Raw genomic sequence first — 62,498 nt, forward strand, 5'->3', positions numbered from 1 at the left:
GTGACCAACCTGTGCAGGTAGCAGTCGCCGCCGTAAAACTAAAGAAAGACACAAAAGAGCAGATCGCTCCGGGAGGGATGACGATGAGCCAGGGTCATCGCGGGAGATAGCGGCAGAGATCATCACCCGGTCCCTGTCCCTGCGCGAGCTGCAAGACATGCGGAAAGATTTCAGCCGCCACCCAGGCAAGCACATTGCCACCTGGCTGCTGCGGTGCTTGGATAACGGGGCCAGCAGCTTGGAATTAGAGGGCAAGGAAGCCAAGCAGCTGGGATCCCTGGCCAGGGACGGGGGCATTGACAAGGCCATTGGGAAAAAGGAACAAGTCCTCAGCCTCTGGAGGAGACTTCTGCCAGGCGTGAGGGAGAGGTACCCCTTCAGTGACGATTTTGTGTGTTATCCTGGCAAGTGGACCAGTATGGAAAAGGGTATTCAGTACTTGAGGGAATTAGCTGTGCGGGAGCTGGTTTATAATGAACCAGATGATGACCAGGTACCCACAGACTCAGACGAACTCCAGTGCTGACAATACATTTGGAGGAAGTTTGTGCGGAGCGCACCCTCCTCATATGCCAACTCACTGGCAGTTGTAAACTGGAAGGGTAAGGAGGCACCAACAGTGGATGAGGTGGCTGTCAGACTCCGCCAATATGAGGAAAGTCTCTCTTCCTCCCTTGTCTCAGCTGTAAATAAATTGTCCCAGAAGGTCCAGCGACTCGAACAGAGTATGTCCTACTGCCCACCTGTACGGGCCAGTGTCTCAGCTATTAGGGGCAAGCATTTCTCTGCTCAGGAGAGGGAATAAAGAGGCTATACACCCCGGGGCACCCTGTGGTTTTACCTGCGTGACCACGGAGAGGACCCCGTTGCGGGGTTGCTGAGGGTTGAAGAACAACAGGTGCCAATCGCGACCACAACGGTGCACCGGCGACAGTATCGTACCAACCGAGACTCCCTTCTCCCCATTCATCAGCTGATCCGCCAGCTGGAGAGTCAAGGAGTGATCAGCAAAACTCGCTCACCCTTTAATAGTCCCATATGGCCAGTGAGAAAATCTGCTGGAGAGTGGAGACTGACAATAGACTACCGTGGCCTGAATGAAGTCACACCACCGCTGAGTGCTGCTGTGCCAGACATGCTGGAACTTCAATATCAGCTGGAGCCAAAGGCAGCCAAGTGCTACGCTACAATTGACATCGCTAACGCATTCTTCTCCATCCCTTTGGCAGCAGAGTGCAGGCCACAGTTTGCTTTCACCTGGAGGGGCGTCCAGTACACCTGGAATCGACTGCCCCAGGGGTGGAAACACAGTCCCACCATTTGCCATGGACTCATCCAGACTGCACTGGAAAAAGGTGAAGCTCCAGAACATCTGCAGTACATCGACGACATCATTGTATGGGGTGACACCGCGGAGGAGGTTTTTGAGAAAGGGGAGAAAATAGTTCAGATCCTTCTGAAAGCCGGTTTCGCCATTAAGCGAAGTAAAGTCAAGGGACCTGCACAAGAGATCCAGTTTTGGGGAATAAAATGGCAGGATGGGCGCTGTCAAATCCCAATGGATGTCATCAACAAAATAGCAGCTATGTCTCCACCAACCAGCAAAAAGGAAGCACAGGCCTTCCTGGGTGTTGTGTGTTTTTGCAGGATGCACATCCCAAATTACAGCCAGATTGTGAGTCCTCTGTGCCACGTGACCCGGAAGAAGAATGATTTTGAATGGGGCCCTGAGCAACGACAGGCATTTGAACAGATTAAACGGGAGATAGTTCATGCCGTAGGCCCTTGGTCCAGTCCGCTCAGGGCAAGATGTTAAAAACATGCTCTACACCGCAGCCGGGGAGAATGGCCCAACCTGGAGTCTCTGGCAGAAAGCACCAGGGGAGACTCGAGGTCGACCCCTGGGGTTTTGGAGCCGCGGATACAAAGGATCCAAGGCCCGCTATACTCCCACTGGAAAAGAGATTCTGGCAGCATATGAAGGCGTTCGAGCTGCTTCATAAGTGGTCGGCACTGAAGCACAGCTCCTCCTAGCTCCACGATTGCCGGTCCTGGGCTGGATGTTCAAAGAGAGGGTTCCCCTATACGCATCATGCCACCGATGCTACGTGGAGTAAGTGGGTCACGCTGATCACCCAGTGCGCCCGAATGGGAAACCCCAGTCGCCCAGGAATCCTGGAGGTAATCCTGGACTGGCCAGAAGGCAAAGATTTCGGAGCATCGCCAGAGGAGGAGGTGACACGTGCTGAAGAGGCCCCACTGTACAACCAGCTGCCAGAAGATTAGAAACAGTATGCCCTGTTCACGGATGGGTCCTGTCACATTGTGGGGAAGCAGCGGAGGTGGAAGGCTGCTGGATGGAGCCCTACACGACAAGTCGCGGAAACTGCCGAGGGAGAAGGTGAGTCCAGCCAGCTTGCAGAGGTGAAAGCCATCCAGCTGGCTTTAGACATTGCCAGTCGAGAGAAGTGGCCAGTGCTCTATCTTTACACCGACTGTTGGATGGTGGCCAATGCCTTGTGGGGGTGGCTGCAGCAATGAAAGAAGAACAACTGGCAGCGCAGAGGCAAACCTATCTGGGCTGCCCCATTGTGGCAAGATATTGCTGCCCGGCTGGAGCAGTTGGCTGTAAAAGTCCGTCACGTGGACACCCACGTCCCTAAGAGTCGGGCCACAGAGGAACATCAAAATCACCAGGTAGATCAGGCTGCTAAGATTGAAGTGGCTCCGGTGGATCTGGACTGGCAACATAAGGGTGAACTCTTTATAGCTCGGTGGGCCCATGACACCTCGGGCCACCAAGGAAGAGACGCAACATACAGATGGGCTCGTGCCCGAGGGGTGGACTTGACCATGGACACCATCGCACAGGTTATCCATGAATATGAGACATGCGCTGCAATCAAGCAAGCCAAGCGGGTAAAGCCTCAGTGGTCTGGAGGACGATGGCTAAAATATAAATATGGGGAGGCTTGGCAGATTGACTACATCACACTGCCACAAACCCGCCAAGGCAAACGCTATGTACTCACAATGGTGGAGGCCACCACCGGATGGCTGGAAACCTACCCTGTGCCCCATGCCACTGCCCGGAATACCATCCTGGGCCCGGAAAAAACAAGTCCTGTAGCGACATGGCACTCCCGAAAGAATTGAGTCGGACAACGGGACTCATTTTCGTAGCAGCCTCATAGACACCTGGGCCAAAGAACACAGTATTGAGTGGGTGTGTCACATCCCCTACCATGCACCAGCCTCTGGAAAGATCGAGCGGTACAATGGGCTGCTAAAAACCACTTTGAGGGCAATGGGGGTGGGACTTTCAAAAACTGGGATACTCATTTAGCAAAGGCCACCTGGTTGGTTAACACCAGTGGGTCCACCAACCGGGCCGGTCCTGCCCAGTCAAAACTTCAGCGCCCCGCGGAAGCGGATAAAGTCCCTGTAGTGCACATGCGGAACATGTTAGGGAAGACGGTTTGGGTTAGTCCTGCCTCAGGCAAAGGCAAGCCCGTCCGCGGGATTGCTTTTGCTCAAGGACCTGGGTGTACCTGGTGGGTAATGCGGAAGGATGGGGAAGTCCGATGTGTACCTCATGGGGATTTGATTTTGGGTGAAAATAGTCCATAAATATATTGTATAAAGTTAATTGTTAAATAACGACCATTACGACAGATGGAGCCTGAAGTCATGGATTAAATGAACTCAATGGACACTTTAGAGTGATGATCCATAGACTAAGGGAATGCTATCTGGAGACAGGAAAAGTGGTGGTGATCAACTGGACAATGGGGGACCTGGGCATGACGTAGATGGTATGGAATAAAGGGTGGATAATGTCCTGGGTTTGGCCAGGACAGGGTTAATTTTCACGGGACTCCAGGAAGGGGCACAGCCGGGGGGTGGGGGCTGACACCAACTAGCCAAACAGAGCCCGGTATTCCATACCATGTGATGTCACGCTGGGTTCCGGTGAGGGGGGGGCGGGGGCAGTGGGGACTCACTCCCGGCTTGGGGGGGGCGCGGCGCCGGTCCTGTGCGGGAGAGCGGCTGTCTGGGTCGTGCGGTTTGTGTTGTGTTTTCTCCTTATCTGTACCGTTGTTGTTGCTGCTCCCTCTGTTTGCTGTTCTGTTAAACTGCCCTTACCCTGACCCACCGGTTTCTGCCTCTTTCTTTCCATTCTCCTCCGCGTCGCGGCGGAGAGAGGGGCGGCCGCGTGGCGCTTTTGTTGCCGGCGGCAGCCGAAACCAAGACATTAATTTGGTCCGCAGACGGGACTCTCCCGCACGCCAGAAGCCGGAGGAGCTGGTGGGCTGGCGCCGGGATGCGTCGCCGTGTTGCCAGCAGCTCCCCAGCCGCCTCCTTCCCCGTTGCAGCCCCCCCCCCGCCGGGAGAACAGACCCCGTCACCTTTCTCACACACTGGGTTTTCTTGGGTTTGTGCTTTTTATTGCTTGAGTTTGGTACAAACGGTGCTTGGGGAGGGGAAGAGGAGGGCCAAGGTGGCAACCTCGGCTGCGGTGCCCGTTTTGGGGGCTCGTCTCCCCGGACAGAGGCAAAACTCCTTCCAGGCGGGCAGCGTTTGTGCCCCGGGGGGGTTTCCATCTGCTCCTTCCCAACCCCGAGAGCCCGGAGGAGCCCGGCGGAGACCCCTCTGTGCCCCAGCCCAACTGCAGCGGCAGGATTGAGGGGGGGATCTCAGGGGGTGAGGAGGGGTCTGCGCCGTTGCTCTCAAACCTCGCTGCTCTTCAGGGTGACGGGGTCCGTGCCGCACGGACGCGAACGGCGTTGCCCCACGGAGCCAGGAGCGAAGGGTCCCCGCGGCGAGGCAGAGCGTGGTAGGAAGGTCCCCGCGCTCATGGGTTGGTGTCAGGGGGACAACGGGCTGGGGCTTTCCTTCCTCTTCCCCCCCTCCCCCTGCCTCCTCCTCGTCCCGCCGCCCACCCCAGCCAACCCCCCCCCGCCGCAAATCAGCTGTGTCATCCCCAAATCGGCGCGGGAAGCCGGGCTCGTACAGCCCTCCAGCGGCCACCGACCAGGCGACAGCCCCCCCCCCCCCCGCCCCGACCCTCCTGCCAGCCTTTGGGATGCAGGCAGCTACCCACCCCAGGGCGAGGGCTGGGTCCGCGGGGTCCCGGGGGGGTGACAGTGATGCCCAGGAAGGCCAGTTCAGGGCTTTATTTCTCAGTGTGTTCTCAGGGATCGGGGGGGTCCCCCGAGAAGCCGGGGCTGGGAACCCCAGGTGCTGGGGGGGCTACGCCGGGGGGTGGCCGATGATGCTCGACAGCCAGGTGGGGTGGTTGTTGGTCCTGGGGCGCTGGGGCTGGATGCCCCCCATGGGTCTCGCCATCCAGGTCAAACACCGGGCTGGAAAATCCAGGGGAAAGAGGGTGGTGAGGCTGGAGACCCCCCCGGGGCAATGAGCCCCCCCACCCCGGGGTCACCCCAAACTCACCTGGTGCTGTGGGGGACGGCGTCTGGCGGGGGGCGCACGTACTGGCCGTGGTTCCCGGTGAACCACGATGGCTCCTCGGGGGATGGAAGTGGGTTGGGTGCGTGCTCCAATGGGGGTGGGGACGTGGCCATGCTGGCACCCGCCTTCCTGCCAGCACTCCGCTGTCCTAGCGGGCCAGCCTGGGTCCTTCGGGGTCGCTGCAGCCCTCGGGAGACGAGCGGCATCGCGTGGCCCACCACAAGCAAGCCCTGAGTGGGGACAGCGAGTCAGGATGAGGAGGGCACACGGGGGCAGAGACGTGGTCGGGGGTCCCGCTCACCGCTGTGTCCAGGCCGCCCGGCACCTCTCGGCTGAAGCCGCTGCCTCTCTGGGAGCCCAGCGGCGGCACCGGGAGGGTCTTGCCACCCTGCTGGGGGACAGAGATGGGGCGGCTGGGACACGGCATCCACTGCCGGGGGTCTCGTCTTGCCGGGCGCCGGTAATCTGTCGCGGTGATGTTAACGCCAAGCTGCGGGAGGGCAAAAGGTGGGTGCGGAGGGGGTGGGGGGCTGCCGGGTGACAGGGGACCCGGTGGGGTTGGGGCTTACGGGCTGGCCCAGCAGGGCTGGCAGAACGCCGTTGCTCCTCGGGGTGGCCTTGGCGAAGCTGGACGGCTCCTTGCTGCCAATGGTCGTCTTCCGTAGGACATCTGCGGGGAGCAGGTGGGGCAGGGAGCGAGCAGCCCTGTCCCCAGCCCTGTCCCCAGCCCAGCTGTGGCATCGCCTGGTCTCGCAGTGCTGGGTGCAGTCTGGGACCCTGCCTGGCCCCTGCATTTGGGGCTGGGTGACGCAGGGCAGGGGGCCACCAACACCCCGAAAACCTCCTGGGGTTAGAACTGGCCCCAGGACCTCCCGATACCCCAAAAAAATCCCCTGGAGCTGGCCCTGGGACCACCAACACCCCCAAAACCTCCTGGGGTTGCAACTGGCCTCAGAACCACCCGATACCCCAAAAAATCCCCTGGAGCTGGCCCTGGGACCACCAATGCCCCAAAACCTCCCAGGGATGCAGCTGGCCCCGGGACTCACCTGGCGCTGTGGGGGACGGGGTCTGGTGGGAGGGCACATACTGGCCGTGGTTCCTGGTGAACCACGATGGCTCCTCGGGGGATGGAAGTGGGTTGGGTGCGTGCTCCGACGGGGGTGGGGACGTGGCCATGCTGGCACCCGCCTTCCTGCCAGCACCCTGCTGTCCTAGCGGGCCAGCCTGGGTCCTTCGGGGTCGCTGCAGCCCTCGGGAGACGAGCGGCATCGCGTGGCCCACCACAAGCAAGCCCTGAGTGGGGACAGCGAGTCAGGATGAGGAGGGCACACGGGGGCAGAGACGTGGTCGGGGGTCCCGCTCACCGCTGTGTCCAGGCCGCCCGGCACCTCTCGGCTGAAGCCGCTGCCTCTCTGGGAGCCCAGCGGCGGCACCGGGAGGGTCTTGCCACCCTGCTGGGGGACGGAGATGGGGCGGCTGGGACACGGCATCCACTGCCGGGGGTCTCGTCTTGCCGGGCGCCGGTAATCTGTCGCGGTGATGTTAACGCCAAGCTGCGGGAGGGCAAAAGGTGGGTGCGGAGGGGGTGGGGGGCTGCCGGGGGACAGGGGACCCGGTGGGGTTGGGGCTTACGGGCTGGCCCAGCAGGGCTGGCAGAACGCCGTTGCTCCTCGGGGTGGCCTTGGCGCCGATGGTCGTCTTCCGTAGGACATCTGCGGGGAGCAGGCGGGGCAGGGAGTGAGCAGCCCTGTCCCCAGCCCTGTCCCCAGCCCAGCTGTGGCATCGCCTGGTCTCGCGGTTCTGGGTGCAGTCTGGGACCCTGCCTGGCCCCCTGCATTTGCGGCTGGGTGACACAGGGCAGGGGGCCACCAACACCCCCAAAACCTCCTGGGGATGGAGCTGGCCCCAGGACCACCCGATACCCCAAAAAAATCCCCTGGAGCTGGCCCTGGGACCACCAACACCCCCAAAACCTCCTGGGGTCGGAATTGGCCCCAGAACCACCCGATACCCCAAAAAATCCCCTGGAGCTGGCCCTGGGACCACCAACACCCCCAAAACCTCCTGGGGTCGGAACTGGCCCCAGGACCACATGATACCCCCAAAAAATGGCCTGGGACCACCAACACCCCCAAAACCTCCTGGGGATGGAGCTGGCCTCAGGACCACCCAATACCCCCAAAAAATCCCCTTGAGCTGGAGCTGGGACCACCAACACCCCCAAAACCTCCTGGGGTCAGAATTGGCCCCAGGACCACCCGATACCCCCCAAAAATCCCCTTCAGCTGGACCTGGGACCACCAACAGCCCCAAAACCTCCCAGGGATGGAGCTGGCCCCGGGACCGCCGACCCCACCAGACCCTCCGAGGGTGGGAGCTGGCCCCGGGACCACCGACACCCCCCAAGCTGTACCTGGCAGAGCAGGACCGGTGCGGCGGCTGCCGGTGTCGTACACCGCAGATGCTTTGGGGGGGCTCAGGAGGAGCGGCGTGAGCTGGGGGCTCATGGCCCCGGTGCGGCGGCAGGCGAGGAGGGCCTCGTGGGGGTACCTGTGATCACAGCGTGGCTGTGATTGCCGGAGGGACCCCCGAAACTTGCCCCCCGTCCCTCCCCCAGCGGGTGTTACCTACCCCTCTGCCTCGCCGCGTGGGCAGAGCAGGCGGGAGACGGCCGAGTAGTTGTTGGACACGTAGCCCGTGCTGGGGTGGTGGCCGTGGTGGGCACGCAAACGCGGGCAGCCTGGGTGACAGCGGGGAGAGGGGGACTCAGCCGTGGGAAAGACCCCCTCCTGCCTTCGGGGAGGCCTTCGGGACCCCCTACCATGGGCCACCGCGTAGCTCCTGGCGTAGACGTTCATGAGGTCATTGCTTCCCCCGCTGCGTGCCATCGCCGAGGAGGGGACGCTGCCCTGCGGCAGGGACCACGGGACGGACAGAAGGACGGACGGACAGGCACACACCGTGGCAGGGAGCAGCCCCCTGCCTGCCCGAGGGTCTGCAAGCTGTGGAATGTCCCCGCTGGGGACGTTGCCCAGTAACCGGCGCGGTGATGCCACAGAGGGACTGTCACCGCTGCCTGCACCGGTCACCACACGCCGACGTCCTCCGAGGGGGCCACAGCAGGGCCACCTCCTCCGGACTCCGCGGGAAAAAAAGGGGTTTCGAAGGGAGAGTTGGGGACAGCGGTGGACGAGCTCAGCTCCCCCGAGCAGCTCGCCAACGAGCGGAGACCCCTCCCGGCCCAAAAACAGGGCAGGAGGGAGGCAGGAGGAGCGGCAGGGCTGGCAGCCACGGCTTTATTCATCGTGCCCCGAGAGTGCGGAGGAGCAGAGCCACGGCGAGGGCACTGGTGGCCACGTTTCCCTGAGGCCTCGTGCCCATCTTCTGCTCCAGGGGATGGGGAGGGAGAAGGCGGCCCCCTCCTCAGCGGGGGGGTTCAAAGAGGTACTCCAGGTCCGGCTGCCGCAGCCTCTGCTCCCTCTTCTTGTTCTTGGCAAACTCCTTCAGCATGGCCATCACGTCGTTCTCGAACTCACCCGGCGTGGGCTTCGCTTCTGCGGTCAAACCAGAGGAACGGCTCCGTCCCGCGGCACCCAGCGCCACACTCGCCCCCCCCAGGCCCCAGGCCCCAGGCCCCGCGGCTGCGGTGCCCCGGCGTCGGAGCCGGCAGGGCAGCGGGCCACCGCGCCGTACCTGTGGCCCAGTAGTAAATGTCCCAGTCGTTGCTGGGCTCGTTGATGAGGCGGTCGTAGAGGTTGAGCTGCCGCTCGCTCATGCGCTTCAGGTTCTCCTTCGCGAAGAGGCTGGGAGAGAGGAGGTGCGAGGATGAGCGTGGGTGGTCCCTGGCTCTTCACATGAGGCCGAAGGACACGGAGGGGCCCAAAGCGACCTGCCTGCCCCCCCAGCCTGCTCCCCGTTATCACTGAATCCCAGAACGGTCGGGGTTGGCAGCGACCTCTGTGGGTCACCCAGCCCAGCCCCCTGCCCAAGCAGGGTCACCCAGAGCAGGCTGCACAGCACCGCGTCCAGGCGGGGCTGGAATATCTCCAGAGAAGGAGACTCCACAGCCTCCCTGGGCAGCCTGGGTCAGGGCTCCGTCACCCTCAGAGGGAAGAAGTTCTTCCTCACCTTCAGCTGGAGCTTCCTCTGCTTCAGTTTGTGCCCATTGCCCCTTGTCTTGTCACTGGGCACCACTGGAAAGAGTCTGGCCCCGTCCTCCTGACACCCACCCTGCAGATATTTAGAGGCATTTCGAAGGTCCCCTCTCAGCCTTCTCTTCTCCAGGCTGAACAAGCCCAGCTCCCTCACCCTCTCCTTGCAGCAGAGATGCTCCAGTCCCCTCACCATCCTCGTAGCCCTCCGCTGGACTCTCTCCAGTAGCTCCTCATCTTTCTTGAACTGGGGAGCCCAGCACTGGACACACCACTGCAGATGGCGCCTCACCGGGCAGAGCAGATGGGGAGGAGAACCTCCCTCGCCCTGCTGCCCACGATCCCACTTCTCCCAGTTATCCACTGCTTCTGCCCAAAACCCAACCGGCCGTGCTTCCTCCGCACATCCCAGCAACACCACCCGTCCTTCCCGAAGGATTCCGGCTCAGCCAGCAGCTCCCACCAGAGCCCTCGCGTGCCTCCGGCTGCCTCCGTCCCGCTCCGATCGCCGCATCCTCCGCCAGCAAAGCTCCGGCGGGGATTTACCCCACGGCTCGGCCTTCTCCCTGCCTCCCATCCTCCAAGCGACACCAGATCTCTTTAGATTTTGGCTTACGGCTGCGCGTTGCCCCACCAACCCCTTCCCGCAGCGCGCAGGGCTCTTCCCTCTTCATTAAAAACCCGTTCACGGCTTTCGGCAGCCAAACTGCACAGCAGCTACGCCCGCCTCGGCCTTTCTCCCTCCGCTCTCCACAGGTGACGTTCTCTCTCCGGGAAAATATCTGACATCCCTGCCCAGCCCTCGTCTGCGGGGACAAACTCGGGGCATTGGGGGGGAGCCGGGAGGTGGAAAGGGGGCCGGGCACCCCGTGCCTCACCTGAGCAGGAGGCAGTTCTCCAGCATCCCCCTCTTGCGGCTCTCGTACAGCAGCCGGGCTCTCTTGGTCTCCAGGGGCTCGTCGGGACGCTCCTGCCAGGGGGGCAAGGGGATCTCCAGGATGTCCTTCCCCGAGTCCCTCGGCGAGTCCCCGCGGTAGCCGCGCCGCGGGCTCGCCAGCCCCAGGACGCGCCGGCACAGAGCCCACCCAGGCAGGGAGCGGAGCTGGGCAGGGAGACGGACGGCGCAGGGGACGTCAGGGCTGGCTGCTCCGTGGGGACGGGGAAGGGCACGGCCCCCCCCGAGCCTGCTGCCCATCAACCCCCATCCCACACCACCCCCGGAGCCCCCATCTTGTAACTCCCCCATCCCCATGTCACAGACCCTGCTGCCCCATATCCTGATCCCGCAGCCCCACCAGATCCTGCTGCCCTGATCCCGATCCCACAGGCCCCCCCCAAACCCTGCTGCCCCTGATCCCGATCCCATACCCCCCCAGATCATGCTACCCCCAATCCCGATCCCACAGCCCCCCCAGACCCTGCTGCCCCAGATCACGATCCCACAGGCCCCCCCCCCAGACCCTGCTGCCCCTGATGCCACAGCCCCCCCGGACCTTTGTACCACCACCCCCCCATCCCCTATAGCCCCCCCCAAACCCTGCTGCCCCCGATCCAGATCCCACAGTCCCCCCCAGACTCTGCTGCCTCCAATCCCGATCCCACAGGCCCCCCCCGGCCCTGCTGCCCCCGATCCCACAGCCCCCCCCGGCCCCTGCCACCCCAACCCCCCCATCCCATAACCCTTCCCCAGACCCTGCTGCCCCCCATCCCCTATAGCCCCCCCCCAGACACTGCTGTCCCTGATCCCCCATCCCACAGCCCCCCCTGGGCCCTGCTGCCCCGCCCCCGCTGCCCCCAGGCCCTCCCCACCCAGATCCTCGGTTCCCCCCGGGCCCACCGCCCCCCCTTACCCCAGCCGCCGCCATGGTGCCGCGCGGCCCCTCTAGCCTCCCTCCGAGGCCGCTCTGCGACGCGGGGCGGTCCGACTCTATGGTCGGGCGGCGGGGAGGCGGGGCGGGGCCAAGCGGGGCGGGCCGGAAGGGGCGTGCCGCGCGCCGGAAGGGGCGTGGCGTGTCGCGGCGGCGCTGGCGCTGGTAGTGGCGGTGAGCGCGGTTGGCGCGCGGTTGGGGCCTGCTGGTGGTAACGGGTGGGGCCCGGGGGTCGCGACCCACCGCCCCCTCCCCTCCCCCCTCGGAAACCCCGGGTTGGCTCTGGCGGGGGGGAAGGGGGTGTCTGGGCTGGGGGGGCTGGCGGTGGGGCCTCCCCCACCTGTCCGGAAACCCCGCCGCTGGGCAGGGCCTGCCCCGCGGTGGGGGGGTCGGTGGGTTTGGGTTAGGGGGGCCTGGGGTGGCTGTGGGACTGGAACGGGGAGGGGGGGTCGGTACCGGGGGGTCTGGGTCTACGGGGGGGGTTGGAACGGGGAGGGGGGGGTCGGTGCCGGTGGGTGTGGGTCTGGGGGGGGCTGGAACGGGGAGGGGGGGGTCGGTGCTGCTGGGTTTGGGTCTGGAGCAGGGAGGGTGGGGTCGGTGCTCCTGGGTTTGGGTCTAGGGGGGGTCTGGAACGGGGAGGGGTGGGTCGGTGTCAGTGGGTTTGGGTCTAGGGGGGGTGGAACGGGGAGGGGGGGTCGGTGTCAGTGGGTTTGGGTCTAGGGGGGGTGGAACGGGGAGGGGGGGTCGGTGTCAGTGGGTTTGGGTCTAGGGGGGCCTGCGGGACTGGAACGGGGCGGGGGGGGGGGGGGGCAGGTCGTTGTTGCCCCCCTGAGGGGGGTCAGGTTTGGGGGGAGCGGGGCTGCGTTGCCCCCAGGGGTGGCAAGGTGGGAGGGGGGCTTCTGGGGGTCCCTCTGGGGTGGTGGCTGTTGCCTGCAGAGCAGGGGGGCACAGTCGAGGGGGCAATTCAGAGGGGGGACCCCACTGACCCTGCTCCCCCCCCCCTCGCAGTGCACCTCCCATCTTCCTCCTCCGTCCCGGTCGCAGCCCCGGGCTCCTGCTCCCGTCCCTGAAGTATGTCCGAGGGGGTGGACCTGATCGACATCTACGCCGACGAGGAGTTCAACCAGGTGAGGAGGGCTCCCCCTTCCCTGGGGGGGGGGATGTTGGCCAGCTCGTTAGCACGGGGGCAGAGGACGGCGATGGAAGGGGATGGTTGCAGTCATGAGGAAATCCAAGCTGGAAGAGGCAGTGCCGAGGAACGGAGGGGACGTGGAGCAGCGGGACCGCCATGGGGAGGGCTGGCTGCGGTCGAGAGGTGCCCCTGTGCCGGGCCTCGCAGGAAGAAACAGCGGAGAGAGGGAAGGGGCTGCGGCAGCGAGAGCAGCAGGTCCTCGAGAGCTCGGCTATCCGGGAGAGCGGGCGTGAGCGCAGGCGTTTGGCGATTAAAACCGGTGGAAGACAGTTGGGTCCGCACCGGGGAGCGAGCTGGGTGAACTGGGAGCAGGAGGCACGGAGGAAGGAATGGCCGGGAGCTCCCGGTGGGCTGGAGAGGAGCTGAGGGGGCTGGGGAGGGGCTGGAGAGGCGCTGGAGGGGCTGGAGAGGAGCTGGAGGGGCTGGAGACGAGCTGGGGGTGCTGGAGGGGAGCTGGGGGTGCTGGAGAGGAGCTGGAGGGGCTGGAGACGAGCTGGGGGTGCTGGAGGGGAGCTGGGGGGGCTGGAGAGGGGCTGGGGAGGGGCTGGAGAGGCGCTGGAGGGGCTGGAGAGGAGCTGGAGGGGCTGGAGAGGAGCTGGAGGGGCTGGAGAGGAGCTGAGGAGGCTGGAGAGGAGCTGGAGGGGCTGGAGAGGAGCTGGAGGGGCTGAACCCGTTATTCGGAGGCGGCAGGAGGTTCGTGGGCGAGAGCCGTGGATTAGGGAAAAGCCAAATGGCAGCGGCCGTACGAAGCGCCTCGGAGCCGAGGGGACGGCGAGGTGCTTTCCAGCTGCTGGGGAGGTTCTCCGCTGGGAGCGGCTGCCTCGGAGAAGGGCAGGGTGCAAGCTGGCTCTGACATTGCCGAAATAACGGGCGCCTCGCTGGAAAGGCGAGCGGCAAAGCAAGCGTCAGTGCGGGCTGCGGCGGCCGGGCGGTGCCCGCACACCTTCTGCCTCCCAAACACGGCATCTTTCCTGAAAAACCCCCGGAATAAACCCAATTGCCTGCGTATGAAACGATCCGGGACAGTGCCGGGACCAGCCAGAACTGCTCTGGCTTAGGAACGGCCTCGATTCTCGGAGGAGAACCGGTGAACAACAGCGAGGTGGGAGGACGTAGCAGGAGAGCTCTGCTGCCGCTTCCCGGGCGCTCGGCGGGGCCGGGCCGGTGCTGCCCGTCCCCTTTCCCGCAGAGGCTGAGTCCCCGGGGAGCCTGGAGCAGGGTGACAGCGGCGAGTGGCTTCAGCTGACGCGGGAATGGCTGCTGGGGAGCCGAGAGGATCTCTGCCGGCTCTGCTCCGGTCCTGGTCGAGTCCCGAGGATCTTTGGGAGCAGGGAAGCTACGCAGTGTCGCGAGGACGGAGCAAGGCTGGCTGCAGGGCGGGAGACGGCGTGGAGGGATTCAGCAGGGAGGGTTGGTGGGACGAGACACAAGAGCTCTTCGACACGGCCAAGTAGATGGAGGCTGCTTAAAGCTGGAAGCGATTATCGCGCCCGCTGGCTCCGGCATCTCGCTCGCCTCGGGCTGCGCGGCGGCAGGAGGAGACGCGGAGCGGATCTGTGCAGCGCCGGCGCGGTGCCGCATCCTGGGGGTGCTGGGTGACAGCCGGCTGAACGTGAGCCAGCAGTGTGCCCGGGTGGCCAAGAAGGCCAGCGGCATCCCGGCTTGGATCGGGAATGGTGCGGCAGGAGGAGCAGGGAGGGGATCGTGCCCCTGGACTCGGTACTGGTGAGGCCGCACCTGGAGTGCTGTGTCCAGTGCTGGGCTCCCCACTTCAAGAAAGATGAGGGGCTACTGGCGATCGGAGCGGGACGGAGGCAGCCGGAGGCACGCGAGGGCTCTGGTGGGAGCTGCTGGCTGAGCCGGAATCCTTTGGGAAGGACGGGTGGCGTTGCTGGGATGTGCGGAGGAAGCACGGCCGGTCAGGTTTCGGGCAGACTCAGTGGATAACTGGGAGAAGTGGGATCCTGGGGTGCATCAAGAGGAGTGTGGGCAGCAGGGCGAGGGAGGTTCTCCTCCCCATCTGCTCTGCCCTGGGGAGGCGCCATCTGCAGTGCTGTGTCCAGTGCTGGGCTCCCCAGTTCAAGAAAGATGAGGAGCTACTGGAGAGAGTCCAGCGGAGGGCTACGAGGATGAGGAGGGGACTGGAGCATCTCTCCTGCGAGGAGAGGCTGAGGGAGCTGGGCTTGTTCAGCCTGGAGAAGAGAAGGCTGAGAGGGGACCTTAGAAATGCCTCTAAATATCTGCAGGGTGGGGGTCAGGAGGACGGGGCCAGACTCTTTCCAGTGGTGCCCAGCGACAGGACAAGGGGCAATGGGCACAAACTGGAGCAGAGGAAGCTCCAGCTGAACCCGAGGAAGAACTTCTTCCCTCTGAGGGTGACGGAGCCCTGGCCCAGGCTGCCCAGGGAGGCTGTGGAGTCTCCTTCTCTGGAGATATTCCAGCCCCGCCTGGCCACGGTGCTGTGCAGCCTGCTGTAGGTGACCCTGCTTGGGCAGGGGGTTGGGCTGGGTGACCCCAGAGGTCCCTTCCAACCCCAACTATTCTGTGATTCTGTGCGCTGCTTGAGTGTGTCCAGAGCAGGGCAGCGAGGCTGGGGAGGGCTCTGGAGAACAAGTCCTATGAGGAGCAGCTGAGGGAGCTGGGGCTGTTCAGGCTGGAGAAGAGGAGACTGAGGAGGAACCTTCTCGCTCTCTGCAGCTCCCTGACAGGAGGGTGCAGTGAGGCAGGTGTTGTTCTCTTCTCCCAAGTAACAGCAATAGGACGAGAGGTGATGGCCTCAAGCTGTGTCAGGGGAGGTTCAGATTGGATATTAGGAAAAATTTCTTTACTGGAAGAGCGGTCAGGCATTGGACCAGGCTGCCCAGGGTAGTGGGGGAGTCCCCATCCCTGGAGGGGTTCAAACAATGTCTAGACGTGGTTTAGCAGGCACGGTGGCATTGGAGTGACGGTTGGCCTTGATGATCTTAGAGGTCTTCTCCAACCTTAATGACTCTGTGCTCTTCCCGTCAGGCTGTTAGTTTTTAAAGGAGAGCGACTTCAGAGATCCCAGAGGATCCTGCAGAACTCCCGAGTGGCGTAACGGAGGGCTTCCTGCCGGTTTCTCCTGCTTCTGTTCTCGGCTTTCTGAAACGTTCAGGCCGCGATCTTCCAGCCTTGGGCCGTGTCCAGAGGCGCTCGGCGGGGGCAGGACCGCGGGAGGCGGATTAAACAAACCAGCGAGCTGTTTTGAGAAGGAGCTCCCTGTTGAAAAATTCCTGTCACCTTTTTTATCAGCTCTGCAGCTGACATGGCCGGATGGAAAAGTTATGGCTTGCCTTAGACGCGGACCTTGCTGTCAAGAAGAGTGCCTGGGGTGGAGAAAAATGGTTTGATTTTTATATTTCCACGGCCGTGCATGGAGCACCCTTCGCCGTCTCTCCCCCGCGCTCGCGAAGGGCCGTGTTCCGCGTGTGCGGTCCCCTGCCCGTCGCGGTGTCGGGGATTTACCCGCCTCCCGCTGTCTGAACTCCCGGGATTAAAAATCTGGGAGTGGAGCCTCTGGTTTCCGTGCCGCCCAGGACCTGCGCGTCGCTCCCACGGGACGGATGCTCGCGTCGTCATTCGTAGCGTGAAACGCTCGGCGCGTGCTGAATCCGGGCGAGCAATTAAGTCTGAGGATCCGCCGTGAACACGGCGCTCGCCGTGCGCTCGGAATTAAATACAGCCCGGGACAGAGCGGGAATTGGAAGGCGGATCTGGGACGCTGGAGTTGGCGGCTCGGGAGCTGCTTTCCTTCGTGGAGCTCGGTTCGTGGCGTGGGAGACGCCGCGTGGAGCTCCCACCCGGCTCAAAAACCGGCAGCGTAGCGAGGTGAGCGGGGTTTGAGGGTGGCTGTGCACCCCTCGGGGCTGGACTCGCTGCCGAGGAGCGAGAGGCTCGCCCGGCGAGGGCGGTTTCCACCGTTGAGCTCTCGCCCGAGCGCGCTTGCGGAAGGCGAGCCGCTTCCTGGGAGCCTCCCGGAGCGGCAGGCTGAGTCTTGTCCCGTTGCTCGGGGCGGCTGACGGCCCCGGGGAGCTCGTGCGAGGCCTGGGCTGGAGCTCAGCGGAGGGAAAAGCAAAAGGCTTGGTTGAAGGTGGAGGAAAATCAAGCTGGTGTGGGTCACCGGTGGGGTAAAACCTCGTGGTTCTGGCTTCCTGGAGTATTCCTCCCTTCTCCACCTCCTGACCTGTCAAAAACGCTCCAGGGTTGCGTCAAGCGTGGCAAAGCGGAGCTCGTCACTCTGTCTCCAGGGTGCGGGTCACCCTCGTCGCTGGGGACAGGAGATCTGGATCCCGTGGCTGCGGGGCTCGCGTTAACGCTCGGCCGGGCGGCTGGGATGGGGGTGTGCGAGAGGGGTTTCCACGCTTCCCAGCAGGAAGAGCGGCCACCGGGGTGGATTCCGCGAGCGAGGAGCGGTCGTGAGCCCGGGGCACGGCGCGTGTTTGCGGGGCGGTGGGGAAGAGCAGTGCCGTGCCGAGGGGGGTCTGCTGGGCCGGGGAGGGGGGGGAAGTTGTCTGTGTATAAAAATGAAGCGCTGGAAGGGGACCCACCGCGGCGGCGTGTCACCGAGGGGAGGGGACAGGGCTCTGGACGAGGGGAGCTGGCTTGGGAGAGGTAACAGGCACTGGATTCAGCTGGGCTTGTTCAGCCTGGAGAAGAGAAGGCTGAGAGGGGACCTTAGAAATGCCTCTAAATATCTGCAGGGTGGGGGTCAGGAGGACGGGGCCAGACTCTTTCCAGAGGTGCCCAGTGACAGGACAAGGGGCAGCGGGCACAAACTGAAGCAGAGGAAGCTCCAGCTGAACCTGAGGAAGAACTTCTTCCCTCTGAGGGTGACGGAGCCCTGGCCCAGGCTGCCCAGGGAGGCTGTGGAGTCTCCTTCTCTGGAGATCTTCAAGCCCCGCCTGGACGCGGTGCTGTGCAGCCTGCTCTGGGTGACCCTGCTTCGGCAGGAGGGTTGGACTGGGTGACCCCAGAGGTCCCTTCCAACACTGACCATTCTGTGATTCTGTGATTCTATGTCCCCATGCGAAGGAGGACAGGAGCAGAGACCTGGCCAATCCTATGCACACCAGCTCCTGGCCAACTGGGCCGACTGGTTTGCAAACTGCCAAGGAGGCTTTCCTAACCTCCAGTGTCATTGGGCTGCAGCCCCCCGGCATGGCGGGGTGCCTGCAGCAGAGCGGCGGCACGAGGTGACCTCTGAGCATCTCCTGCGGCGGTTGTGGGGATGTTGGAGGGCTCCAGCAGAACGGGGCCGTCCTCCGGAGCCCCGTTTCGGCTCTGAACAGCCCCCGGGTCCCTCTGCGAGGTGCGGTTTCACCCCCGGGGTCTCCCCTCTGTGGAGGTGCTGACGCCGTCTCCCCTCGCAGGACTCGGAGTTCAGCAACGCCGATCAGATGGACCTGTACGACGACGTGTTGGCAGCCACCTCGCAGCCCTCCGAAAACCGCACCGGCACCTCGGAGCCGGCCCCGGAGATCCGCCAGGAGCCGGCCCCCAAGCCCAACAGCAAATCGCCCGCCATCCTGTACACGTACAGCGGGCTGCGCAACAAGAGAGCCGCCGTCTACGTGGGCAGCTTCTCCTGGGTGAGTGCCATCCCTGCCCGGCTGCGCTTGCCGGCCGAGGGGGGTCTCCAGACCCCCCTTGCGTGGGCAGTTTGGGTCTCCCGTGGCGCGTACACGGGCGGGGGTCCTCCGGAGAAACCCCCGAGGGGCTGCAGGGCTCTCCGCCGCTGCTGTTCTTCCTCGATCCGCGCTGACCCGGTGTCCCAAGCCGCGTCGTGAGCTGGGCTTGACCTTGTGATCCGCAGGGAAGGGGGATTCGGAGCCCTTGAGGGGCTTCGGATCCAGTCCGGGGTGAGCGGCCAGCGGCTGCGGTGCCTCCGTCGCGCTCCCTCACCTGGCTCTGCCCTCCTGGGGGCGAAGCCCCTTCTCCTTTTGATGAGTTTGGGGACAGTCCTGGGACCCTGCCTGGCTCTGCCCTCCCCGGGGCTGCGTGGGCGAAGCCCCTTCTCCTGTTGATGGGTTCGGGGACAGTCCTGGGACTCTGCCTGGCTCTGCCCTCCCCGGGGCTGCGTGGGCGAAGCCCCTTCTCCTGTTGATGGGTTTGGGGACAGTCCTGGGACCCTGCCTGGCTCTGCCCTCCCAGGGGCTGCGTGGGCGAAGCCCCTTCTCCTGTTGACGGGTTTGGGGACAGTCCTGGGACCCTGCCTGGCTCTGCCTTCCTGGGGGCTGCGTGGGCGAAGCCCCTTCTCCTGTTGACGGGTTTGGGGACAGTCCTGGGACCCTGCCTGGCTCTGCCCTCCCAGGGGCTGCGTGGGTGAGGCCCCTTCTCCTGTTGACGGGTTTGGGGACAGTCCTGGGACTCTGCCTGGCTCTGCCCTCCCCGGGGCTGCGTGGGCGAAGCCCCTTCTCCTGTTGACGGGTTTGGGGACAGTCCTGGGACCCTGCCTGGCTCTGCCTTCCTGGGGGCTGCGTGGGCGAAGCCCCTTCTCCTGTTGACGGGTTTGGGGACAGTCCTGGGACCCTGCCTGGCTCTGCCCTCCCAGGAGCTGCGTGGATGAGGCCCCTTCTCCTGTTAACGGGTTCGGGGACAGTCCTGGGAAGGCTCTGTCTTGTCCAGAGAACGGAGACACCTCTGACAGCCGTGCCCGGCGCCTGTTTGGGGCTCGAGGCTGACTTTAAACTCCCTGCAGGGGCTCTGAGGGTGTCTGTGCTGACGTGCCCTGCCCCACGTCCCCGAGGCCGGGTTAGCTGGGGGGCTCGGGGACCCGTGGCGGGCTGCGCGAGCCGACGCCGGCCTCCGCTCTCTTCCCTCAGTGGACGACTGACCAGCAGCTGATCCAGACCATCCGCTCGGTTGGCGTCTACGACGTGGTGGAGCTGAAATTCGCAGAGAACCGAGCCAATGGCCAGTCGAAAGGGTGAGAGCTGAGGGGGGTCGCGGGGGAACGGGGGACCCAGGCCCTCTGTGTCGGGGGGAGCGAGGGGGCAGCCCGCCCGGAGCTGGGGTGGTAAAGGGAGAGTCCCAAAGAGGATGGGGAAGGGAGGAGGGGATGTGGAACACCAGTCCGGGTCCAGGGAAGGCAGCGGGAGGTGGTGCCGGGTGGCCTCTGCCAGCGGGGACGGAGGGAGCCCTGGGGTGGGGGGCGTTGGCCGGGGGTCCCGATCCCCTACACGGGGGTGAACGGCGCGGGGCCGGCTGACCGCCGGGCTCTCCCGCAGGTACGCAGAGGTGGTGGTCGCCTCTGAGAACTCGGTCCACAAACTCCTGGAGCTCCTGCCAGGCAAAATCCTCAACGGGGACAAGGTGGAGGTGAGGCTGGCGACCCGGCAGAACCTGTCGCAGTTCGAGGCGCAGGCTCGCAAACGTGAGTGGAGGCGAAGGCGCGCGGCGGTTCGGGGGCCTCGGCGCCGCGCGGCAGCTCCCCGTTGGGCCCCGCGGATCCCCAGCGAGACCCATCAGGCCGAACCCACCGAGAGAGACCCTCGGGGTGGGGGGGAACGCTGCCAGGAGTCTCTGGGGGTTGTTTCCTGTTGCTGCTGAGTCTGATTAGATCCTGACCCGAGTCTTTATGATCCCCTTTTAGGTGCTCGCACACTGCGAAGATCCCTCGTAGCCTCCTCCTCCTCCTCTCCAAACTGAATGGGCTTAAGCTCTTCAGCCTATCAACATAGCTAAGACCCTCCATATCTATTAGTAGCTCTTCTCTGGATCTCCTCCAGAATTTGTCCATCCCTGCGGAGGTAAGGTGCCCAAAACTGGACGCAGTATTCCAGCTGGGGCCTGGCCGTGGGCTTTCTACAATGGCAATAGGTGGTCCTCGCCTCTCTCCGCAGCGATGTGACGCCCCGGCCCCGCGCCGGCCGGGCTCTGCCGAGCCGCAGGGACTGTCTTGGCAGGAGCGTGTACGAGGAGGTCTTGGCCAGCTGTGGTCATTGTAGATCCCGTGGCTCGTTTCACGCAAGGAAAAACCCTTCTTCCTGAGCGCCCTGGCACCCTCCCTCCAGCTCCGGCGCCCGCGGCCGTCGGCTGCGTGGCGGCACCGGGCGCTGTTAGACCGTGTCCCGGCCTGCCCTGGCGTTTTGGTGCAGCAGGGCACGTTCCCTTCTCCCGGGGAGGCCGAGTTTTTGATCCCTGGCGGCCAGCTCGGCAGCGCCGGCGCACGAACGGCTCGCGGAGCGGCGAGGCCCGCCGGGGAGCCGTGGTTCCCCCGAGGGGCTCGGGCAGAGCAGTTGTACCTCTCCTGTCTCATCCTCGGAGCCTCTTTGGACGCAGCGAGGGTTTCTGTCCGTCTCTGAGGGCAGGCACCGAGTTTCCCTTCCTCTAGCAGCTCCGTTGCTGTCGGCACTTGGGTTCTGTCCCCTCGTGTTCCGCCCTGCTGAGCCCGCGGGCGGATCGCAGGCTCTCTGGGTCCTTCAGACGGCTTTGGGGACTCGGGACCCGGCGACCTCTCCGCCGGGGACCTCTCGCCGTTTCTTCTGGCTTTTGGCTTCTGTCCCTGCGACCCGCTTGTGCTCGGTGGCTGGCCGAGAGCGAGCGTCCCCGGGGCGGGCAGCCGGGGTCTTGCCGGAGAGCCGGGACCCCCTCGGAGGCAGGTGGAAGCGGAGGCTACGTTTGGCTGGCTGGATCTTTCTCTTGGCACCTTCAGCTCTCCCGGGGCTGCGGGAGAGGACGGTCCTCGCGCTGGTGGCTGCGGGTGGGGAGGAAGAGGAGGAGGAGGAGGTCTCCGAGACCTGCGGGGACCCCTCCGGCCGCGACTCACGGCTCTTTCCCCGTGCCGCTTGCAGGTGTGCCGCCGAGGGCCCACTCCCGGGACTCCGTGGACGCGGTGGACGGCCGTGCCACGCCGACGGAGAATGCCCTGCCGCCCGCCCGCGTGGAGAAACCCCCCTCTGTCCTGCCCTTCTTCAACCGTCCCCCCGCCGCCCTGCCCCTGATGGGGCTGCCCCCGCCGCCGATGCCCCCCCCGCCGCCCCTCTCCTCCGGCTTCGGCGTCCCCCCGCCTCCGCCTGGAATCCACTACCAGCATCTCATGCCCCCGCCGCCCCGGCTGCCCCCCCACCTGGCCGTGCCCCCCCCGGGGGCCGTGCCCCCCGCCCTGCACCTCAACCCCGCCTTCTTCCCCCCACCCAGCGCAGCCCTGGGTCCCCCGCCGGACACCTACGGCAAGGCCATGGCCCCCTACAACCACAGCAGGTGAGGTGGGGGGGGGGGGGCTGCGTGCCGCTCTGCTGGTTTGGGGGGGGCTGTGCTGACCCCCCCCCCTTGTGTGTGCAGCCGGGAGCTCGGCCCACCGCCTCCCCCCGTCAGCGAAGTGGAGTTTGAGGAGATCATGAACAGGAACCGGGCGATCTCCAGCAGCGCCATTTCCAAGGCGGTGTCCGGCGCCAGCGCAGGTAACGAGCACCGTGTCCCCACGTGTCCCCCCCACCCCATCCCGCCGCAGCTCCGCGCCCCTCACCCCCCTGCTCCGCTCCCCCAGGCGACTACAGCGACGCCATCGAGACCCTCCTCACGGCCATCGCCGTCATCAAGCAGTCGCGCGTCGCCAACGACGAGCGCTGCCGCGTCCTCCTCTCGTCCCTCAAAGACTGCCTGCACGGCATCGAAGCCAAGTCCTACAGCACCGGCGCCAGCTCCTCCAGGTACCCCCTGCGTGTCCCCGCTCAGTGACATCCTCTCCGGAGGTGACAGAAAGCTTATTTTTCTTTTTTTTGGGCCTTTTCCCCAGGAAAAGACACCGATCTCGGGAGCGCTCTCCCAGCCGGTCCCGCGAAAGCAGCCGGCGGCACCGGGACGTGCTCCACAGCGAGGATCGGCACGAGGACTATTTCCAAGAGCGGAACCGGGAGCACGAGAGGCATCGGGACAGGGACAGAGAGAGGGACCGGCACCACTGAGACAGGTGAGCTGCTGCCGTGACTGGGGGGGGGGTCTTGGGGAGGGGTCACCCTCCAGGAGCGAGGGCTGGGGTGGTGGGAAGGGTGCCCGGCGCTGCTCTGACCGCTCCTCCCCTCTCTCCCCGCAGGAGCTGGGCAGGAAAGTGGTTTTTAACGGACTCGTATCCCCTCACCTCGACCAGGACTACGTGACCGAGGCCGCTCCGCGCCCCCCCAGCCCCCCTTCCCCGCCACCCCCCAGCTCTCTCGGGCCGGGACTCCCACCGACACCTCGTGGCCTTGGGGCCTGCGCCCTCGCCCGCACTCGCCGCCGCCGCTCGGGGAGCGCCTGGGCCGCCCTGCTCCGCTCCGTGGACGCTCGGACCCAAAGAGAAATGGTGCTTTTTTGTTGGGGTTTGGGGTTTGTTTTTTTTTTTCCCTAGGGGGGGAGGGAATTTTCTGAGCCCTCTCCTCTGCAGGGGGGGGGCTGGAGGGGGGCGACCCCGAGCCGTGCAGCGCGGGGGCTGGGAGGCACAGGGCTCCCGACCCCGTGGAAGCGGCGTGGGGCCACCGTCCCCTCGCCTTGGGACGCTCCCGTCCCCGTGGGACGCCGCGCTCCGGCTCTCCCCGCTGCGGGGAGCAGCGTGCTGGGGAGCGGGGATGGGGGGGCTGGAGCTGGGCTGGGGGTCCCCCCCGTTTGACGGCAGCGTCATCGTCACCTCCGCGCTCGTCTCCCAGAACGGCGCAGCACGGAGCCCGCTTCTCCCGCAGCGCCTTCCTTGTTTTAGAGGAAGCGGAGGAGGCAGGGCAGGCTGCCACCCCCCCGCTTTGGGGGGCGCGGGGGGGTTCCCCCCTTTCCCAGCTGCCCTTCCCTAACAGGCGGCACGGGGTGAAGGGGGGTCCGTGGACTGCGCAGAGCAGCCAGGCAGGACCCCCCCCGCCCCGGGCCCTGCGAGGCAGGAGGGGGGAGAGCTCGGGGCGAGCCGAGGGGACGCAGGGTGACGTCGGGGGCGAGGCGTGGCTCCAGGGGTCTTTTTAGGTTGAAACAACGCTCAAACAAACAAAAAAAGCAAAAAACCCATCTTGTAAAGTCCCGTGAGGTGCCGGGGCGGGGGGAGCGCTCGGCGGGAGGGTTCCGTTTTTTTACTTAACGACACAAATTTTTAGTTTTCTTTCCAAATAGCGGGGAAGAGTGCAGAGCAAACCCCTATTAACCCCCCCTTCCCCCCCCCTGCCCCCCAGCGAGGCGCTGCCCCTCCTGCTCGCAGTGACTAGGTTCGTTTGTCTTTCGGCTAGGTTGGAAATTGTGTAATAAACTCGATGACGTTGTCAATCTTTTAGACGGCGCTGTCGGGCTCTGCTGTCGCCGTTCCTCCCTACGGTGGGCTTCAGCGAGCGGGGTGGGAGGGGGTTAGGGCCGCTGGGGGGGGGGAGCAGCGGCGTTTGGGGATTGTCGGTGCCTCTGTGCCCGTTTTCCCTCATCCTCGCCATCCCCTGGCGCTTCTGGGGGGCTCCTGTGCCCCCCAAGCGGGCTCAGGGCAGCGCTGGCTGGGCGTGAAGCGCTCGGGAGCCTCCAGCGCCGCACAGCTGCCCCCGGGGGGGGGAAGCCACGCGCCCAGGCAGCGGGTAAAAATAAAATATTTATTGGAAAATAATGAATTATTCTGAGGAGGCAGTAGGAAAAAAAAAAAATAATATCTATATATAATTCTCCGTACCTCGAACTGACCTGCGCGTCGCAAGCCGTGGTGGCGGTGGGTTGGTGCTGCCCGGCCGATCGCTCCTGCGCGGCGTGGGCAGGGTGGGGACGTCCCCTGCCCGCGGGCCTGGCCCGGCGCTGCGGGCTGGGCTCGGTCCCTCGGCGCGGCGCGGGGCCTCAGCACGAATCCGCGCTGCGAAGGAGGAAAGGGAGCTCAGCGCGCCGGCTCCGGCGGCGTCGCCCAGCTTCCCCGCGGACGGGCAGCGGTACCTGGAGAAGGCGACGAGCGCCAGGACGCCCAGCGGCAGCTCCGCGGCGTAGAAGAGGAGGAGGATGGCGCTGAGGATGGCTTCCAGGCGCAGGGCGTAGGTTTGCAGCAGCAGGTAGTAGGATGCCATCACTGCCGCCGGGACGGTCAGGGCCAGGCTGATGGCGAGCGGGACCTTGCGCTGGCACAGGTTGCCCTTGGACCCTGCGGGCCGTGGCGTTACCGGGCTGGGCGAGGCGCTCCCGGCTCCGGGCGCAGCGGTTCCTGGCGGGGGGACGACCCCGATGTCCCCAGGACTTACCGAAGAAGATGCGGGTGGCCTCAGTGCCGAGGAAGAGGAGGAGCAGCAGCGCGTCGAGCAGCAGGTTGGTGACGGGGTAGGGCAGCAGCAGCGCTGCGGGGACAGCCATTGCTGCCCTCAGGGCCTGCGCCCGGGCAGGGGGACGGTGGGGATGGGGGGTGGCGGGGAAAGGGGGTGGCAGGAAGAAGTGGGGGTCTCACCCTTGTAGACGAAGATGAAGGCTTCCAGGAGGAAGTAGGTAGCGCTGTACCAGCCGTTGAGGAACAGCAGGACCTGCAGCGGGGCCGAGGAGCGCCGGCGGCCTGTGGCGGGGCGCGGGGGTGGGCGAGGGCGGCCTGGGCCCGCTCCCCGCCCCGCTCAACCCCGGCTCCCGCCCCGCTCAACCCCGGCCCCGCCGAACCCCGCTCCCCGTCCCCGCCGAACCCCGCTCAACCCCGCTCCCCGCCGCGCCTCGGCCCGCTCCCGCTTCTCCCCCCCTCGCCCCGGCCCCGCGCTCACTCCTGGGCGCCATCTTCCATCTCCATGGCAACCGCCGCCGCGCCCTCGCTCCCGGAAGGCCGCTCTCTCCGCGCCTCTCTATGGTGCAGGAGGACTGGGCCGCGGAGCCGCGGGTTCAAATCCCGCGCCGGGCCGAGGGGCTCCGGGGAGTGTAGGGGGGGCACAGGATCCCCGGTTCTGCCTCCGTTCCCACGCTGCGAGGCGGGACCAGCCCCGTTCAGCTGGGTAAGGCTGGCGGCATGGCAGCCGGGAGGAAGGGAAGAGCCGGGGCAGAGGGGATGGGGCGTGCAGACACCAGCAGCCACCAGAAAACGCGGCCAATTTATTTCTTTCTCACTTACAAAACCACTCAAATCCCAACAGGGGCTGCGGCAGCGGGATGGACCGCGAGCCTCCCAGTGCCAGCGGAACCGCCTGGACCCCGGGGAGGAAGAGGAGGACGACGGGCGAGGCGCAGCCATCCGCAGCGGGACCCACGCGAGGTGCGGGGGGACGGCGGGGGGCCGAGGGGGTCGTCAGCCGCGGAAATGCTCAAACTCCTTGCGCAGCCAGAGCGAGTCCTGGTAGAAGAGCGGGTCGCCCAGGTGCACCGCCGTCCTCTTGTAGAAGTAACAGTAGAGCACAGCCGCTGCAGGGAGGGGAGGGGGGTGAGGAAGGGCGGGCGGACCCCCACCTTCGCCCCCCCCCAGGCTCCCCAAAAGGGGCAGGACCCCGCCAGGGACCCCGCGGCCGCGAGCCCTTACCCAGCCGCTGGAAAACAAACAGGGTCTGCAGGCCTTCGGTCCACACGAAGCGGCTGGAGTCCCGCCAGCGCAGGTTCTGAGGCGGACGGACAGATGGACGGACAGGAACAAGCCGGGCGTTAGTTTGGGGGCAGCACCCCACTCCTCTGGGCCCGGGGAGCAGCCCCCCTGACCCCAAAGGTTAAGCAGCTCAGGGGATTTAGGCAGCGAGCCGGGAGCTATTCCAGCTTCAGCCTTCAGATCCCAGTAAATCCCCGGCGATCCCCTGCCCGGGCGGTGTGGGCAGCACCGGCGTGGCCGCCCGCTCCGGCACCCCGGCCCGGCTCCAAGCCTTCCCCCTGCCCCGGGGCAGCACGGCGGGGCCGGACCCTCGCCCAGAGGGTGGGGGTGGGGCCGGGAGCCCGATGGAGAAGGGTTCCCGGGGGCTGGCGGCTGGGGTGGGGGACAGGAGGGAGTTTAGGTGGGGGAGAGAAGCGGGAGATGCTGCCCGGGCAGAGCCAGGACCCCCGAGAGCCCACGGCGGCAGCGGGGAGGGGGCTGCCCCCAGGCTCCGAGCGCTGGCGTTTGCTGGGGATTAATCCCAGGTAAACCAGGAGCTGCTGTCACGGCCCTCAGCGGGGATTAGCCCAGCGCCGGCTCCCGTGCCAGCGCAGAGCTGGAGCTGCCGGGCTTCCCCTGGGGAAAGAGGATTTTTCCGGCAGGTCACGGCCCTCAGGGAAGGGGCCGGGATGGGGCAGCTCCCTTCCAGCTCGATGCCTACCGGGGGGTCGTGCAGGGGGACCCCGAACTGTCGCTGCGGGGGAGATGCTCGCCTCCCTCTCACGGGAGAGGGACAGAAGGGAGCACAGGCTTGCGGGCAGAGAAGGAAGTGAACCGGCGCTGCCTGCCCTCGGGAGAACCCGGCAGCCCTGAACCCGCCCCGGCCTACCATAACCCAGACGTGGAAGGAGATGCTGAGCGCCAGGTAGGCCGCCGACAGCAGGATGGTCCCTTTGAACTTGTGGAAGAGGAGATTGACCAGCCCGGCCTGGAAGACGAAGGTGTTGAAGAACATGAGGAAGATGATGATGACGTTGAAGAGAATAGCGATGTCCTGGATGCTGCAGGAGGGGAGAGAGAGAGGTGGTGAGACCCTGGCCCTCCTGCCCCACCGCGCTGCCCGCCCGCCCGCCCGCCCGCCGGGCACTCACATGAAGAGGACGAGCTGGACGGCGGGGGCCGTGCGGAGCAGCTCCGAGAAGGAGTTGACGAAGAGGTCGTAGAAAAGCAGGAGGAACTGCAGGAACAGCACCAGGCTGTAGCTGCTGGTCTGAAGCATCTTCCTTCCCCAGGGGTCGGAGCCCTCAGCCCTGGCATCCCCAGTGGCAGCTCATGGTCCGGAGCCGAGGGGCTCAGCGTCGCCTCTCCCTACAGCTGGGACCTGGAGGGGGGGGGAGTGGAGGTTTTGTTCGGGAGGGTGGGACGCGACCCCCCGCCCCAACGCCTCGCAAACCTCCTCTGCCAGGAAACCCAAACCAACAGCAGCTCCCGCCGGTTTCTGCACCCGGCCGATGCCGAGCCGCGCTCCGCGCCCGGTCTGTGGGTCGGGCTCGCACCAATAAGCCGCCCCCCCCAGCTCTCTTCTCCCCACACAGCGGGCTCAGGCTCATCTCCCGCTCCCACCCTCCAGCCTCACGGCTACAATCCCCCGTGAAGCAATGCCGGGACGAGGGAGACGTGCGAGCCCCGAGGAGCAGCGTCCAGGCGGGCTGCTTGCACCTCTCGAGCCGGACAAACCCTACGGCTCCGCGGGCAGCGCTGAGGAGGCCACGCTCCGAGGACGGGTTTGGGCACGCCGCGTCCCAGCATCGCTCTCCCTTCGCCCCTCCCTAGGCACCCGGCCTGGGGCAGCTGGGCAGGGAGGGGACGAGGACACAGAGAGGGAGCGGGGCCAAGCGAGGAGCCAAAGCCCTCCCGGCCGCTTCTCCCACCGCCGACGGCTGCCCGGGGAGGTGACTCGGAGGGAGGTAAGGCGGTGCTTGGTGGGATGGGTGGGCCCAGAGGACGAGGGGACCCCCGTGTCCTGGCAGCAGAGCGCTGCGCTGAGGCCTCCCTTCCCGGAAAGGTTTCCCAGGGCTGGGCACGGCGGGGAATGGCGGGGGGGGCAGCTCCCTGCCCCCCCCGACCCCCTGCCACCCCCCTCACGCAGCCCCACACAGGCTTCCTCTCTCTGAGCGACCCCCAGGTCCCCTCCCGTCGCCCCAAGCAGCCCCCGGGCCTCTCCGCTTCCCCCCGACCCCGGGCCCCTCCGCTTCCCCCCGACCCCAAGACCGAAGGAGGCCGCAGCGTTACCGGGAGCCCCCCAGACGCCCCCCCCCCAGACCTCCACCTCGTAGCCCCCGGGTTCGCTCCCCGGTGCAGAGGCACCCGGCGGTGCCCCGGGGCTGGGTGCGGTTGGTCCCCGCCGCTTCCCACCCTCCGCAGCCCCGCAGCGACCGAGCCCTGACCTGCGGCCGCCATCTTCCGTCTCCACGGCAACGGCGCGGCCACCGAGGCGGGGGGGCAGAAGGGCGCCGCTTGGAGGACCCGCGCCGGGGCCGCTCTGGCCGCCGCTCTCGTTGGCCGGGAGCCACCACCGAGACGAAAGGCCAGAGCGGCGCCGTCCAAGATGGAGGCGGCCGGCGAGGCCGAGGGGGCGGCGGGGCCGAGGTACGGCCCCGGGAGCAGGCCAGGCCTCGCGTCCCCGGCGAGCCGTGCTGCCGGCTCCGTGTTCCCGGGGCCGGGAGGAGCCGCGGGGCCTTGTCTTCCCGCTTCGGGGGAGCCTCGAGGCCGGGCCCCGTGTGCCCAGGCCCGGCGGGAGCCGCAGGGCCGGGCCCTGTGTTTTGGACGTTGCGGGAGCCGTGGTGCCAGGCCCTGTGTCACCAGGTCTGGGGGAGCTGCGGGGCCAGGCCCCACGTCCCCAGGCTCTGGGGGAGCCATGGGGCCAGGCCCTGGGAGAGCCGTGGGGCCCAGGCCCAGGGGAGCCATGGGGCCCAGGCTCCGGGGGAGCTGTGGGCCCGGGAGAGCCGTGGGGCCCAGGCTCCAGGGGAGCTATGGGCCCGGGAGAGCCATGGGGCCCAGGCTCTGGGGAGCCATGGGGCCAGGCCCAGGGGAGCTGTGGGTCCCAGGCTCTGGGGGAGCCATGGGGCCAGGCCCAAGGGAGCCACAGGGCTGCTCAGCGCCGTGACGAGCATTGCAAGGCCTCGGAGCGAGTGGGTGGCTGAGCTCGTGATCCCCATGCCGGGGCCGCGTCCCACCCACCGCCTGCCTCAGGGTCCCATGGGGCGGCTGAGCTGGGGGGGCACAGGGCCATCCCCCGCCCCAGGAGGAGACATAAATACCTATTTTTGGAGGCAGATGCAAATCGCCAGGCAAACGAGCGCAGCCCCGCTCCTGCCATGCTGCCAGTTTTCTGCTCGAGCCCCATGGGCTGAGGGCAGGGCCCTGCCGGTCCCGCTGCCCAGCCTGGGCAGGGTTGCAGGGCTGTTTCCTACAGCCCCCCCCGACCCCCGCGGAGCAGGTGGGGTGAGGACTGGCACAGAGTGGGCAGGAGGTGCTGGGTCTGGCTCGGGGCGGGTACGGGGGAGCCTTCTTGCACGTAGCTGGGGTGAACCCGGTGCTGCGGGTGCAGCTGGAGGGGTACGAGGTGCTGGGGAGGGGTATGAGGTGCTCGGGGGGTGTTGAGAGGGCGCACAGGTGCCAGTGGGGAGGTGGGAAGGGGTCTGGGGTGGAGGTTTGGGGTGCTGAGGTGTTGGAGAGAGCATAAGTGGGTGAGAGGATCAGGTCAGTGGGTTCTAGGGGACGATGTAGGGGAGGACGGGAGGCACCTGGACCCCCCGTGGGGCCCTTGCTGCTGTCCCCAGGGCACGGCGGTGGGGTGCAGCGTGCCGGGGCGGCGCAGTGGGGTGCTGCCCAGCGAGATGGCTCTGCCGGGGCCGGTTTCGCCCCCCAGGTCCTTGGCTGTCCGGCTCCAGCCCTGGCATCGTTCCCTGGCCGGAGAGCAGCTGGGCCAGGGCCGCCCCTCCTCGGGGTGCCTGGTTCCCCTTTCTGGCTCCTCCCTGGGGGTGTCCGCACGCCGGCGAGAGCCGATGCGAGCGGAGAGCCCCGGCGGCGGCTGAGCGGGCGCCCTGCTTCTTCCCCAGGCGCCGTCACCCCGTCGCCGAGATGCTGGATCTGCCCTTCCTGCCCTTCTGCGCCTTCCTGGGCGGCCTGGGGTTCGTCTGCGTGGCCTTCGTCAGCGCCTGGTGCCAGCACTGGCGTGGTGGCTTCGCCTTGGATGGTGGTGTCCGGACCTTCAACTGGCACCCGGTGCTGATGGTGACGGGCATGGTGGTGCTGTACGGCGCAGGTGAGTGGTGCGGCGCGGCTTGGACCCCCCCCCGGCACGGCTCCCCCCCCGACCTTCTCTCGCCCAACAGCGGCCTTGGTGTATCGCCTGCCGCCCGCCTGGAGCGGCCCCAAGCTCCCCTGGAAGGCGCTGCACGGCGCCCTGAACCTGGCAGCCTTCGGCCTCGCCGTGCTGGGCTTGGCGGCCGTCTTTCGCTTCCACAACCAGCACGGGACGCCCAACATGTACTCGCTGCACAGCTGGCTGGGGCTGGCCACCGTGCTGCTCTTCTCCTGCCAGGTGGGTGCTGCCCCCGGTCCCCCCCCGCCGCGTCCCGGCTCTCCGTGCCCCCTCACCCTCTCGCCTTCCCTCCCGGCAGTGGCTGGCCGGCTTCAGCGCCTTCCTGCTGCCCTGGGCTCCTGCCTGGCTCCGTGCCCTCTATAAGCCCGTCCACGTCTTCTTCGGCTCCGCCATCCTCATGCTGTCCGTGGCCTCGTGCGTGTCAGGCATCAACGAGAAGCTCTTCTTCAGCCTGTGAGCGTCACGGCGGGGAGGGAGGCTCGGGGTGGGGGGGTTTTGGGCTGTTCTTTGGCTCTTATCGAGTGACACTGAGTATGGCGGGGAGGGGGGTGAAGGGAAGGGAGCGATTCCCTTCTCAGGTGCATGGGGAACCCTGCTGCAGGGTGAGCACGGGGTCGCGCGGGCTTCAGGGGCGTCCAGGAAAAACTCTTGGCCCCTCTTTTCCCAAGGAAGAACGGGACGACGGAGTACAAGCGCCTGCCCGCCGAGGCCGTCTTTGCCAACACGCTGGGGATCCTGATCCTGCTCTTCGGGGTGCTGGTGCTGGGCGCCCTGGCCAGGCCGAGCTGGAAGCGTCCTGACGCCGAATCTCCGGACTCTTGCCAGGTACCAGCTCTGCCGCGGGGGCACGCCGGGTCGCAGGGCGGCTTTGGGGAGCTGAGCTGGGGGAGCTGCCTCCCACCGCAGCCCCTCCGGGCGCTGGGCTCACCCCTGCTCTCCCCCCCCAGCCCCTGCTCACCGCCGAGCGCTGACGCCTGCCCGGCAGCCGGGGTCTCTCCCTGCCCGCCCCGAGCTCGCTCTCCCACCCCGTCGCTGCCCTGCCTTGCCCTCACCGGGAGCTCCCGCTGCCCACGCCCGACGGGCCCAGCTCCCTTACAGCAGAGATGTCGCTGCGGTGAGGACATCCCTTCCCCTCCTCTCTGGCCCGGTGTTGGCCTCCTGCCCGCCGTAGGACGAGGGCGATCCTGCCTGCGTCCTCGGGCCTCTGCTTGCCGGTTCCTGCCGGGTCCAGCAGGCCCCTTGTGCCTCGACCCGTGCCAAACTGGCTGCCCAGACCCCACAGTGCCGTCCCTCGACGCAGCGGCCGGCGCTGTCAGAGCCTCCTCGGGTCAGAAGCCGCCGGAGGAGCACCCCTGCGCCCGGCGCCGCTGCTGCCCCCCCACCCCGGGACCACGTCCTGCGCAGGGGATGCGGCTCGGGGCGGAGGGGCCCCTCGTGTTGTGCCTTGGGTGCGGGCGGCGGGACCAGCCCAGCAGCGTCCCGGGGTCCTCGTGGACGCGTAATAAACCGTTGGCTTCTGCAGCGCTCCAGCACCCCCATCCCTGGGGAGAAGGGGGGCCCCAGGAGCTGGGTGCCCGGGGAGCGGAGCCCAGCCGTGCTGCCATGTCCCCTCGGTGGCCCTGGGTCCCCCTGCTCGCCCCAGGCCCTTGCCATGGCTTGGGGCCACCCTGTGCCACAGGGCAGGCTCTGCCTCGGCCCCTGCTCCTGGTCCCTTTCCCAGAGCCTCCTCCAGGCCCCGTGCCCGGGGCCATGTGAGCCCTGCGGTTTCCCCATGGGGAAGGCTCGTGGCCGGCCCGGTGGCTTCCTTCCCCCCGGCACAGTCACGCTCGCACCGGAGCACAGGACTGGCCGGGTCTCTGCTCCCGTCCCCCTTTGCGTGGGGACACAGAACCATAGAATCCCAGCATGGTCGGGGTTGGAAGGGACCTCTGGGGTCACCCAGTCCCACCCCCTGCCCAAGCAGGGTCACCCAGAGCAGGCTGCACAGCACCGCGTCCAGGCGGGGCTTGAAGATCTCCAGAGAAGGAGACTCCACAGCCTCCCTGGGCAGCCTGGGCCAGGGCTCCGGCACCCTCAGAGGGAAGAAGTTCTTCCTCGGCTTCAGCTGGAGCTTCCTCTGCTTCAGTTTGTGCCCGTTGCCCCTTGTCCTGTCGCTGGGCACCCCTGGAAAGAGTCTGGCCCCGTCCTCCTGACCCCCACCCTGCAGATATTTAGAGGCATTTCTAAGGTCCCCTCTCAGCCTTCTCTTCTCCAGGCTGAACAAGCCCAGCTCCCTCAGCCTCTCCTCGGAGGAGAGATGCTCCAGTCCCCTCCTCATCCTCGTAGCCCTCCGCTGGACTCTCTCCAGTAGCTCCTCATCTTTCTGGAACTGGGGAGCCCAGCACTGGACACAGCACTGCAGATGGGGCCTCACTGGGACAACATGTCCTGGAGGAGCCGGCTGCGTCCCCGCCAGCCCCAATCCCCCCCATCCCGTCCCCTCCATGGGGATGGATGCTCCAGGCCAGCTTAGAGGACCACAAAGATTTACTGGGGGGTAGGTGGGGTGTCCCCGTCGCCCCCTCAGCTCCGCAGCCCCTCCAGCACGGCCCGCAGCACGCCCGCCACCGCCACCGCCCCGGGGTCGGGCTGCAGCAGCTGGGCCGAGCCGATGTAGCTGGCTCTGCCCGCCCCGGCCTCCATGCGCCTGGTGGCCTCCGCCGCCACCTCCGCGCTCTGCCGGGGAAAAACGGGGTGCGCTGACGCTGCGGCCGGGGCGGCCGGCACCTCCCCGGGGTCAGCGCGGTGGCCATTCCCGCCCCGTACCTGCACGGCGTCGGCCAGCACCGGCAGCAGCTCGGCACCGGGGCTGCGCAGGGGCTGCAGAGCCTGCGCCGCGGCACAGAGCGAGTCCAACTGGGAGAAATGGGGCAAGGGGGCGGGGGGGGCTGAGAGCCGGCGCCGCGGCCGCGCTGGCAGCCCCCTAGCTTGCGGGCAGCCCCCCCGGCTTGCGGGCAGCCCCCCGGCTTGTGGGCAGCGAGGTGGCTCTGCCCCGCGTCCCCCCCCGCACGCCGGCACTCACCATCGTCCTGTCCCCCGGCGAAGCTCCGCCGTACCTGTGCGGGAGGGCAGGGGCTTGGCAGGGTCCCGTGGAAGGATGGGGGGTCCCGCAGCCCACCCGGGGGTCCCGCAGCCCACCCGGGGGTCCCGCGGCGCTCACCGCTGCATGGCTTCGATGCCGGCGTCCACGGCGTCGGCCCACGCCGGGAGATGGCTGCCGTCACGCAGGGCTCGGGCGGCTGCCGTCAGGAAGAGCCCGTAGAGCTGTGGGGCACCGGCACGGTTGGGGGTCCCACGGGGCGACGAGGCAGCCCCGCGCCCCCTCCTCTCACCCCGCACTCACCGCGCCGGAGGAGCCCCCCATCTTCTCCAGCAGCAGGTCGGCCAGCGCGGAGAGGAGCGGGGTCGGGGCTGCCGGCGGGGGCCGGGCATGCGCCCACTCCTGGATGGCTGCAGGGACGGAGGGGAGAACGGGCTGGGGGACCCCAAACTCCCCTCCGGGCAGCCAGGGACCCCCAGCTGCCCCAGGGGCACCTGGGGATCCCTGCGCCTCTTGGGGACATCCCCAACGCCCTGGGGCAGCTGCCACCGGACGCAGAGACAGTCTGGGGCTGTGGCTCTGGCTCGGGGGGTCCCCATCCCCCAGGAAAAGATGGCCAGGGGGACCCCGCACCCCAAGAAAGGATGGCTGGGGGGACCCCGCACCCCAGGAAAGGGACAGGTGGGGTGGACCCTATCCCCGAGGAAGGGACAGCTCAGGGCACCCCATCCCCCAGGAAAGGATGGCTGGGGGGACCCCATCCCCCAGGAAAGGACAGCTAGGGGGGACCCCGCACCCCAGAAAAGGACCGCTGGAGGGACCCCATCCCCCAGGAAAGTATGGCTGGGGGGACCCCACACCCCAGGAAAGGATGACCGGGGGGACCCTGGACCCCAGGAAGGGATGACCGGGGGGACCCCGTCCCCCAGGAAAGGATGACCGGGGGGACCCCACACCCCAGGCAGGGCTGGCTGGGGAGACACTGTCCCCCAGGAAAGGATGGCTGGGGGTCCCCGCACCCCAGGAAAGGATGGCTGGGGTGGCCCCATCCCCCAGGAAAGGATGGCCAGGGGGACCCCGCACCCCAGGATAGGACGGCTGGGGGGACCCCATCCCCAAGGGACAGCTGAGGGGACCCCGCACCCCAGGACACGACAGCTGGGGGGACCCCACACCCCAGAAAGGGACCGCTGAAGGGACCCTGCACCCCAGGAAGGGACGGCTCAGGGTTCCCCACTCCCTGAGAAGGGCTGGCCCAGGGAAGACCCCGCTCCTCGGGGGGGGATGGCTGGGGTACCCCCTCCCCACAGGTCCCCCGCCGATGGCCCCCCGCGACGCCGCGCAGGGTGCCGGCACCCACCTCGGGCAGCCCGCGCGTGCGTGTGGCCGCAGTCCCCGTCGCCGGCCGCGCGGTCCAGCTCGTTGAGCTCGTCCTCCATGTCGAGCAGGGTGCTGCACACCCGCTCCAGGACCAGCTGCGCCCGCGCTGCGCCAGGCCCTGCGGGGACGAGACGTCACCCCTGCCCGGCCCGGGGTGGGGACACGGGGAAACCGAGGCACGGGGAGGTGACGGCTCCCGTGGGACCTGAGCTGCCCGTACCCACGCCGGTCTCATGCTGCGCCGTCTCTGGTCCCTCCGGTGCTGGCACCTCCTGTCTCTGGCTCGTCGCCGGGGCCGCGGCCAGGTTGGGCCAAGCCATGGCGGTGGTCTTGGCATCTGGAGTAGCGAGAGGTGACAGAGTGACAAGTGCCAGGACTCAGCCGGATCCTCGCCAGCGTGTCCGGCAGCGCTGCCGGTGCGGGCACCCAGCTCCGGGGACACCTCGCCGACCCGGCCTCTTGGCACCCAGCGCCTTGCGGACCCCCGCGCCCCCACCCCACACGCCGCGGCCCCGCCGGCGGGCGCTCACCGATCAGCCCCACGAGCTCCTCATCCGCCAGCAGGAGGGTGAGCGAGACCCCGGCCATCTCCAGCGCCGTCATGAAGGAGCCCACCAAGGCGCGGGCGATGCGGACGCCTCGGCTCTCTGTGGGCACAGAAAACGGGGTGGGGGTCCCTGAGTTACAGGAAGGGTCCCCAGAGCCAGGGAACCCCAAGACCCCCCCAACTCACCCAGGCAGCGCACGGCCGCGCCGGCCACGATGCCCAGCTCCAGGCAGGACAGCCCACCCAGGTTGTTCACCACCAGCACCACGGAGGCTCCTGCCGGGTGGGGGGCAGAGTGAGGACCCCCCCCAACATCGAGGAGGGTCTGGGGGAGCCGTGGAGGGCCGGGGGGGCTCACCGGGGCTCAGGGGCAGGCGGGAGGCGTTGGAGGGGTCGGTCATGTGCGCCAGCATCGTCTCCACCGCCTCGTCCGCCGGCAGCACCTGGGGGGCACAGGGGGGGCCGTGAGGGCAGAGAAGCGTGGGCCGGGGAGCGTGAAGTCTGGGGGGGGGGGGACACGGGGGTCCCAACTCGCCTTCATCCTGCGCACGCCCGCCTCGCCGTGGATCCCTGCGGAGATGGGACGGCGTCACCCCACGCTGCCAGCACCTCCCGCGCCGGGCGATGCCTGCGCCATGGCGGGGGGGGGGGGGGGGGCATGGGGGGGGCAGCTGCTCACCCAGGCCCAGCTCCATCTCGTCGGTGCCCAGCTCGAAGGTGGGCTTGGAGCCGGGGACGCTGCAGGGGGACAGGCTGAGCCCCAGGGTACCTGCGTGGGCAGGGAAGACGGGGTTAAGCCTGGGGGATTTGGGACTGGTGGGGGGTGGGGGGCTCTGATTTGCCCCGGGGCTGCGAAATGCCAAGAGGGCTGGGGGGGCCGGGGCTGGGGGACAAGGCACAGCACCCCGGGGGTCCCCCGCGTGTACCCATGGCTTTGGCAGCCGCCGACACCTTCTCCACGATCTCGTTCAAGCTCGCCCCCGCCTCGGCCAGAGCCCCCGCCACCTGCGAAGGGCAACGGTGGGCGAGGGCCCGCCCCGTCCCCCCAAAAAACCCCCACGTCCCCGCAGGGACGCGGTGGGGGGCCCGGGCCACCAGGAGCACCCCACGGACCTTGTGTATGAGGACGGTGCCGCAGAGCCCGCGACGCCCGGCTTTCTTCGGGGCGGCGAAGGCGCTGTCGTCGCCCACCACCACCATCCGCACGTCGGCCCCCTCCGCCCGCGCCCGCTCCAGCGCCAGCCCGAAGTTCAGCCGGTCCCCGGTGTAGTTCTTCACGATCAGGAGGGTCCCGGCTGGCGAAGAGGGGGGGTGTGAAGCCATGGTGGGGGGGGGTAAACCCCCGAGCCGAAGCCCACCGTGCCACCCTACCTGCGCCAGCTTGCGTCACCGCCCGGATGGCCGCCAGGATGCTGCCCACGGCCGGAGACGTGAAGACGGCGCCGGCCACCACGCCGGTCAGCATGCCCATCCCGACGTACCCTGCGGAGCGGGACGGGGTGCTCGGGGCCGTGCCGGGGGCTGCCGAGCAGCAGCGGCGGTGGTGGGGGGCTCACCTGCGTGGGCGGGCTCGTGGCCGGACCCCCCGCCGGAGAGCAAGGCCACCCGGCCACGGACGGCCGCCATGTCGGCGCGCAGGACAACCCGGTGTCCCCGCAGCAGCCGCAGCCCCGGGTTGCAGGCCACCAGCCCCGCCAGCGCGTCGTCGGCGCAGCCGGCCACCGAGTTCACCAGCTTCTTGGGGACCTGGAGGGCACGGAGGGGTGGCGGTGGCGGGGCACGGGGACGGCACCCCAAACCCACGGCGGGTCGGGGGGAGCTCACCTCCATGCGGGGACGGCGGAGGAGCCGGCGCAGCGTTCGGTGCTGAGCCCAAACTCTCGAGTTCGGCCGAGGCGGCGGGGGCTGAGCGAGGGCAAGGTCCGGTGTGGGCAGGGACGGGGTCTCGCCCCGCTCGCGGGTCTGGGGGGGATGGTGGGAGGGGGACAGGGTGCCCGGTCAGAGGGGGGAGCTGGGTGCAGGGTCATCCCCAAACAGGGACCCCAGGCTGGGGTGGGGACCAGGGTGGGAGCATCCCCATGAGCAGGGACCCCAGGCTGGGGTGGGGGACCAGGGTGGGAGCATCCCCCCGAGTAGGGACCCCATCCTGGGGTGGGGGACCAGGGTGGGAGCACCCCACCAAGCAGGGACCCCATCCTGGGGTGGGAGGGGACCAGGGTGGGAGCATCCCCATGAGCAGGGACCCCATTCTGGGGTGGGGGACCAGGGTGGGAGCATCCCCATGAGCAGGGACCCCATTCTGGGGTGGGGGACCAGGGTGGGAGCATCCCCCTGAGTAGGGACCCCATCCTGGGGTGGGGGACCAGGGTGGGAGCACCCCACCAAGCATGGACCCCATCCTGGGGTGGGGGGGACCAGGGTGGGAGCAGCCACCAAGCAGGGACCCCATCCTGGGGTGGGGGGGGTACCAGGGTGGGAGCATCCCCATGAGCAGGGACCCCATCCTGGGGTGGGGGGGGACCAGGGTGGGAGCATCCCCCTGAGTAGGGACCCCATCCTGGGGTGGAGGGGCCAGGGTGGAAGCACCCCACCAAGCAGGGACCCCATCCTGGGGTGGGGGGGGCCAGGGTGGAAGCACCCCACCAAGCAGGGACACCATCCTGGGGTGGGGGGGACCAGGGTGGGAGCATCCCCATGAGCAGGGACCCCAGGCTGGGGTGGGGGACCAGGGTGGGAGCATCCCCCTGATGGGGGGATCAGGGGGTGCCCCCTCCAGCACGGACCCCCCTCCCTGGCTGCAGCGCAAGGAACAGGGGGGCTGCACCCCCCAAGTGGGGATCTACCCCCCGGGACACGGGGTGGGATCCCCCTGGGTGGGGGGGGCCGGGGGTGGAGATTACCCCACCCCCCCGAGCAAGGACCCCCGGAGCATCCCCCTTCCCTACCCGCCCTCTCGTCTGCTCCTCCGGGTCCTCCCAGCCGCCTAGAGCGGCCCCGCACCGCCCCTTCCGCTGACGTCACGGCGGCGGCCGGAAGAGGCGGTGGTGGCGGCGGCGGAGAGGCCGCGCTCGGCCGCGCTCCCGCTTCTTGCCGCGTCCCGCCGCGTCCCGCCTCCGGCCCCGCTCCCGCTCCGGTTTACCGACCCCGGCCCGCCGCCGCCATGTCCTACAACTACGTCGTGACGGCTCAGAAGCCGACGGCCGTGAACGGCTGCGTTACCGGTACCGGAGGGGGGGGGGTGGGCCTGCGGGGCCTGTGCAGCCGGGTGTGGGGAGGGTGCTGAGGCCTTTTGGGGGGGGTCTTCAGGTTTATCGGGGTGCGGGGGGGTCGCTGAGGGAGGTGGGGGTGTCCTTGGGGTGGGTACTCTGGGGTCGCACAGAAGGTGCTGGGGGGTTGATCTGGGCGAGGCTGGAGGTTTTGGGGGGCTCAGTGGGGTTCTGGTGTCTGGAGGTGGGGTGGGATTCCTGGGGAGGGGTGAGGGAGCAGCAGAGGACGGGGGTGCTGTGGGGAGAGGCGGCGGGGGACGTCTGGCTCTGTGCCTTGCCCCCTTGCAAGGTTCTGGGGTGCATCAAGAGCAGTGTGGGCAGCAGGGCGAGGGAGGTTCTCCTCCCCCTCTGCTCTGCCCCAGTGAGGCCCCATCTGCAGTGCTGTGTCCAGTGCTGGGCTCCCCAGTTCAAGAAAGATGAGGAGCTACTAGAGAGAGTCCAGCGGAGGGCTGTGAGGATGAGGAGGGGACAGGAGCATCTCTCCTACGAGGAGAGGCTGAGGGAGCTGGGCTTGTTCAGCCTGAAGAAGAGAAGGCTGAGAGGGGACCTTAGAAATGCTTACAAATATCTGCAGGGTGGGGGTCAGGAGGACGGGGCCAGACTCTTTCCAGTGGTGCCCAGCGACAGGACAAGGGGCAACGGGCACAAACTGAAGCAGAGGAAGCTGCAGCTGAACCCGAGGAAGAACTTCTTCCCTCTGAGGGTGATGGAGCCCTGGCCCAGGCTGCCCAGGGAGGCTGTGGAGTCTCCTTCTCTGGAGATCTTCAAGCCCTGCCTGGCCGCGGTGCTGTGCAGCCTGCTCTGGGTGACCCTGCTTGGGCAGGGGGTTGGACTGGGTGACCCCAGAGGTCCCTTCCAACTCCGACCATTCTGTGATTCTGTGAAGGTGTTTCGGGGTGTTGTGGTGTCCTCCGGAGAGGGGGTGCAGTGGAAAGGGCCCCCGGGAATGAGGTTCCCTAGGGAAAGACGAGAAGTCGGAGCTCGGGGGAGGCTGAGGGCCCGGGCATTGTGGGAGGAGGGTGCTGGATTTTCAGGATGGTGCTGCTGGGAGGCTGTGGGGGTGCGGGTTGGACTCCCCACGATCGGCAAACCGCCGCAGGTTGTTGAGCGAGGGCACCCTGAGGTGCCACCTTGTCGCTTCTTTGCGGCTCGACGGCGCTTTCTTCTCTCCGTTTCCCAGGGCACTTCACCTCGGCGGAGGATTTGAACCTGCTGATCGCCAAGAACACGCGGCTGGAGATCTACGTGGTGACGGCGGAGGGGCTGCGGCCCGTCAAGGAGGTGGGGATGTACGGCAAGATCGCCGTCATGGAGCTCTTCCGCCCCAAGGTGGGTGCGCTGCGGGGAGTCGGGGGGGGCTGCTCGCCGCCCGGGGTGGGCACGCCGGGGCCGCTGGCTCTGACACCATCCTGAAGGACACACCACTGCTTGGCTTTCGCAGGGGGAGAGCAAGGATTTGTTGTTCATCCTGACGGCCAAGTACAACGCTTGCATCCTGGAGTACAAGCAGAACGGGGACAGCATCGACATTATCACCCGTGCCCACGGCAACGTGCAGGTGAGCGGGGCTGCGGCGCCTGGAAGGGACCAATTCCCCTCCTTGGGGCTGGTTTTACTTGGCCAGGGACGAGGGTGCACCTCGATGATGGGGTTCTGCCTCGTTATTTATGATTCTTTGCCTTCTGCTGACTCTGTGATGGTTTATCTGGTGCCACTGGTATTTCCAGAGGTTTTTGCCTGCGGTGAGGCGGTCTCGGGCTTGGGGACTGAGGGCACGGCTACAGCTGTGTTCTCGGGGTAGCTTGCAGAATAATAAGCTTAATTTGAGATACTCCTGCTGTAAAGAGAATTCATGCTCATAACTCAATGCAAGGTAGAATTTTCCCTGGGAAATGAGTCCCCCAGTGTTTCGTGGCCGGTCTCTACACGCTGCATCGCAGAAGCACGACTGCTGAAGTCACTCTTACCAGCGTGGCCATACAGCGCTGCTAAGAATTGTAGATGTTCTGCGTTGTTATGTGGATTAAAATCGCGCCTTCTGAGCAGGTCGGAAATCCACACATCTCTCTGGCTTTTTGTTAGTCATTAGCCAAATGATTTCCATCAGCTGTCAAGGCAAAAAAAAAAAAAAATCACAGAGTCACAGAATGGTTGGGGTTGGAAGGGCCCTCTGTGGGTCACCCAGCCCAACCCCCTGCCCAAGCAGGGTCACCCAGAGCAGGCTGCACAGCACCGCGTCCAGGCGGGGCTTGAAGATCTCCAGAGAAGGAGACTCCACAGCCTCCCTGGGCAGCCTGGGCCAGGGCTCTGTCACCCTCAGAGGGAAGAAGTTCTTCCTCGGGTTCAGCTGGAGCTTCCTCTGCTTCAGTTTGTGCCCATTGCCCCTTGTCCTGTCACTGGGCACCACTGGAAAGAGTCTGGCCCCGTCCTCCTGACCCCCACCCTGCAGATATTTAGAGGCATTTCTAAGGTCCCCTCTCAGCCTTCTCTTCTCCAGGCTGAACAAGCCCAGCTCCCTCAGCCTCTCCTCGCAGCAGAGATGCTCCAGTCCCCTAATCATCCTCGTAGCCCTCCGCTGGACTCTCTCCAGTAGCTCCTCATCTTTCTTGAAGTGGGGAGCCCAGCACTGGACACAGCACTGCAGATGGGGCCTCACCAGGGCAGAGTAGAGGGGAAGGAGAACCTCCCTTGACCTGCTGCCCACACTCCTCTTGATGCACCCCAGGAGACCATTGGCCTTCTTGGCACCCAGGGCACACTGCTGGCTCATGGTCAACCTGTCACCCACCAAGACACCCAGGTCCCTCTCCGCAGAGCTGCTCTCCAGCGGGTCCACCCCAGCCTGTACTGGTGCCTGGGGTTGTTCCTCCCCAGGTGCAGGACCCTGCACTCGCCCTTCCATCTGTTTCCAGGCGCTGAGCTTCTGCTGGCTTACTGATGGTATAGCTGAGTGGGGGGTGATGGACAGGAGCTGTGGGTGGGCACGTCCTGTCAGTAACACGTTAGCGTGTCGGGGAGGAGTGCTTAACCTCCCCGTGCCACTGTTCTGCCTTGTGACGTACGGAGACGCCGATCATCGGCCCCCGCCGAGTACCGCTGAGGGGTGCGTGGCAGCTGATAACTGCGCTGGATTTCTGGAGGGTGATCTTTGGTCGTGGATGTCGGAGCGCTTCGCGATGGCGGGGAGCGTCGCTCTCCGTCAGCGATACGAAGTGGAGGCGTGGGACGGCGATGTGGCTGCTCCGAGGTCGTTCGGTAGAGAGTTGGGGGTTAGAAAACCGGTTGTGGGGTCGGCTCCTGGAGTGCCCGCTTCCCGGGAGAGAGGAAGGGTGTGCTGTGGGAGCTCTGCCTGGCGCTTGGGTGGGAGGACCTGCTGCTTCAGGAGGTGTCGGAATCACCTTTGGCTTGCCAGATATTTTAGACCCTCTTGGGAGGTGTGCAGGGAGTCCTTCCTCAGCCAGAGGGTGGTAACTCTCATACCTCCTCTTCTGAAGTCTTTTACTGACGCTAATCGCCCTTTCTCTTTCCACTCTCCCCGGATCCCTGGCTCAGGACCGCATCGGCCGTCCCTCAGAGACCGGCATCATTGGCATCATTGACCCAGAGTGCCGGATGATCGGCCTGCGGCTCTACGACGGCCTCTTCAAGGTCATTCCCCTGGACCGGGAGAACAAGGAGTTAAAGGCTTTCAACATCCGCCTGGAAGAGCTCCAGGTCATCGATGTGAAGTTTCTCTACGGCTGTCAGGCTCCCACCATCTGCTTCGTCTACCAGGTACCCCGAGCTCGGTTGCTGACTCCGGCGGAGGGTGCTGGGGGTTGCTGGTGCACCAGCCAGGGTCGCGAAACGCCTTCCAAAGGGCTTGGAGCAGCGGCAGCGCCCTGGAGCCGACGGAAATCAGTGCTTGGGGCAGGGCAGGGGACTGCTCTGGCTCCTGCAGACTCATTGCGTAGCCGAGGAAAGTCCGTGTTCCTCCATGCTGCGCTTTTCCCACTTCTGGGAGAGAGGAAGCAGCGCTCTGCCACAGGAGAGCCGAGCAGCTGGTGCTTCGGGGGGGACCGCTGCCTTCTTAAACGCATGGGAGGAGAGCGTGGGTCTTTCCAGCATGTGCTGAGCTCCGGGATTGTAAAGGGGGGACAGGACCTCTCCTGTTGCCTGGGAGCTCTGTGTTAGCGGGCCCTCTTCTGAATGCTTATTTTGAACCGAAGAGCCTTTGCTGTGCTGACTGAGCGAGGGATTATCTTTGCTTTATCCCCGCTGGGGCTGGCCTGGGCCCAGCTGGAAGCTCCTGGGGTGGCAGCACAGGCTCTGGTGTGAATTTAGCTTGGCTTCAGTGTAGTTTTTAGTGGCAAACTCATGCCACGAGAGCTACTAACTGCGTGGCAGCAGTGACCTGATTCTTCCCTGTCTGTTTTCAGAAGTCATTATTATTATTTTCAAGAGGGGTGGGTTCTGTTGAACCCCTCTGATGGTTACTGAGTAGATACAGGGGGAAAAGTCGCCTTGTCTCCACGTAACAAGGGGCTGGGAGGGCAGCCCGGATTCCCCCGTGCTGGGATGCTCCTCTTCCCCTGCCCTGTGGGTAGCTGGTGCTCCCCACTCACCGGAGCAGACGTCTCAGCCGTGCTGGGCAGCGTCCCCAGCCGTCGTGTATCCTCCCCTTGCGTGACAGTTTAACGGCGTGCACAAAAAAGGAAGAAAACAGGGAGGGGTTCGTTGAAGAGGCTCGACCTGAAATAGCAAGGAAGTCCCGGCTGCTGCCAATGCGTGGGATCAATGTTTCCTGACAGAAATCCCTGCTGTCCCCTCGTGTTCCGGGGAGGAGGGAGCCACGATCCCTTGTACGACAGAGCGGAGCCTGCCCTGGGGTCTGTCTCCTGCGTGCTTCCAGAGCACGTGGCCGCCTTGTTTCTGTGTGGCCGGGGAGCGTTTGTGGTGAAGATATTTCTACCCCGTGCAGCGGCACTGGCTTTGAAACCTGGTGTTGGAAGGGGAGGGTCTTTGCTCTAGAGATACACACTGAGGGCAGCTGGCTTCGGGTTCTGACTCGCTGCCTGGGTGACTTCCCCAAAGCCTCGCGGCGGCAGCGGGCCGCTCTGCAGTACCCGTGAGTCGGGTCAGCGCCGTGGCTGTTGCGTGCTGGGGAAACCGAGGCAGGGAGGGATGGCGGTTTGGACAAATTCCTGCCCTCGGTGTCGGGGTCTGGAGAGGAGCGTGCCGGTTTCCACGCGGTGCTCAAGGAGGAGCTTGATCATCCCGTGTAGATCTCAAGATCTGACACGTATACAGAGCAAATCTGGTAACGGTTCCTTCATTATAAACATATATCATACGAATAAAGGGTAAATTAATAGCTTGCTCCGTGTCTAACACTCAGCACGGATTTTATCCTCGTAGCAGGAGCGAGATGTAAGTTCTGTCTGACTCATCAGGCCTTACATAGAACTCGGGCTTTGTTTTGCTCCCTGGGTGTCTGACGTGCGTGTGTGTGGAGAGGGGAACGTTTCCAAGCTGCTGCTTGGATTCCTTCTCGATTTATTAATCATTATCTCAGGATTTGGACTGAACAGAATAACAGCGCCTGAGAGAATTTCTGCGTAGTTGTGAAACCAGAGGAAGATACCGCAAAAAGGGGAAGTTCACAAAAATAGAAAAAGGCTCAAGAGCCACTGTGGTGCGGAGCAAAAAGCTCCAGAAATGTCAAAAGTTTCACTGATGACGACTCTGCCACCCTAACAACCCCACTTCAGCTTTCTCCTCCCCGCAGAGCTGTTTCTCCTCCTGGCTTCCCCTTCGCTGTCAGCCCGCGCTGCTCGTTGCTTCCCTCGGTGCTGCGCGCCGGGGCTCAGCGAGGGTGCGTGCCAGGCGGCAGAGGCTGCGAGGGCCGAGCCAGGAGGTGCCCAGCTTTTTTTCCAGGGAGATAAAAACCAGTTTTACTCAGGAAAGCGGTGAGGTGTCATAAATAAAAATTACAGAATCACAGAATCACAGAATCACAGAATAGTAGGGGTTGGAAGGGACCTCTGTGGGTCATCTAGTCCAACCCCCCTGCCGAAGCAGGGTCACCTACAGCAGGCTGCACAGGATCTTGTCCAGGCGGGTCTTGAAGATCTCCAGAGAAGGAGACTCCACTACCTCCCTGGGCAGCCTGGGCCAGTGCTCCGTCACCCTCAGAGGGAAGAAGTTCTTCCTCATGTTCAGACGGAACTTCCTGTGCCTCAGTTTGTGCCCATTGCCCCTTGTCCTGTCGCTGGGCACCACTGAAAAGAGTCTGGCCCCATCCTCCTGACACCCACCCTGCAGATATTTGTAGGCATTTATAAGGTCCCCTCGCAGCCTTCTCTTCTTCAGGCTGAACAAGCCCAGCTCCCTCAACCTCTCCTCGTAGTGGAGATGCTCCAGTCCCCTCCTCATCCTCGTAGCCCTCCGCTGGACTCTCTCCAGTAGCTCTTCATCCTTCTTGAACTGGGGAGCCCAGAACTGGACACAGTACTCCAGATGAGACGAACTACTCTTATTTTTAAGTAGTTCCCTGCACAACATGACTAAGGAAACCTGTCTCGGTGTGATTTAGAGCCTCGCCTTAGCTTTTGAGACATGAAATTGGTCAGCGGGTCGTGTTCAGAGCCCTCTCTGTGCTTTGGGTGCTCGTACGTCTCTTCTCCCACGCAGGTTCCCAAGCGCTTGCTAGCGTAGAGCACCTTTCCCGAGGTGGGGTGCTGATCTGGGGGCCTCTTCTCCCCCCACCGCGTCTTTTGGCGGAGCCCGCACGGACTCGCTGCCTTGGAGACCTCCGTGCACGTCAGGTTTGGTTGAAATTTCCCACTGGGCTGGGAATTGCTGGAGTGGCAGAGCTGTCGGGGGATAATTCTGCAGGCGGATTAGGTTTCCCCGGGAAACCAGGCGGAAAGGGCCGAGGAGCGTCGCGATGGGAGCTCAGCTGCTCCGGCACCTGCGCCGCCACAGCAGAGCTGAATTCCCAGACGCCTCGCTGGAGCCGGAGGCGATACCGCGTGGTGCCACTCGTGCCCGGATTTGTAGAGAGCTGCGCGTCGGATGAATATGAGTCCCAGAAAATCACTTGTATGGAAACACGAAACCAGTTTTCAGTCTCTTTTGGCACAGTGATTTATCCAGAGGTGGTTCTACCTGTGGACAAAGTTAGGGAGAACGTTGGTGTGCATTGACACATGCGTGATTCGAGTCTCCCTCTGAAGAAGAGGAGACTGAGGAGTGACCTTCTCGCTCTCTACAACTACCTAAAAGGAGGGTGTAGTGAGGTGGGTACTGGTCTCTTCTCCCAAGTAACCAGCGACAGGACGAGAGGCAATGGCCTCAAGCTATGTCAGGGGAGGGTTAGTTTGGATATTAGGGAAAAAATTCTTTACTGAAAGAGTTGTGAAGCATTGGGCCAGGCTGCCCAGGGCAGTGGTGGATTCACCATCCCTGGGCAGGTTCAAACAACGTCTAGATGTGGCACTTTGGGACATGGTTTAGCAGGCACGGTGGTGTTGGGTTGATGGTTGGACCTGATGATCTTAGAGATCTTTTCCAACCTTAATAACTCTATGAGGGAGACTGAAGGCAGGGCGGGGAGCCTCAGAAGCTTGCTGGTGATGGTGCTCTTGCAGGAGATGAGTTGGAGTCCCCTCGCTTCGCAGGTTGCTCGTCAGCTCTGCCTCCGGAGCCTCTGTTGCTGTGTGAGGCTGTCGTCAGTGCACGTGGTCATCTGTGGCTTGTCTTTCAGGACCCTCAGGGTCGCCACGTCAAGACGTACGAGGTGTCCCTGCGTGAGAAGGAGTTTAACAAAGGTCCCTGGAAACAGGAGAACGTAGAGGCTGAAGCCTCCATGGTCATCGCAGGTTGGTCCTTCTTTGTGAAAGATTGTGTGTGTGTCCCCACCCCCCCCAATTTCTTTCTCAAGGCTGAGTGCTGCAGTCGTGCTGCACAGGTTCTCTAACAAGACATTTGTCTTCTCCTCTGCACAGTGCCAGAGCCTTTTGGAGGAGCGATCATCATTGGGCAGGAGTCCATCACCTATCACAACGGAGATAAATACCTAGCTATAGCTCCGCCTATCATCAAGGTGAGTGACCTGGGAGGAGGAGGTTCTCCTCCCCCTCTGCTCTGCCCCTGTGAGGCCCCATCTGGAGTACTGGGTCCAGTGCTGGGCTCCCCAGTTCAAGAAAGATGAGGAGCTACTGGAGAGAGTCCAGCGGAGGGCTGCGAGGATGAGGAGGGGCCTGGAGCATCTCTCCTGCAAGGAGAGGCTGAGGGAGATGGGCTTGTTCAGCCTGGAGAAGAGAAGGCTGAGAGGGGACCTTAGAAATGCCTCTAAATATCTGCAGGGTGGGGGTCAGGAGGACGGGGCCAGACTCTTTCCAGGGGTGCCCAGCGACAGGACAAGGGGCAACGGGCACAAACTGAAGCAGAGGAAGTTCCAGCTGAACACGAGGAAGCACTGCTTGATGGAAGAACTTCTTGATGGTTGGACTTGATGATCTTAGAAGTCTTTTCCAACCTATGATTCCATGATTCTTCACTCTGAGGGTGACGGAGCCCTGGAACAGCCTGCCCAGGGAGGCTGTGGAGTCTCCTTCTCTGGAGATATTCAAGCCCCACCTGGACGCGGTGCTGTGGAGCCTGCTCTGGGTGACCCTGCTTGGGCAGGGGTGGGACTGGGTGACCCACAGAGGTCCCTTCCAACCCTGCCATGCTGGGATTCTGTGACTACTGAGATCTAGCAATGCGTCCCATGTAATTCCTCCATTCCCAGGCATCTCTCTGAGTGCCGGTGGGGTATTGGGCAACTTGTGGTCAAAAATTTAAACTGCTCTTGTCTCCAGGTGTGGCCTCCTAGGGCCACGTACTCCCGGAGGTATGGTGAGCACGGGCGTTTCACACGATGCCTGGTCTGTGGTTTTGGGGACCGAGGGACGTGTGTGATTCTCATACTGGTGACAGTGTGTGCCTCCACTGCAGCACTCGGTGGAGTGCTCAGAAGTGGTGCAATAAAGCTGAAATCTCATTTGGGCCCCAGAGAAAGGGATTAATTAGAAGGTAGTGCATGGTTTGGGCGTGGGTCCAGGCCAGAGCCTGGTTTCATTTCAGGCAGCGAAAGACAGGAACGAGCCCCTTGGAGACCTGAGGCCGCCGGTGTACAATTGGGCCACTTGTTCAAAGGGAAACAGACTTACAGAGTTTGTGACAGAAGCTGAGCTTGTGGTTTTTGTCAGAGGGACGAGCCAATTCCTGCCTTTAAATGGTGCAGGAGGCACAAATGGCACGGCTGAGGTGCCACTTGAGGCTGACGGAGGGCTTGAGCCATGAGCTAAAGGTCCTTTTAGGCTGAAAATAATGACAGGCTAGAAAAGAGCTATAAATCTTGGGTGAAGAAATACTAATATTGTTGCCTGAATGCCTGCAGGAGCTCAGACCACTGCTGAGGCTGTGTGACGGAGGGTTTGTCACACCGGAGCGGGCGGAGCGAGTCGCCGGTGCTCTCCCGACGTACAGATCTGGGCCTTGACCCGCAAGCAGGGCGCAGGCGCGTCTCTACGCAAGGCCAGCGGGATGTTTGCATGCAATAAAGATCTGCAAGATCAGGGCTTTTAAACCAAGCCCAGATATGTTGACAGCAGGCCAGGCAGCATCCAGCAGCAGGGTGAAATGTCTGCAGAGCTTGGGACTGGAGATGCAGGAGGACTGGAGCTCTGCGGGTCCCAGATAGCATCCCTGCAGCTGTGGAAGGCTCAGCGATAGGAAAATGGGCTTTCTGATGGCATCAGAGGAGTGTGGCCAGCAGGTCGAGGGAGGTTCTCCTTCCTCTCTGCTCTGCCCTAGTGAGGCCCCATCTGCAGTGCTGTGTCCAGTGCTGGGCTCCCCAGTTCAAGAAAGATGAGGAGCTACTGGACAGAGTCCAGCCGAGGGCTACAAGGTTGATGAGGGGACTGGAGCATCTCTCCTCCGAGGAGAGGCTGAGGGAGCTGGGCTTGTTCAGCCTGGAGAAGAGAAGGCTGAGAGGGGACCTTAGAAATGCCTCTAAATATCTGCAGGGTGGGGGTCAGGAGGACGGGGCCAGACTCTTTCCAGTGGTGCCCAGCGCCAGGACAAGGGGCAATGGGCACAAACTGAAGCAGAGGAAGCTCCAGCTGAACACGAGGAAGAACTTCTTGATGGAAGAACTTCTTGATGGTTGGACTTGATGATCTTAGAGGTCTTTTCCAACCTATGATTCCATGATTCTTCACTCTGAGGGTGACGGAGCCCTGGCCCAGGCTGCCCAGGGAGGCTGTGGAGTCTCCTTCTCTGGAGATATTCAAGCCCCGCCTGGACGCGGTGCTGTGCAGCCTGCTGTAGGTGACCCTGCTTGGGCAGGGGGTTGGACTGGGTGACCCCAGAGGTCCCTTCCAACCCCGAACATTCTGTGATCTTCCCTGGGCTGCGAGCAAGCTAGCTACATGTTGGCCCTGTCCGTGGCAGCGGGGTTGGAACTGGACGATCTATACTGTGATCCTGTGTTTGATTTAGGGAGGGGAGGTGGTTCCCATTGACCTGAAGTGAGACCGTTTGACAACAGATTCTGGTTGTGTTCACTGATAGGGTTTATCGAAGGGCGAATCCAGCCCCCCTCCCTCCACCCTGGAGGAGTGGGACCCCGCTGTGGTTACAGCCAGCAGCTGGTGCGCTGTGGATGTGGTTGTCCCCTTCTGGCGTGTCCAGAGGGTTGTCCTTGCTAGAAGCCCGTCTGGAGCCGTTTTAACAGGTTCCTAAAATTCCTTCCTCCTTTGCGTGCAGCAAAGCACGATTGTGTGCCACAACCGCGTGGATCCCAACGGGTCCCGTTACCTCCTGGGGGACATGGAGGGACGCCTCTTCATGCTGCTGCTGGAGAAGGAGGAGCAGATGGACGGCACTGTCACCTTGAAGGACCTGCGCGTGGAACTGCTCGGCGAGGTAGGACCCGGCCACATCGTATGCGCTGTCGCTTTCGCTTCTCAGCGCAGGGCTGGGAGGCTTCGCAGGCTGGAAATGCTCCGCTGAGGGCGGAGTGGCAGGAACGGTGTCTCTTCTGGAGCCTGGCGTGGGGTGAAGCTTCACAGTTGTCACAGCTCTGAACTTTCAGTTGCTGGGAATTGCCCTGTCTGGGCACTTGGAAGTTTACACCGTCTTCCCAGGTTGTGCTTGTCCCTGGGAGAAGCTTGGAATCTGTGGGTTTTGCGAAGGGATGAAATTCTCCTCCTGTGCCCGGGGTCTTCCTGTTGGGCTGCAGCTGAGGAGCGGCGCTTGCGGGGTGCGGCAGGGTCCTTTTCATGCTAGCGGTGGTTCATCTGCGTCTTCTCAATTCCCAGACGTCCATCGCAGAGTGCTTGACCTACCTGGACAACGGAGTTGTGTTTGTGGGTTCTCGGCTGGGGGACTCCCAGCTTGTGAAGGTACGTGGCAGCTGCCTTCTGGCTTGGTTCTGTGTTCAGACAGGAGTTTGTACATATTTATTTTCATCATATCCTCGAGAGGTGTATGTGGATAAATTTTCCTTTCTTCTCCTTGCCTGCCCTACACCCTTTCCACTTGCTTGGTCTTGCTTGTTGAAAGCTGGTGATTGTGTTTATTCATAGCTCAACGTGGACAGCAACGAGCAGGGCTCCTATGTCGTGGCTATGGAGACCTTCACCAACCTCGGTCCCATCGTCGACATGTGTGTGGTGGACCTGGAAAGACAAGGCCAAGGGCAGGTAACGTCGATTCTGCTCTTCTATTCTCGGTGCTGGGGACATATGGGCCGGCCAGGTGTACGCGTGGGTTGTCCGTTGAAGGAGAAGACTCCATTTACTGGAGGATCTCAAAGTCTTGTCCAGGTGCAGGGATAGTATTGAGGTCTTGCACTGAAGAGTAGCGTGAGTGGAGAGGCTAATTCTTGGATACTGCTGCTCATGAGGGAGGAGTTGCCAGAAGCTGGGAAGGACCAGCTGCCAAAGGGTTTCCTCTGAGAGGTGGAGAAGATGGGTACCCCATCTTCCCCTGAAGCCATCGCTACAAGGAGGAGTAGGGAAGCTTCCCAGCGATGGCTGGTAGAGATTATCTGCTTTTCCTCCAGCTGGTCACGTGCTCGGGTGCGTTTAAAGAGGGCTCACTGCGGATCATCCGGAACGGCATTGGGATTCATGAGCACGCCAGCATTGACTTGCCGGGGATTAAAGGTGCGTGAGCTGTTCGGCGCTGTCAGATACAACCTGCAGCCCAAGAGGGCCCAGTGGGGACGCGTCATGTGCCCGGGTGGGGTGTGGGGCAGGGGGCTTGCCGCCCGCCAGCCTTTGGAATATTCACTGTGAGCAAATGTGGCCTCTCCTTGTTGCAGGCTTGTGGCCCCTGAGGTCGGATTCTCATCGTGAAACAGACAACACGTTGGTGCTGTCCTTCGTTGGCCAGACCAGGTAAAGGGGGCTTAACGCCGAGCCAGGCTCTCGGCCGCGTCTTGGAGCATGGTATAAACTGGAGCTCCCTCTCCTCTTCAGGGTCCTTATGCTAAATGGAGAGGAAGTAGAAGAGACGGAGCTCACGGGGTTTGTGGACGATCAGCAGACTTTCTTCTGCGGCAATGTGGCACATCAGCAGTTGATCCAGGTAATGCCAGTTCTGGGGAAATGCAGGTATGGGTGTCACGGTAACCCTACAGCCCTTATTGATTGTGGAGCTGACCTAGATCTGTGCTGGTTATCGAGAGCAGGGTTTGCAGTGCTTCCCTGGGCCGGTGTCAGAAGGGAGGTGGTGTTCTGGCTCTGAGCAGAGGTGTTCCCTCTCCCCAGATCACCTCTGCCTCTGTGAGACTGGTTAGTCAGGAGCCCAAAGCCCTGGTGAGCGAGTGGAAGGAGCCTAACGGAAAGAACATCAGCGTGGCTTCCTGTAACAGTAACCAGGTAGTGGTGGCTGTGGGACGAGCCCTCTACTACCTGGAGATCCGACCCCAGGAGCTCAGGCAGATCAGGTGAGCACACGGCTCTCGTCCTGCCCCGAGGCTCTCGGCCTCTGCTCTCTGTCTTTGGCCTCAAGACTGATGCCTCCGTGTCCCTCCTCATTCCTGCCAGCTGCACAGAAATGGAGCACGAAGTTGCCTGCCTGGACATCACCCCTTTGGGGGACACCAACGGCATGTCCCCACTGTGCGCGATCGGGCTCTGGACTGACATCTCCGCCCGCATCCTGAAGCTGCCTTCGTTTGAGCTGCTGCACAAAGAGATGCTGGGAGGAGGTAGGGCTCTCCTGGGGCTGCTGGCAGCCGTTGCTGGCCTGGCGGAGTCGTGAGTGACATCAGCCTGCTCTTCTCCTGCTCCCTGCAGAAATTATCCCTCGCTCCATCCTGATGACGACCTTCGAGAGCAGCCATTACCTTCTGTGTGCCCTGGGGGACGGAGCTCTCTTCTACTTTGGGCTCAGCCTCGAGACAGGTGACTGCAGGGCCTGGCACTGAGAGGGTGCCTGGCCTCGTGCCCTCTTACTCGCTCAACGTGCTTTCTTTCCTCCTTCTGGACATCTCTCTCTTTTTCTTTGCTTTCGCAGTGTGGTGGGGTTGTGCTCGGGTGGGACTGGCTGTGGGCGCTGGGAGTTGGTGGATTTCTCCAGCCAGCTCTGGAGAAAGGAGATTGGTGCAAGGCAACAAGGGCAAGTCCAGGGTCCTGCACCTGGGGAGGAACAACCCCAGGCACCAGTACGGGCTGGGGCGGAGCTGCTGGAGAGCAGCTCTGTGGAGAGGGACCTGGATGTCCTGGTGGATGACAAGGTGACCATGAGCCAGCAGTGTGCCCTGGCTGCCAAGAAGGCCAGTGGGATCCTGGGGTGCATCAAGAGGAGTGTGGGCAGCAGGTCGAGGGAGGTTCTCCTTCCCCTCTACACTGCCCTGGTGAGGCCCCATCTGCAGTGCTGTGTCCACTGCTGGGCTCCCCAGTTCAAGAAAGATGAGGAGCTGCTGGAGAGAGTCCAGCGGAGGGCTGCGAGGATGAGGAGGGGCCTGGAGCATCTCTCCTGCGAGGAGAGGCTGAGGGAGCTGGGCTTGTTCAGCCTGGAGAAGAGAAGGCTGAGAGGGGACCTAATATACGCTTACAAATATCTCAAGAGTAGGTGTCAGGTGGATGGGGCCAGACTCTTTCCAGTGGTGCCCAGCGACAGGACAAGGGGCAACGGGCACAAACTGAGGCCTGGGAAGCTAAGCTGCAGCTGAACCCGAGGAAGAACTTCTTCCCTCTGAGGGTGACGGAGCCCTGGCCCAGGCTGCCCAGGGAGGCTGTGGAGTCTCCTTCTCTGGCGATATTCAAGCCCCGCCTGGCCGCGGTGCTGTGCAGCCTGCTCTGGGTGACCCTGCTTGGGCAGGGGGTGGGGCTGCATGACCCCCAGAGGTCCCTTCCAACCCCGACCATGCTGTGATTCTGTGCTTACAGCCATGACTGTGCTGACAGCAGGATGCATTTACCCATGCTCGTTTCTTCCCAAGGTGCTGCTGTCCTGCTCTCGTGAGCTCCGTTGCGGCAGCTCCCGACACCGGTGCTCCTTTTCTGCAGGCTTGCTGAGCGACCGCAAGAAGGTGACCCTTGGAACCCAGCCCACCGTCCTGAGGACTTTCCGCTCTCTGTCCACCACCAACGTGTTTGCCTGCTCTGACCGCCCCACCGTCATCTACAGCAGTAACCACAAGCTGGTCTTCTCCAACGTTAACCTGAAAGAGGTGAACTACATGTGTCCCCTCAACTCGGATGGCTATCCTGACAGGTGAGCCTGCGCCGTGCCTGGTGGGACACGGGGTGGGGGAGCTCTGGACTCGGCAATGGGATCTGGGATCACCAGACGGGATCCCGGGATCGGCGGTTTTGAGGGCAGTGAAGGAGAGGGAGGTTCTTGCTGTGCAGCCCACCTTATAAGCACCACTGATGGTGGTTTGGGGTTTTTTTTCTCCCCATGTAGCTTGGCACTGGCCAACAACAGCACCCTGACCATCGGCACCATTGACGAGATCCAGAAGCTGCACATCCGCACGGTTCCGCTCTACGAATCGCCCAGGTGAGCCGAGCAGCGGGAGGGAGCCTGGCGTGAGAACCTGTGCTCTGCTGCGAGGGATGAGGTTGGGAGGAGACTCTAATGAGTTGGTGGCTTGTGCCGAGAGCCGTCTGGGCAAGCGAGCAGCTCTGCCTCCAGAGCCTCTCTGCTCCCCTTGGCGTGGCCTGGCCTGGCTCTCCTGCCCACACGCCTCTGTTTGTCCCGCAGGAAGATCTGCTACCAAGAGGTATCGCAGTGTTTCGGCGTGCTCTCGAGTCGTATCGAGGTGCAGGATGCCAGCGGGGGCACCACCGCTCTCAGACCCAGCGCCAGCACCCAGGTGAGGGGTAGCTGCCAGATCGTCCCCGAGCTCTGGGTAGCGTCGTTCCTCAGGCCGAACCGTGATGCGGATTTTCCTTAACGCCCTTGTCTTCCAAAGCTCTGAGTGCAGGCTCTCCCTGTGGCAGCCGGGGAGGAGACGGGGCCAGCAGCGTGCCCTGGGTGCCAAGAAGGCCAATGGGATCCTGGGGTGCATCAGGAGGAGTGGGCAGCAGGGCGAGGGAGGTTCTCCTCCCCCTCTGCTCTGCCCTGGTGAGGCCCCATCTGCAGTGCTGTGTCCAGTGCTGGGCTCCCCAGCTCTAGAAAGATGAGGAGCTACTGGAGAGAGTCCAGCGGAGGGCTACGAGGATGAGGAGGGGACTCGAGCATCTCTGCTGCGAGGAGAGGCTGAGGGAGCTGGGCTTGTTCAGCCTGGAGAAGAGAAGGCTGAGAGGGGACCTTAGAAATGCCTCTAAATATCTGCAGGGTGGGGGTCAGGAGGACAGGGCCAGACTCTTTCCAGTGGTGCCCAGCGACAGGACAAGGGGCAACGGGCACAAACTGGAGCAGAGGAAGCTCCAGCTGAAGATGAGGAAGAACTTCTTCCCTCTGAGGGTGACGGAGCCCTGGCCCAGGCTGCCCAGGGAGGCTGTGGAGTCTCCTTGTCTGGAGATCTTCAAGCCCCGCCTGGACGCGGTCCTGTGCAGCCTGCTCTGGGTGACCCTGCTTGGGCAGGGGGTTGGGCTGGGTGACCCCCAGAGGTCCCTTCCAACCCCGAACATTCTGTGATTCTGGGGTGGTAAGAGCTCTCCAGGGTGGTGAGGAGGGCTCACTGTTCTGTCTGACCACCGCTGGGTTTGGGTGCCGCTCCCTCAGGCTCCCGTACAGGCTTCTGTTTGGTCTCAAATGAGGTCCTTCTCCCAGGGATGCAGGCACAGGTCCCCTTCAGGCAGTAGCTCTGGTGGAAGCCACAACACAGTGTAAACTCTTCTGTTAACGCTGCTGCTCAGCAGTGCCGCCTCTGCCGTGCACGCCACGAATCTCTGCTGGTGCAGGGAGCGTGTCCCTTTACTCGGGCCCAGGGAGCTCCTTGCTTCACCTTCTCTCCCGTCCATTCTTCTGGTCCCCGGTTGCCTCAGCCCGTGTGGAACAGCGTGAGGACGTGCCGAGCGGCACGAGGAGGTGACCGATCTTGCTGTGTCCTAGGCCCTCTCCAGCAGCGTGAGCACCAGCAAGCTGTTCTCCAGCAGCACGGCACCGCACGAGACATCCTTCGGAGAGGAGGTGGAGGTGCACAACCTGCTGATCATAGACCAGCACACCTTCGAAGGTACCGGTCCCAAATGCTGGCCGTGCCCTAGGCTGGTTTTCTCCTCCAGGACCAGCCCATCAGCGCGTGGCTGAGACTTGTGGTCTTCACAGACTGGTGAAGATCAGCGATCTGGCACGTTGCCTGCAGTCAGCGCATTTTTCCTAGAGGAGCATCAGCCGTAGGGCGTAGATTTGAGGCATAGTGGGTTTTCGATGGCACAAGGTGGTGGTGGGGGATAGGAGAGGGGATCTCCAGGCATGTCTGAAGTTTCCAGCCACTCTTAAGCAAACAGCTCTGCCCACGCGTGGAGGAGCTGCCTGCAGAGACCCAGTTGTTCCTGCCTTTCCCTCTCTGCGCAGTGCTTCACGCTCACCAGTTTCTGCAAAACGAGTACGCCCTCAGCCTGGTCTCCTGCAAGCTGGGCAAGGATCCGAACACCTACTTCATCGTGGGCACTGCCATGGTGTATCCCGAGGAGGCAGAGCCCAAACAGGGCCGCATCGTTGTCTTCCACTACTCGGACGGTAAGAGCGAGGTCTTCTCACGCGGCCACGTCCAGCTGCGTGAGGGGGATGAGAGTTGAGCTCCTTGGGCCCGAGAGAGCTCTCATCCCAGTAGCAGGCAGAGGGTTTTTCCCTGAGGGGGCTGCTGTCAGCTGCCCGCAGGTGGGATCCATCAGTGCTGTCGCTCTGCTCGCAGGCTTTCACAGCGTGTTGTTTCCCCTCATCTCCTCAAGAAGCCCCAGAATCCCTCACCAGAACTGGATTTTGGGATTTGCTTTCTCTCTGCCCCCGCTGTCCTGTTGCTCCCATGTTACTCGCCCGCAGAACCTCTTGAGACAATTTCTAAGGAGAGCAATATTGTCTCGTCTGAACCCGCTGGGCTTTCCACCCTGGGGCGTGCCGGGCAAATAACGGGGCGATGCGTGGGTTTGTTGCAGGGAAGCTGCAGAGCCTGGCCGAGAAGGAGGTCAAGGGGGCTGTGTATTCCATGGTGGAGTTCAACGGGAAGCTGTTAGCCAGCATCAACAGCACGGTAGGGCTCTCCCGAGTCGTTTCGGGAGCGCGTTTCGGAGCTGGAAGCGGCTCCAGCTCGGCGGGTGTCAGCCAGGTCCCCGATCGCTGTTGGGGAGCGCATCCTGGCTGGTGCTGGGTGACCGTGCTGGCTCAGAGCTGCGTCCCTTCCTTCAGGTGCGCCTGTACGAGTGGACGGCAGAGAAGGAGCTGCGCACGGAGTGCAACCATTACAACAACATCATGGCGCTCTACCTGAAGACCAAGGGAGACTTCATCCTGGTGGGAGACCTGATGCGCTCCGTCCTCCTCCTCGCCTACAAGCCCATGGAAGGAAACTTCGAGGAGGTATAAATGCTGGTGAATGGGCTTGCTTGAAGGGGTGTTGGGAGCCCGTGCTGCATGTTCCAACAGGCTTTGGGCGGGGGGAACGGTGTTGAAGGTGATGGAAGAAGGAGCCTGGCTGGCCACACCAAGCCAGGCCTTTGAAGACCAGGCTGTAGGGCTGAGCAATGGGAGCGGCGTCGCCTGGACGTGCTTTTAGATGGATCCCTGGATTTCCAGGAAACTGGGCAATGAAGCGGCAGCCTTGAGAAGAGCAGGCTTTGGATGCGTGGTTGCTGCCCGCCAGGGGCGGGGAGCTGCCATCTGGGCTGCCTGGTGGGTGCTTGGAAGGGCTTACTGCGACCGTAGCTGGATCGCTGTCAGCAGATGCGGCGTGGCGGGGGGCACGGAGCGGGCGCTGAGGCAGTCTGTGCGCTGAGATCGCTCGAGCGGCTCTGGGCATGGCTTTGGCACGGGCTGGTCTGCCCTGGCATCGTCCGAGTGCCGTCTCCAGATGGTACTTGGTGCCGATCAGGCTCAGCTGCTTCGTCTAGCGGAGAGGGACAGACCGGCTCCCGCCTTGCTCCTCAACGTTGGCGCTGGGAGGATCACAGGACAGGCCATCTGGGCACAGCACTTGTCCCCTTCCACTCCTCTCGTCCCCTTCCAGATTGCCCGGGACTTCAATCCAAACTGGATGAGCGCCGTGGAAATCCTGGACGACGACAACTTCTTGGGAGCTGAGAACGCTTTCAACTTGTTTGTGTGCCAGAAGGACAGGTGAGGGGGATGCGGGAGGGGTGGGCTGGTAGGGCCTGCTGCTCTCCTCCGCGTTGCAGCTCTGGAGGCCCGTGCGGCAGGCAGGAGAGCTGGGAGCAGCACGCCCAGCTCCGAGGAGCAGCGCTGGGGGGGAGCTTTCGTGTCACCCCATTGCAGGCTGAGTGGGGTGCTTTGGCTTTGCAGTGCAGCCACGACCGACGAGGAGCGCCAGCACTTGCAGGAGGTGGGGCTGTCCCACCTGGGAGAGTTCGTCAACGTCTTCTGTCACGGCTCTCTGGTCATGCAGAACCTGGGCGAGACGTCCACGCCGACGCAGGGCTCGGTGCTCTTCGGCACGGTCAACGGCATGATCGGTGAGGGTCGGGGTTCCCCAGCCCGAGGGGGAGGGTGACGGGTCCCCTTCCCTGCTGCTGAACCCGGGCTGGGGTCCCCTCATGTCTCCGCTCTTCCCTGTTCCCCCATCACGTGACGCTCGGGGCCGTGCTCCCCTCAGGAACCTCCTTTTCTCCCTGGGTCACTTCCAGGAGAGGAAAGTGCTCTGGGATTCTTCGAAGCTCCGTCCTTGTCCCAGCTCTCCTGCCAGTCCCTGCCTGCTGGGAGCTGCTGGGATGCCCTGGGGCGAGCCCTGAACCTTCCTCTCCGTTTTTGCCCTTGGCAGGACTGGTGACCTCGCTGTCAGAGAGCTGGTACAACCTCCTCCTAGACATGCAGAACAGGCTGAATAAAGTCATCAAGAGCGTGGGCAAGATCGAGCACTCCTTATATCCTTTCGTGCTTCACCAGGAGCCTGTGGCCAGGCGCGGGGCAGGGTGCTGGGCCACTGGTGGGAGCGTACGTCGGCTGGAGAGGGTGGGAGCACGTCTGGTGGTGGAGAGGGGTCTGTCTTGGGGGGTTTGAGGAGGAATCTGGCTTTGGGGTAGCCCTGAAAACGCGGCTGCTGCGTTTGCCCCTGGTCCGGGGCTGGTGTTACTCCGTATGGATCCGGCTCCTTGACGGTGGTGGCACCTGGAGATCGTTTCACACCGAGCGCAAGACGGAGCCGGCTACGGGGTTCATTGACGGGGACCTGATCGAAAGCTTCCTGGACATCAGCAGGCCCAAGATGCAGGAGGTGGTGGCAAACTTGCAGGTGAGACGGGTGACGCCAGCTTAGGCCCTTCAGAATCCGCGGGAGGGACCCTGCTCCGGGGGATCCGGGCCCCGGTAACTCCCTAAATCCCAAACGTGCGCCTTCGACGAGCCGCGAGCGCTCTTCTGCCGCCGTCCCCGTGCTCTGACGCCACCTTCCCCCCTCGCAGATCGACGACGGCAGCGGCATGAAGAGGGAGGCCACCGTAGACGACCTGATCAAGATCGTGGAGGAGCTGACCCGGATCCATTAGCCAGGATTCGGGATCCGTTCCCCCTGCCGCCTTCCTCCACGCGAGAGCCAGGGAGTCTTTTTTCCCCACCCACAGCCCGGGGAACCCCGGCTGCGCTGCGTGGCGGCGGCCCTTACCCGAGGGGACGTGGGGGAAGGAGTCTCTGGAGGGGAAACCAGCTTGGCCAGGGAGCTGGGGGGCGGTGGGCTGGCACCCCGTGTTGTCGCCCGCTTGGATTCATGGATGCTGCGGCCTCGGCTGCCGGCCTGGAGCCGGGCTTCACCGGGCGCTCCGCGTCGGGGACCGGCCGGCCACGCTCGGCCGCTGCGCTGCCCTTGCCTGGATTCCTCACTCTTGTCTTTAGTATCTTTTATTTTTTTTGTTGTTGTTTTGCTTTCATTTTGGATTTCTTTTCGATTCCTCGTCGTTTTTCGGGAGAGGAAGCCAAGCTGCCTCCGGAGCGAGGGTCGGCGCGGCGCGCGGAGGATTTCTCCGGAGCTGGGCGCCGAAGCCGGGCGGGCCAGCGCGCTCCTCTCTCCGCGGGGGCTGGGGGATGTCGTGGGAAGCTCCGTCGGTCGCCGCTTTCCAAGTTTTACCAAATAAAGTAGTCCAAGAGGAAAGGTCTGCGGCGCCGAGCTCCTCGGGGTGACTGCAGGGGTGCCCGCTCTGCGGAGCCGCGTCCTCCGCCCGCCGCAGGGCTGCGTTTTCCTGGCTTTCCTTTGACTTTGGAGAATTTTTAGTTTCGCCTTGAAGCGGCTTCGTGCAGGCGTTGCCCAGTGCCCCTTTGCCGGATTTCAATTAGCATCGATCAGCACTAACGATGCCAAATGAACGTTGCGGGGTCCTGGGGGCTCTGTTGGGGTCCTGGGGGCTTCGCTGGGGTTTTGGGGGCTCTGTTGGGGTCCTGGGTGCGGTGTGGGGGCCTGCGAGGGGTGGGCTTTCTGCCGCCCCGCGTCTCGCAGCGTGGGGGCCCTTCGCAGCTCTCCCCGTGTCGCGTATGGATTAATAATTATAAATTTCTCTGGTTTTGCTGTGAATCATCTCAGCCGTGAGCTGTCCCCACATCACCGCTGCCCTCGCCTACTGCCGAAATGAGCTGAAGGGTGACAGAGGAGACCCTGGCTGCCCTCCTCTTCCTCTTCCTCACGGCACTGGGGGTCATCCTGCCCCTCTCCATGGCTCCGTGTCCGCTCTCCCCCCCGAGCCCGCCTGGATCTCCCCTGAGCCCTGTCCATAACCCACCCTGTTCAGGTCCCATGAGCCCCCCCTCCTCCCATCCTCAGCACGGATTATTCCCCAAATCCTTCGCTCCCTGCGGACACGAGAGGTGGACAACGTCCTGGAAGACCCGATTCCTGCGGGGAGAAGGCGAGATCTCGGCAGGTCTCTGCCCAGAGAGGCTGGGGGGACTGGGGGGAGCGGGCTGTGACCCCGTGCAGCGAGCCCGGGGTCTGTGCTCACGCCGGCGGCGAGAAGCCGGCGGCTTTATTGGCGTTGGGGGCTCTGCGTTTGCCTGCCCTCGGCTCCTCGCCGTAACTGGGAGGGGGTCCACCAGCCTGCGGAGACCGGGAGCTGGGGTCCTGTCCCCCTGGGCTCCCCCCGAGCCGTGGCTGGGGGGGTCCTGCACCCCAGGAGCCACCGTGTGCCCCCCGCCCAGCACCGTGATCCAATTCCTACGCCTTCGGGGGGTGACGGCGCTGGGGGGCCGTGCTGCGTCCCGGCTGACCCCCAACCCTCTGGCGGGGACGTCGTTTTGGGGGAGATCTGCGCCGGGTGGGGCGAGCGGGTCCCTCTGCGGCGAGGCCGCAGGTGTTGACCCCAGCGCGGTGCCCAGCCCTTTGCTCCCTGGTGTAAATCATTCACTCGCCCGCGACCTTCGCTTCGGCCCCCCAGCCCGGGTCGGGTTGAGGGGCCTGGGGGGGGAGGGCTTGGACCCACAGAGGTCCCTTCCAACCCTGAGCATTCTGTGGTTCTGTGACCCCGCTGTGCGGGTGTCCCGCAGCATCCCGCGCCCCTCTCCCGCCCGGGTGCACCCCACCGTCCCGGCTCCACTTTGGCCCCTTTATCTGCTGCGTGCTCCTCTGGTGGGTCCCCGTGCAGGGCTGGGAAAGCGGCCCAGTGCCGCCAGGAGGAGGAGGAGGAGGAGGAGGGGTGGGGAGAGGCCATGGCGGAGCTTTGCCAGATGTGGGAAAGGAGAGAAGAGGAGGGGGGACGCTTTCTCTGCTGCTTCCCACCGCCTTGGGGACCCCCATCCCGGAGCCACCACGCCGGTGGCCCAGGATGGAGCCGCTCGCCCCGGCCAAGCGAGCCAACCTCGGGGCGAGCATCCCCGTGCCGGGATGGGTGGCTGGGTGGGGAGCCGGGTGCCGATGGCTTCCCCCCGCAGCGCTCCCCGCTCTCGCTCCCCTCCACCCCCCGGGCCGGGAGGAGGAGCAGGGCCAAGGGCCAACGTGCGGTAGGCGCCCGTGCCGCCGAGGCAGGCGGGAAGGAAGGCTGCTGGGAGCGTGCCGCCGGCCGCAGCCGCCTGTCATGTTGGTCGAGCTGCTCTTCCAGGCTGCCTGTGTGTCCCTGTTCCTCCCGGGCGGCCAGGCCAGGGTCTACCCCGGGAGGAAGAAGCCGGCCAGCTTTGCCGTCGAGAGGTAGCCGGGTCCCTTTCCTTTTCCTTCTCCCTCTCCCAGCTACACCTGGGCACGGCGGCGTGCCGTCCGCCCTCTCGGCTGCCTTCGGGGCTCCCCACGTGCCGCCCGTCCCAGCCGGAGGGGCTGGCAGCCTGCCTGTCCCTCCCGCTGCCCCGGGGTGGCTGGGACCAGGGGAGCGTGACCCTCGTGGGGTGCTGCTCCCCACGTCCGTGTCCTGCTCCCCACGTCCGTGTCCTGCTCCCCACATCCGTGTCCTGCTCCCCACGTCCGTGTCCTGCTCCCCACAGATGTGTCCTGCTTACCATATCCGTGTCCTGCTCCCCACATCCATGTCCTGCTCCCCACGTCCGTGTCCTGCTCCCCACATCCGTGTCCTGCTCCCCACGTCCATGTCCTGCTCCCCACGTCCGTGTCCTGCTCCCCACAGATGTGTCCTGCTTACCATATCCATGTCCTTCTCCCCACATCCATGTCCTGCTCCCCACGTCCGTGTCCTGCTCCCCACATCCATGTCCTGCTCCCCACGTCCGTGTCCTGCTCCCCACAGATGTGTCCTGCTTACCATATCCGTGTCCTGCTCCCCACATCCATGTCCTGCTCCCCACGTCCGTGTCCTGCTCCCCACATCCGTGTCCTGCTCCCCACGTCCATGTCCTGCTCCCCACGTCCGTGTCCTGCTCCCCACAGATGTGTCCTGCTTACCATATCCATGTCCTGCTCCCCACATCCATGTCCTGCTCCCCACGTCCGTGTCCTGCTCCCCACATCCATGTCCTGCTCCCCACGTCCGTGTCCTGCTCCCCACAGATGTGTCCCGCTTACCATATCCGTGTCCTGCTCCCCACGTCCGTGTCCTGCTCCCCACAGATGTGTCCTGCTTATCATACCCGTGTCCTGCTTCCCGCATCCGTGTCCTGCTTCCCACATTC

At 64.5% G+C, this 62,498-nt stretch overlaps 9 protein-coding genes across 13 annotated transcripts in view; 4 read left to right on the forward strand and 5 right to left on the reverse strand.

The window, feature by feature from the left end:
• Window positions 1–5,111: 5,111 nt before the first annotated feature.
• SAXO4 (stabilizer of axonemal microtubules 4) lies at window positions 5,112–8,668 on the reverse strand. Its single transcript, XM_075427267.1, has 10 exons — window positions 8,297–8,668; window positions 8,107–8,215; window positions 7,889–8,025; window positions 7,108–7,187; window positions 6,840–7,028; window positions 6,522–6,768; window positions 6,042–6,142; window positions 5,774–5,962; window positions 5,455–5,702; window positions 5,112–5,366 (listed from the first exon to the last, which is right to left on the reverse strand). The coding sequence occupies exons 1-10, from the start codon at window positions 8,361–8,363 to the stop codon at window positions 5,195–5,197; spliced, it is 1,539 nt and encodes a 512-aa protein (XP_075283382.1). The 5' UTR covers window positions 8,364–8,668; the 3' UTR covers window positions 5,112–5,194.
• An 89-nt stretch (window positions 8,669–8,757) lies between these two features.
• Window positions 8,758–11,585, reverse strand: SDHAF2 (succinate dehydrogenase complex assembly factor 2). Its single transcript, XM_075427272.1, has 4 exons — window positions 11,477–11,585; window positions 10,505–10,728; window positions 9,169–9,278; window positions 8,758–9,029 (listed from the first exon to the last, which is right to left on the reverse strand). The coding sequence occupies exons 1-4, from the start codon at window positions 11,489–11,491 to the stop codon at window positions 8,899–8,901; spliced, it is 480 nt and encodes a 159-aa protein (XP_075283387.1). The 5' UTR covers window positions 11,492–11,585; the 3' UTR covers window positions 8,758–8,898.
• A 26-nt stretch (window positions 11,586–11,611) lies between these two features.
• Window positions 11,612–23,931, forward strand: CPSF7 (cleavage and polyadenylation specific factor 7). Its single transcript, XM_075427268.1, has 10 exons — window positions 11,612–11,668; window positions 12,503–12,621; window positions 18,077–18,295; window positions 19,529–19,632; window positions 19,934–20,079; window positions 21,500–21,908; window positions 21,990–22,108; window positions 22,195–22,357; window positions 22,444–22,617; window positions 22,741–23,931. Exons 2-9 carry the CDS (start codon window positions 12,568–12,570, stop codon window positions 22,610–22,612), a joined length of 1,383 nt encoding a protein of 460 aa, XP_075283383.1. The 5' UTR covers window positions 11,612–11,668; window positions 12,503–12,567; the 3' UTR covers window positions 22,613–22,617; window positions 22,741–23,931.
• TMEM216 (transmembrane protein 216) lies at window positions 23,905–25,570 on the reverse strand. Of its 2 annotated transcripts, XR_012764622.1 has the most exons (6): window positions 25,358–25,570; window positions 25,060–25,161; window positions 24,860–24,952; window positions 24,561–24,762; window positions 24,310–24,483; window positions 23,905–24,178 (listed from the first exon to the last, which is right to left on the reverse strand). XR_012764622.1 is itself a non-coding variant. In XM_075427273.1 (5 exons), the coding sequence occupies exons 1-5, from the start codon at window positions 25,368–25,370 to the stop codon at window positions 24,468–24,470; spliced, it is 426 nt and encodes a 141-aa protein (XP_075283388.1). In that variant the 5' UTR covers window positions 25,371–25,570; the 3' UTR covers window positions 24,219–24,467. The 2 variants fall into 2 exon arrangements, 1 of the variants encoding a protein (XP_075283388.1); XM_075427273.1 differs by lacking the exon at window positions 23,905–24,178 and having other exon boundaries at window positions 24,219–24,483.
• A 97-nt stretch (window positions 25,571–25,667) lies between these two features.
• Window positions 25,668–28,690, reverse strand: TMEM138 (transmembrane protein 138). The gene is made up of 5 exons (XM_075427271.1): window positions 28,587–28,690; window positions 27,291–27,520; window positions 27,029–27,200; window positions 26,101–26,176; window positions 25,668–25,985 (listed from the first exon to the last, which is right to left on the reverse strand). Exons 2-5 carry the CDS (start codon window positions 27,416–27,418, stop codon window positions 25,873–25,875), a joined length of 489 nt encoding a protein of 162 aa, XP_075283386.1. The 5' UTR covers window positions 27,419–27,520; window positions 28,587–28,690; the 3' UTR covers window positions 25,668–25,872.
• A 25-nt stretch (window positions 28,691–28,715) lies between these two features.
• CYB561A3 (cytochrome b561 family member A3) lies at window positions 28,716–32,050 on the forward strand. 2 transcript variants are annotated; one of them, XM_075427269.1, is made up of 6 exons: window positions 28,716–28,788; window positions 30,261–30,466; window positions 30,537–30,745; window positions 30,825–30,979; window positions 31,195–31,351; window positions 31,474–32,050. In XM_075427269.1, the coding sequence occupies exons 1-6, from the start codon at window positions 28,748–28,750 to the stop codon at window positions 31,495–31,497; spliced, it is 792 nt and encodes a 263-aa protein (XP_075283384.1). In that variant the 5' UTR covers window positions 28,716–28,747; the 3' UTR covers window positions 31,498–32,050. The 2 variants fall into 2 exon arrangements, with proteins under 2 accessions (XP_075283384.1, XP_075283385.1); XM_075427270.1 differs by lacking the exon at window positions 28,716–28,788 and adding an exon at window positions 28,923–29,004.
• A 999-nt stretch (window positions 32,051–33,049) lies between these two features.
• TKFC (triokinase and FMN cyclase) lies at window positions 33,050–37,437 on the reverse strand. The gene is made up of 17 exons (XM_075427266.1): window positions 37,357–37,437; window positions 37,089–37,278; window positions 36,904–37,014; window positions 36,646–36,827; window positions 36,459–36,537; window positions 36,212–36,301; window positions 36,068–36,102; window positions 35,891–35,975; window positions 35,719–35,808; window positions 35,516–35,632; window positions 35,206–35,322; window positions 34,966–35,103; window positions 33,909–34,015; window positions 33,726–33,829; window positions 33,588–33,621; window positions 33,332–33,421; window positions 33,050–33,241 (listed from the first exon to the last, which is right to left on the reverse strand). Exons 1-17 carry the CDS (start codon window positions 37,360–37,362, stop codon window positions 33,089–33,091), a joined length of 1,728 nt encoding a protein of 575 aa, XP_075283381.1. The 5' UTR covers window positions 37,363–37,437; the 3' UTR covers window positions 33,050–33,088.
• A 1,129-nt stretch (window positions 37,438–38,566) lies between these two features.
• DDB1 (damage specific DNA binding protein 1) lies at window positions 38,567–59,550 on the forward strand. The gene is made up of 27 exons (XM_075425970.1): window positions 38,567–38,753; window positions 39,979–40,127; window positions 40,240–40,356; window positions 42,351–42,572; window positions 46,546–46,660; window positions 46,787–46,884; window positions 49,596–49,754; window positions 50,150–50,233; window positions 50,417–50,533; window positions 50,896–50,998; window positions 51,157–51,232; window positions 51,314–51,422; window positions 51,605–51,783; window positions 51,884–52,047; window positions 52,136–52,243; window positions 53,351–53,558; window positions 53,751–53,846; window positions 54,051–54,162; window positions 55,347–55,470; window positions 55,812–55,976; window positions 56,393–56,487; window positions 56,643–56,813; window positions 57,460–57,569; window positions 57,753–57,922; window positions 58,228–58,330; window positions 58,575–58,698; window positions 58,868–59,550. The coding sequence occupies exons 1-27, from the start codon at window positions 38,693–38,695 to the stop codon at window positions 58,949–58,951; spliced, it is 3,423 nt and encodes a 1,140-aa protein (XP_075282085.1). The 5' UTR covers window positions 38,567–38,692; the 3' UTR covers window positions 58,952–59,550.
• Window positions 59,551–61,413: 1,863 nt separating this feature from the next.
• VWCE (von Willebrand factor C and EGF domains) overlaps window positions 61,414–62,498 on the forward strand; it is an 11,193-nt gene continuing 10,108 nt past the window's right edge. For all 3 annotated transcript variants that reach the window (XM_075425860.1, XM_075425862.1, XM_075425863.1), the window contains exon 1: window positions 61,414–61,569. In XM_075425860.1, coding sequence (XP_075281975.1) covers window positions 61,460–61,569 — 110 coding nt within the window. In that variant the 5' untranslated portion in view covers window positions 61,414–61,459. The remainder of the gene's footprint in view (window positions 61,570–62,498) is intronic.

Source organism: Opisthocomus hoazin, chromosome 7 (genome assembly GCF_030867145.1).
Source record: "Opisthocomus hoazin isolate bOpiHoa1 chromosome 7, bOpiHoa1.hap1, whole genome shotgun sequence".
In the NCBI taxonomy this organism is placed as follows: domain Eukaryota; kingdom Metazoa; phylum Chordata; class Aves; order Opisthocomiformes; family Opisthocomidae; genus Opisthocomus; species Opisthocomus hoazin.

Bases quoted from the DNA above. Each gene is read 5' to 3' on its own strand.
- SDHAF2 (XM_075427272.1), bottom strand. The intron at 9,279-10,504 runs GTGAGGCACGGG...CCTCTCTCCCAG, and splicing joins GAGAACTGCCTCCTGCTCAG to CCTCTTCGCGAAGGAGAACC. The intron at 9,030-9,168 runs GTACGGCGCGGT...GTTTGACCGCAG, and splicing joins CATTTACTACTGGGCCACAG to AAGCGAAGCCCACGCCGGGT.
- TMEM216 (XM_075427273.1), bottom strand. The intron at 24,953-25,059 runs GTGAGACCCCCA...CTGTCCCCGCAG, and splicing joins CTTCATCTTCGTCTACAAGG to CGCTGCTGCTGCCCTACCCC. The intron at 24,763-24,859 runs GTAAGTCCTGGG...CACGGCCCGCAG, and splicing joins GGCCACCCGCATCTTCTTCG to GGTCCAAGGGCAACCTGTGC.
- CPSF7 (XM_075427268.1), top strand. From the start codon at position 12,568: ATGTCCGAGGGGGTGGACCTGATCGACATCTACGCCGACGAGGAGTTC. The intron at 22,109-22,194 runs GTAACGAGCACC...CCGCTCCCCCAG, and splicing joins GGTGTCCGGCGCCAGCGCAG to GCGACTACAGCGACGCCATC. The intron at 22,358-22,443 runs GTACCCCCTGCG...CCTTTTCCCCAG, and splicing joins ACCGGCGCCAGCTCCTCCAG to GAAAAGACACCGATCTCGGG.
- TKFC (XM_075427266.1), bottom strand. The intron at 36,538-36,645 runs GTCCGTGGGGTG...TGCCCTTCGCAG, and splicing joins GCACCGTCCTCATACACAAG to GTGGCGGGGGCTCTGGCCGA. The intron at 35,976-36,067 runs GCGAGTTGGGAC...TGTGCCCCCCAG, and splicing joins CGGGCGTGCGCAGGATGAAG to GTGCTGCCGGCGGACGAGGC.
- CYB561A3 (XM_075427269.1), top strand. From the start codon at position 28,748: ATGGAGGCGGCCGGCGAGGCCGAGGGGGCGGCGGGGCCGAG. The intron at 30,980-31,194 runs GTGAGCGTCACG...TCTTTTCCCAAG, and splicing joins GAGAAGCTCTTCTTCAGCCT to GAAGAACGGGACGACGGAGT. The intron at 31,352-31,473 runs GTACCAGCTCTG...CTCCCCCCCCAG, and splicing joins AATCTCCGGACTCTTGCCAG to CCCCTGCTCACCGCCGAGCG.
- TMEM138 (XM_075427271.1), bottom strand. From the start codon at position 27,418: ATGCTTCAGACCAGCAGCTACAGCCTGGTGCTGTTCCTGCAGTTCCTC. The intron at 27,201-27,290 runs GTGAGTGCCCGG...CCCCTCCTGCAG, and splicing joins GTCCAGCTCGTCCTCTTCAT to CATCCAGGACATCGCTATTC. The intron at 26,177-27,028 runs GTAGGCCGGGGC...CGTCCGCCTCAG, and splicing joins CCTTCCACGTCTGGGTTATG to AACCTGCGCTGGCGGGACTC.
- SAXO4 (XM_075427267.1), bottom strand. From the start codon at position 8,363: ATGGCACGCAGCGGGGGAAGCAATGACCTCATGAACGTCTACGCCAGG. The intron at 8,026-8,106 runs GTAGGTAACACC...CTGTGATCACAG, and splicing joins CCACGCGGCGAGGCAGAGGG to GTACCCCCACGAGGCCCTCC. The intron at 5,963-6,041 runs GTAAGCCCCAAC...GCCCTCCCGCAG, and splicing joins CAGCCCTGCTGGGCCAGCCC to CTTGGCGTTAACATCACCGC.
- DDB1 (XM_075425970.1), top strand. From the start codon at position 38,693: ATGTCCTACAACTACGTCGTGACGGCTCAGAAGCCGACGGCCGTGAAC. The intron at 50,534-50,895 runs GTAACGTCGATT...CTTTTCCTCCAG, and splicing joins AAAGACAAGGCCAAGGGCAG to CTGGTCACGTGCTCGGGTGC. The intron at 58,331-58,574 runs ATATCCTTTCGT...CGGTGGTGGCAC, and splicing joins GGCAAGATCGAGCACTCCTT to CTGGAGATCGTTTCACACCG.